This window comes from Platalea leucorodia, assembly GCF_965183815.1.
Source record: "Platalea leucorodia genome assembly, chromosome: 16".
NCBI lineage: Eukaryota > Metazoa > Chordata > Aves > Pelecaniformes > Threskiornithidae > Platalea > Platalea leucorodia.
In genome coordinates, this window is record NC_138838.1 from 12,032,261 (window position 1) to 12,104,201 (window position 71,941).

The 71,941-nt window shown below is 46.4% G+C and overlaps 1 protein-coding gene across 3 annotated transcripts; it reads left to right on the top strand.

Annotated features, from left to right (window-relative positions):
- The first annotated feature begins 23,458 nt into the window (after window positions 1-23,458).
- WSCD1 (WSC domain containing 1) lies at window positions 23,459-57,421 on the top strand. Of its 3 annotated transcripts, none has more exons than XM_082328349.1 (10): window positions 23,459-23,709; window positions 23,955-23,999; window positions 33,239-33,935; window positions 38,906-39,020; window positions 40,808-40,992; window positions 44,170-44,291; window positions 50,838-51,003; window positions 52,485-52,649; window positions 53,491-53,691; window positions 55,628-57,421. In XM_082328349.1, exons 3-10 carry the CDS (start codon window positions 33,509-33,511, stop codon window positions 55,978-55,980), a joined length of 1,734 nt encoding a protein of 577 aa, XP_082184475.1. In that variant the 5' UTR covers window positions 23,459-23,709; window positions 23,955-23,999; window positions 33,239-33,508; the 3' UTR covers window positions 55,981-57,421. The 3 variants fall into 3 exon arrangements, with proteins under 3 accessions (XP_082184475.1, XP_082184476.1, XP_082184474.1); XM_082328350.1 differs by lacking the exon at window positions 23,459-23,709 and having other exon boundaries at window positions 23,812-23,999; window positions 33,239-33,454; window positions 33,579-33,935; XM_082328348.1 differs by lacking the exon at window positions 23,459-23,709 and having other exon boundaries at window positions 23,812-23,999.
- Window positions 57,422-71,941: the final 14,520 nt, after the last annotated feature.

Below are 71,941 nucleotides of genomic sequence, written 5' to 3' on the forward strand. Positions count from 1 at the left end.
AGAGGGCAGCTGGAACCGAATCAGGACGAAGCGATGCTGTTCTCGAGTCAGGTTTCGAGATCACTAGGTTGGTTTTGACAAAGTTGAGTTGCAGGCTGAAAGAACTAGTTGACCAAAGACGACTGAATTATGTTTGGTTCAGTTTTCTGATTAGGTTAGAAAACAGAAGAAAAAGATTTTTTGCAGTTCATCCCAAATATTCTTATTCCAACTTTGATCTGCAACACACACTAATTCATATTTTTGCACCTGAATGAAAGCTCCGCTTTACATACAAGCCATTACCACTCCGGTTATGGATTGTTTGAGAATTTGGTCAGCTGTTTAAAACACATGGCCTCATGCAGGCAACCTTGTTGCATCGCCCTTATGTTTATTTTAAACATTAGGTCTGTTGCTCCAGCAGAAGCCGGCATTCCAGGGCATTCCCGGGTGCCGCACCAAGACCCAGGCATTAACCAAACCCAATTTGTTTGCATGAACTAGTTTATGCAGTAGCGTGAGCTTTCCATGCGGACAGCTGTAGTAACCCCCCCTTGCTGTTACAAGATCACTGCAGTTACGCCTTGCTGAAGCTAAAATTGCCCACAGAAGTGCTCAGATCAACGTCGGATGTAACAAGTGCGGGATAGCATTGGCCCCAGTCTCATTTATAACTGTATTCCTCTTCGGTGCCCAATTTCACCGCATTTGCAGCACCTGGCCTTAGGGTGGATCCACATTCTGCGCTCCGTGCTTTGCTCACGCAACAAACTGCACTTAAGAAGAAATTGTTACCAAAGAAGATTAAAATTTATCTAGATCAAAGTTCATGGGCATCGCATAAAGAGAGAAATCCCAGCAGAACCTAAGCTAATTGCTGTTAGAATGTAAAAACAATAGGAAAAGAAATGCTGCTGAATTATTTACTTTCCTGCTGTGGTCCGCATAGTTGCAAATCTATGCTCTGCTCAGCTGCTGCTGCATTCCAGCACTACTAACCTAAATCTAAGCTCATGAGTTCGAGGTATCAGTGGAAGTGAGTATCACCAAAATGTGTGATACTGTGATAATGGCATAATTCCATCAAAGGTGCTTAATCTACGCCACAACCCACCATCTGCCGATGACGTTTCTGTGTCAGTGCCATGGATGATGAATGAGTCTGCACAGCAATGCAGCAATGACTCAACTTGGGCTACAACAATCCATATCTATAGTGTAGCTCCTCATTAACAGTTAGAATATTATGAAAAAATCTATATTCCTATTTTTTATCTCTGTAAGATTTTGGGGTGGTTTTAATTTTACATGAGCCCAGTTCTGCACACTAGTTCTAGATCTTCCTCACATTTTTACTTCTGCAGCTGCATCCATTGAGCTGTAGAAATACTGTCCTCTTTACCCATGTCAGTGTTTGACAACAGGCACAGTACACGTGCCTCGTGTATGGCAGGAAAACACCCATGGCGAGATCAAATACCATGAGATATAACAGTCCCTATTGCACTGCTATGGGCTTCCCAGCCTTGCTGATGGAGGGGAAGTCAGCTCACGATTCTGTGTAGTCCACAGCGGGTGTTCATGTGGAAGGTGGCTCTGGTCACGGACACAGATACAGTCTTACTTTTCATATGCATGTATCATAGACTCACAGAAGGCTTTGGGATGGAAGGGACCTTTCAAGGCCACCCAGTCCATCCCCCTGCCATGGGCAGGGACATCTACAACCAGATCAGGTTGCTCACAGCCCTGTCCAGCCTGGCCTTGGATGTTTCCAAGGATGGGGCATCTCCCACCTCTCTGGGCAACCCCTGCCAGTGTTTCACTACCCTCATTGTAAAAAATTTCTTCCTTATATCCAGTCTGAATCTACCTCTTTTTGTTTAAAACCATTACTCCTTTTCTTATCACTACTGGCCCTGCTAAAAAGTCTGTCCCCATCTTTCTTATCAGCCCCCTTTAAGTACTGAAAGGCTGCAATAAGGTCTCAATACTTAAAGGGGGCTTATGTACATTGACACTTTCCTCTCTTGCACCGTTTGCAATGCTGGTGCAGTTACTGCAGGGTTATACTTTCAATGCAATTTCATTCCTGTTACGTGAGACAGAACTCGTGGCCTGCTGAACAGCGCGAAGGGGAGCTATCCTAGATCTACCAGGTAAATCTGCACCAGCCCTGCAACTCAGAATTAATTTAAAATGTAAAAAATATTTAGCAGAGGCACAGGGAAAATGGAATCCGTACTTTAAAGTCAACTGTGTGTCTAGATAGCACTGGTAACTGCCACACAGCGATGAGCAGGAAATCTCAAGTGACCTCAGCAGTCAAAAAAAAGGAGTAGTGACCAAATATTTGAGCTCAAGACTAAAATAGTCCAGTTTTTTTATATCAGTAATTTTTGGAAACCGCATTACTTTAGCTTCTACAAAGGCTGTTTCTTTGCTGGAGGCAGAGTGAGAGCATCCTACAGGAAAGCACCAGGCCACTGCAAGGACTGCACGATGGACAGGATACACGGCTAGCACGAACCAACAAAGATCCACCCCAGCCAGTCCATGGGGTGGTGCTTGTTGACATCGGGAAACGAACTGGCTCCACAACTGCAACCAAAACTGAACTTCACTTGGTTAATTTAAAATTATGCTGGGTTGTGTAATAGCTGTTGCTTTCTCTCCCCGACAACAGGGGTCAAAACTTGTGCTGCAGCTACATAAAGTAACGGAACCATAAGTCATGCAAATATCCTCAGCCCAGTCAGCAGCACAAGGATGTTCAGTGCATTTTTCATTTTAAGGACAAAGCAGGTTCCCAATTAGTGTTTAAAAGGAAGCTTGAGTCCTTGATTCATGAACTGAAACAAATTGCAGGACTTCTGAAGAAAAAAAAACCATCCTAGAATAACATAATACCCGGGGTTAAAAGTGAGAAGAGGGAAGAAAAGGATGAAGGAGAATAGGGTAGAATAATACAGCACAGCGCAATTATGGTCCCAGTGGAACTGCATCTGGTGATAAAGTTAAGAATATACATAAAGATGTTCAGGAGGGTAATGAAGACACAGGACAGACACATCCCAGGAGTCTAACACCCGTAAGGACAACAAGATTCATTTTGTAATAAGGGCTTCTTTTTATTTTGGATTAGGAAATGGTTCTGCATGTCATTTGTACTTTCACATCATATTAATTTTCAGGGGGAGACTTTTCAACTGCCTAATCGCCATCTTGCTGCTCTAAGATGATCCTGTTGTGTTTGCTGTCTTTTTCTGCATTTGAATTCTTTTTTTATTCCTTGTGCCCCTTAGACACAGGGAACAAATCCCCCTGAGTTTTAAAATCCCCTGAATTCTGAAATAATTTTGTCTTAAAGAAAAGTACAAGGATGCTTGCATGTTTGCTCCACCCAGCACTGTTCTATTTAGAGTTTTAGTTAACGCCTGCATTACTGTGCTCAGCACTTTCATCTCACAACCAGATGTAGCTCCAGAGAGACGCCCACCGGGACAGGCCCAGCCCCAGGGGTCACCACACGCGCTCATGCCTCGCCTCCGCAGAATCTTGGGTCAACCTCCTTTCCAAGTACCGACCGCCCTAAGAATTACTTGGCTCCCGAGGTGGCCAGAGCAGCGTGAATACATAGGCTCACCTTTTGTTTTGTTCTGTTTTGTTTTATTTTGGAACAACATGTTGCTCCCCTACATCAGGCGCTAATCTCAGCTCCAGAGACTCCACGCTGTCTGCAGGGAATGGGGTGGGACATGGGGTATCCCCGAGCTGCTCCTCAGGGGCTCTCCCCTGTGTTGGTACCAGCCCGCTGTCCCCGGGCCTCCAGGAGATGCCTGTGGTGACATCCTCTCCACGTCTCCGTGTCTCTTCTCCTGGGGCACATTATAGTTATAACTCATGGTCTTTTAACCTAATACCTGTTCAGTGCTTTGACTACACATACCCCCATGCCTGCCCTGCAAACCATGCTCTAGAAATGACGAACTGCAGACTTCTGCTACCACTCCAGGCGGCCCTGGTCAGGACCAGAGTCCCAGGGGAATAACCAGCAGGCAAACAAGAAGGCTTTGATGGAGCAGAGCAGACAGGTGAAGTGACCTGCCCCGCATCACACCGCAGGCAGAGAGGGGAGATGCTTTCCGTTGCAACGTTTCCACCTTTTGCACAGAACTGGTCCTACAGCCGCCGCACAAATTCTTCACCTTTCAAATGTGGAAACAAACCTCACCCAGAGCTGAAAACTGTGTTAAATTCTCATGACCTCTCTATTGTGATCCCTTCTTTTAATTAGTGGTCTGATGGCAATAAAAATGCAGAAATGTTTTTGTCTACAAAGGAATTTTTTGTGTGTTACCATAGCTACTCTCAGGGTTATCACTGTCCATTGCATCATTTAAAATGCTCAGGGTAGACCATAAATTTCTCGTCACAATGCCAATATGTGCTATTCTATCTCTAGATACATTCAAATGTGTTTTCGGTTTGTGTATTTATTTACAGCGTACACTTGAGGGTATCTTTCCAGGCAGAGTGTGGTCTAAAAATAAACATATTTCCCCTGGTCTCTTACAGTGTAGAAGAGCTTCTAAATTTTGGGCAGCACATAGGGGAGACATTTATCTCTTTGCAGAGAGCTAACAGAAAATCTCATCACCCCTTAAAATCCATGTCATCCCCAAACAGAGGGTTTCAGGTGTATACATGGCCTTAGGGAAATGTGCCGTATCCCCATGCCTTGGGGAAGTCTGCCTTGGAAAATCAAGCTTACAGGACTCCAAAAAATGTATTATTTTTTAGGCTTAGTCCTAAATTGCAGCCTTTTTCCTTTGTTAGGAGAGCTGTTTACAAGTGAAGGTAGCCACCCGCACATGGAGCAGTTCTTTCCAGCTCTTCTCTTGCAACGTGAGTTACTTATCATGAGTTCCTGTTAGCTGGTATGCCAGTACTATTTTACTCTGCCAAGGAAGAGCAAATAGCTCATTGGTTCTCACTGCCCTGCTAAATACTTCAAATGTGTCAAACCAAACTAAATTCAAGTCATCTCAACCTTGCAGGTAATCAACAGCTGAGAGCGAAGTCTCACAGCCGTACAGGGGTCCAGCCCAGAAGATTAGTTGTTTGAAAGTGTTTGCCAGATATAACTTGTGACTCAGGACTTTCACATTACACAGACCACGCTATTTTTTTGTATCATAGATTAGTCTAAATGTACACTGAAACCAAAGATTTGTTGATTTGTTGCGTGTTGATCTTTGTCTTAGAACTGAGTTTATTTCCCTCCATTCCTGGATGAAAATTACCTTTTTTTCTCACTCCTTTTGGACAAAGTTGTCTATTTACATCAAGCAGTGCTTCTTCCCAAATACCTGCTTATAGGAGCTTAGTCTGAGGAGGGCCTATGCCAAGGAGGACAGGCTGGATGCACATGGTCAGAGACTCCTACAGGATTCTGCAGAGCCCCGCTGGATGCATTGCATCGTGTGCTGGATCTGGGTTTTCCAGCATCACTTGGAAGTCAATGCAGCACAAAAAAAGGAGTCAAGTCCTCCTAAAGAAAGCAATAACTGAGCCAAATCAACCTCCAAGTAAGCTCCATCAGTGCTGTTGCCACCCCCTATTCATCAGGAACAATGAGTGCGGGCATTGAGATTCCACGCTGGTTTTATAAACAGAGCACTGCCTTTTTAGTATGTCACACTTAGGCAAGAGAACAGATTCTGGCTGTAAAAAAGTACCCTTGGAACCTGCTTTTATAGTTCTTACTTGAAATATTTCTAAACAATCCTCTCATCACATGCATTTAAACAACTCCAGCCTCAGGAGCATAATAACCTATAGCAAATATGCTGACTTTTCCAGAGCATAAATGCAAGTCTTGCATGCAGGTTACAATTTAATGAGTTCACAGGCACAAAGCCCCCACATGAAAGGGGAATCAATGCTAATTACGATGGGGAAACCCAGTGTCTCCAGTATATCCATAGTGACACTCACCTGCAACCACCAACTCTTCACATATTGATTTTAAGCACCTTGACGTGAAATCTGCCCTCAGATTTGCGCTGACAGGGATCAGACAGCCAATAATTGGTAGGGGGGAAACATCCCATACTCCCCATGCATAACTGGAACAAAAGAAAACCCAGATTCATGAATATTTAGCAAGTTCTCACACTCTTGTTCATGACAGATGTATTTTAGATTTAAAAGAATGTCAAAACCATTCACTACAATTCTCCTGTGCAATTAGAGCAGTCCCTTTTCTAGGAGCAGGCAGTTTTGTGGCTCCATCCCATACCCACTTCCTGAGGATTAGTTTGAGGTTGGTACTGTTCAGAGAGGAAAATGGCATTCACACAGATATGTTTTATTTGGAGTCCTTTCAATTACATTTATCTTTGGTCACTGAGGTTGTTTACGTCTGCTATATATCTGCCACGAGTTCAAGTGTTTCTTAAACACCGCTCCCATTATTTCCTTAAAAGAATTACCAAGATAAAGGAATCATACGCAACCAAAAATATCACCTAAGGAAGAGGAATATCAGTTTCTGTGACCAGAAGGTTACACCACAGGACAAGCCCTGCTGGCATCCGGACCAGGTTGGCTACGGAGAAGAAGCGTGCACAGAGCTAGGACAAAGCACGGCCCTGTGCCACAGCTGAAAGTACGATTCACAGACACCTAAGGTTGGGCGTGCCCAGCTGCTGAAACGGGGGTCGGGAGCCTCTCCCCCCCGATGTCCTGGAGCCTCTGCTCTGCCAAGGCATCACCCACTGGGCTGGAGCAAGCCACGGGCACCTCCCTACCTCCGGAGGGGCAAGGTGGAGCAGGAGGGCTCCCGGGCTCTGTCCTGAGCCCCAGCCGTCCCCTGGCCACCCAGGTTTCCCCAAGGGTGGAGGTACCCCCCCCGCCCCCTCCTCCCCTGCTGCAGGGAAAGGGGTCTCGGGGCTGCCTCCCCTCCGAAGCCGGGCGGCTGCACCAAAAACGCCTTTTCTGTGGGGACCCTGTCTTTACCCATCACTTGGGAATACACGGTTGGAGCTGCCAGAAAAGCCATACAAGGGACAGAAAGGTATATAAAATGCTCCGTTAGTGAATTTAATGCCTAGTGATAAAACGTTTTATCCATTCTGGAGGACAATATTTAAACAGATGCTATTAGTAGTTGTATTTCAAAAGTCAATGGGGCTAAATAAATCTAACATTTACTTCTACTAAAAATGTTATGAGGCCAAGCTCTTTTTTTTCTTTAGGTGTTCAATTAAGCAAAAATACATAGATCTCCCGCAAAATTTAAGACTGCCACGAACAGGAAAGCTTTTTGGTTAAGCTTTCATCTCTTCATGTAAAGAACTAAATGATGACTTTTAAATAATTTACATCCCAGAAGTAGTATTAAAAAAATGTCCCAAATGGAGCTAAAAGCATCGTAAATATAATTTCCTGTCAGATTATATGAAATACTCTGATGAATGAGTAGTTCCTAAAAGGACACTAAGTGTGGACTTGGAAGGTCTGACTCCAGTTTTCTGAAAATGCCAGCTTTGAGTAGTGTGCCATTTGACTTCATCTTTGCTTGCCTTGAGCAAGCCCTTTGAGATACGTTAGTACGAGTGCGCACTTTTTTTTCCCCCTTTCTCTGATTTATCACATCGATGCTTATGTTTTAGAGAGCCTTATCCATCTGAGAAGCAAAGGGACACTAGTAATGAACCCAGGTGCTGGGGAAGGGGAGGGAATCATGAGTGTTTAGGGGCTGGATAAAGATCCTTTTCAGTGCATCACCAGCTTGCCAATGAATGCAAATGTCTCTTATTTTTCTTTCAGTGTGAGTGTGTGTGGGAGCAGGAGGAGACAGAGGAGGGAGGCAGTGTTATCTCTGCTGTTATAATGCTGAATTAAGACAACCACCTGCCCATCATCTACTTCCAAATCCTTTTTGCTTTTCAAAGATGACTGACACTTCACAGCCTCCCGTTGCCCATCTTGCTAAACTATTAATGCATCCAAAGGTTCAGATGGCTGCAACCATCCAGAACAGAGAACCAGAAATTAAAAGCAAACAGGCAGAACAAAACCCGGTAACGAACACTTGGTTCTGAACTCGCTGTTAAAAGGGGAGGGGAGCATACATTCAGCTTGAGGTGTGAGTGATCCTTTTCCGTTATTAATGCAATATTTATTAGCGCTGACTCCTCTCCTTGTGAATTCCGCCAGCTCTGTTTTCACACCATGTTCATCCTCACAGCTTTTCAGTTCCCGTACCCAGCTATCGCAGTCCCCATATTTCGCCCAGCTTGTCCAGCTAGCTTTCTTCTGTGGCTCTTTCTGTGGCACATACTCTCATTGTGCAAACAGCCTGTTTCTCTGGATGTTTTTAATTGCTAGTCTAAAAATAAGATGGACAATTTTCTTGTCTCATTCTTCTTAAACATTCCAGGGACACTCTGAGTATTTGGTTGGCTTGACTGAGGGCATCAGCAATACATGAGTAATACAGACTAAGATTTTTTTCTTTCCATGCCCAACTGACCATGGTCAATTTTTACGTGAACAAAAGGTAGCCACGAAGTGTGGACTATGAGCAGATGCCCTGAATGCCTGCTCTGGGAGAGATGTTAATTGGTGTGGAAATAAGACTCAGTAATGGTGCCAAGGGTTCAGACATCTTCAATTCTTTTGTCCCGTCCTGTAATATAAAACCAAGTGAGGGTACCTAAGTGATGATAACGATTATTATCAAGAATAAGAGTCTCAGGTATGGGTGTGGTGCTGCTTGGGGCATAAGTAAAGACCACCTCTACCTGAAGAATCATACCCCAGCCAGGTCTGACGGAGAACCAGAGAGGGCCAGTGCAGAAGGGGCCTGGGGACTTCAACGGGAGCTGAAGGGGACACAAGAAAACAGACGTGGATGAAGAAAGATACATTTGGCGGGTGGGCTACAAGGTGTTAATCACAGTTCCTGGCACAGGTGAAGACCACGTCAGTCCTCCTTCCTCCAGCCCAATTCCCACCAAAGCATTACAGCACAAGATAGTATTTGCTGTAAGCTTTTTTTTTTTTTTTTTTTTTTACACACACAGCTCTGAAAACTAGGATAAATTCAGTCAAGAGATTGTGCTGGATGTCACTTTCCCTTGCCTCAGGAAATAATTCTGACAGATGTTTATAAATGTGTGAGTAGTGCTTACTTGTGTAATGCAGCGCTACCTTCCGAAAGAATATTGATGTTGCTTGAATTATACCTGTTTTTAATTGTTATGGAACAGCGTTCTTGTTTTATGTATTGACATTTTTTTGATGCATAAAGACTTTTTATAGATTTGTTGTTCATCACAGTGAAAGTTAAAAAAAAAAAAAAAGTTTATTCTCCTACAATTTATTCCAGAAAATCTCTTTTCCTTCATCCAACTTCACCTTCTTTGAGAGTTTCAGGCAAATTTCACGAGCAAACGCATTAGCAGAGTATCTCCTAAGAGAAGAACAGGGCAAAAGAAAGGCAATAAACAGAAAATAAACTCTGTTGCCCACTAAGGCTACAGAAACCTGATCCACCACCATTCAGTCAAATACCAGAGCATTGAGCCCAGCATTTCCGAAGGGAGGCCACCATCCTGCAGGACAGCTGGGGCATGATGTGCTCTCTCACATCTCATCCCTGAAATAGTCCCCAAAGAGCCCAGACAGCTCCAGGCACTCGAAACAGCTCACAGGTAGTCTTGAGCCATGATGGATATCCTTCAGGACCTGCCTTGGTGCTCAGATTCAGAAAGCACAGAGACATCTGAAGTCAGCCTTATCTCCGGTTCCAGAACTGGGCTGAACTCATGAAGGGAGGCATCCCTGGCTCCAGCACCAAATTGATCTTGGTGCCCGGCTTGTTGCATTTACTGTGATACTACAAATTTGGGACGTGGCTCAGAGATGTGTTCTCTGCACTGGTAGCCATTGCTTCTTTTGCAGCTGTGTGTGTTTCTCAGTGATGGGACAGCAGTGGTGAAATAAAAAGTGACAGTCCATGTCCAGTGTTGTTAAGACGCTGTCATTTCAATTTTTAAACAGATGGAGTTGGCACAAATTGAATGCAGCTCTTCAGATGCACTAAATGGCGTTAGCATGATTGGTGGAACTGACCTCTGAGCCCAAGACATAGTACTGTCATTAAAAACACCAGAGATGACCTAAGGTGTCATACCACTGCTGCTGCTGGTCAGTCAGCGATCTGGGTACTGCTGGAAAGGGGTTGTGCAGCTGCTCTCAGGAGCCCTCTCAGGTGCACAGTGCTGACCCTGGAACCGCTGCTACTTGTACTTCTTGGCACGGTGCATGGTCCTGTACACAAGGAATGACCTTAGGCTCTTCCACCAGCCTCCTCAGACCACCACTCACCCAGCATTGAATCTGCATGAAGAACCTGACCCATCCCTACGTGGGCTCACCCACTGGTGTTTGAGAGCCTGCAGCAACCGTATGACTGCATGGCTAACACCTTCATCACAGAGTACTGCGGCAAGTTGCAGGTCATCAGGATGCTTACAACCTGCTTTGTCTTTCTTTGAATTTGGCCAAGGCAATTAGAAGGTATTCTGCCAGCGGCATAGAAAGATACCTCGCTACTACTTTCTTTTGCTGGTAATGTGGCTGGCCTTCTCATCTGCTGCTCTGTGACATCCTGTTCTAAAGGCTGGACTGAAATTCAAAACAACAGCAACAGCCTTTGATGTTTTCAGAGGTAGGAAGAGTGCCATTTGGACAGCCGAAGAACATTACAGCTTGTGGAACTATCATTAAAACCTGAAAAACCTGCCTTGGCATCAAAATACCAAGGAGACCTTCTCACTGCTTGATGATAAAGGTTTATATTTCATTACACCACTGAACTCTGATTATTTTGCAGAGCCACTTCTCCATCCCCAGCAATTTAATGGGTGTGAGAATTTGTGCCCTTGTGTGTACAATTTGCAAAGTTTCTAATTTGCTAATCAAGGGATCAGGATAGAGTGATCATCTTCCTGGTATTTATTACCAGCATTGTAAAAGTAATGATGTGGAAGATGTCCCGATATTGATGCCATGCAAAAACTTCAGATTGGATAAAAACTAATTACTAACAACAGTTCTGTACAGCGTCTTTGGGAATAATTGCAATGTGAGTGACATACGATGGCTGTTCAGCTTCCCACTAGATCAAAGCCCTTGCATCATCCATGACCGAGGTGCTACATGGGCAGGAACGTGAAGATTAAAGCCAAGCCAACTGATCGTGCCTGTGGAGGTTTACGCGTAATTCTGCTGACCTCAGTCAATGATGCAGTGACTTACACAGACGCGTCCCGCAGGGCCGAGATGGCTCTCCGTTAGGCTAAAGAGGAACAGAAGGCTGCCATGAGGTGAACAGCAGCAGTTTAGTTTCAGGGCAGTTAAGCTTTTAGTTTGCCTGTGGTCTACAACTGATGCAACTCTTCCAGGTATAACCCCAGCGGGACCTGACAACCTCACCCCACGTTCACGATGGAAACGCCACGGCTGAGCTGCCCGGAGCTCGGCCGCCCGCAGAGCACAGGGCGCTGCGTGAGGATCGACGAGTCTGGTCTGCGGACGGTACAGTAAAGCGTGAAAGAGCAAGTGACTTGCCCAAGAGGGACATCCAGCAAACCACGATGAGAGCTGAGAACAGACATTGAACACTTCTGCGGCACCGGTCCTACCTACCACACCAACCCATCCTCCCTGGAGAGGGTGAAACGTATAACTCTTCGTGAAGAAAACTATGCTCAGCAAAGAGCAGAAGGAAGACAAATGCAGACGTTATGAGAAGCGCTCGCAGTTCCCTTCCGCTCAGACTGAAATTCAGAAATGATAACGGCTAAACCCTAAGGAGAGGAGGATGAAAGGGCTTCGCTCCCGGGCATGTGACACGACTCCCCTTTGTGGGACCAGATGCGAGGAAAGAGAGCAGAGAAGAAAAGCAAAGCTGGAGCTGAAAGGCTCTTTTTTTATTTTTTTTAAGAAAGAACAAAATGAAAATGATCCTGAAAGAACAACTGTTCCTTTCAAAGCCATTAGTTTGGGAGGCTGGCTGTAAAAGGGTACATTTTTGAAATGTGGCTGCGGTTACCAAGCAACAGCTGAGCCCCTGCTCCGCTGCCAGCAGCGCCTCCGAATTCGGGGAGGGAAGGGCGGGGGGCAAACCCCACAGCTGTACCCCCCGATGCTGGAAACGGCCCCAGGGGAGCTCGTGCAGCCGGGCCCTCCGGAGAGCAGGCACACGCTGCCCTGCGCGGGGCCGAGGATCCTCCGCAGGGAGCGGCCGCAGCCCAGCCCCTGCTCCAGAAACAAACCCAAGCTTTGAACCTAACGGGGATGGAAAACCGAGTGATGCATTTCACTTGACAGAGTCTGATGGAGGACCAGGGAAAAGAGGAAAACCTGAAATAAACCCAGTAACTGCAGCAGAAGAGCTCTAGTTCTATGTGGGTGTAGCTATGGGCATCATTTGAGGTATATTACTAAAACTAAGGGAAACAGCAAACAAAACTCTAATTTAGAGTTAAGAGTTCTCGCATGCATTGGACACACCGAAGCGTTTGGCAGGATTTTGTATGGCTCAGGGATCTAACAATGGAGAGAAGAAAAGATCCTCCTGGGACCCAGCGTCTCAAGGCTGGTTCTGTGAGCAGCTGAAAACCCACAACTCCGGCTGGGTCTGGAGCTCACGGTGTTTCATGCCAGTAACCCCAGACAAGGATATCATTACACTTATCTAATCCACGAGCTGTTTTGTTACCTCCATTACTGTTCTAAATGAGAATTAGACACAACATGTTCTTAATTTAGGCTATGAGTTGAGCTGGCAAAAATCGAAGCTTATATCCAAGCCATACAAAGAGCTGAGGGGTTTTATTTCCATCCATTTGGTGAAGAGAACTGGCCCCGAAACTTCACAGCCTCACGCTGCCCCAAACATCTCCCTGGCAGCATGTGTCCCCAAACCCCCCGAGCCGTCTGGAGCTGAGGTCTGGGTTCAAACGTCTCAGCTTGAAACATTAGCAGAAAGACAGTGATTAAATGTCATACGAGACCGCTGAGGACGCCAATACCAAAAATGCCCGACTACATCTGCTCTGTTCATCACGTAAAACATTAGGACTGCGGACATAAACCAGTTGTCCACGCAATTTGGCATCCTGTCACTGATGCCAACTACTCGCACGGACTTTCTGAGTGCACAAGAAAATTGTGTTGTGGATAACCGAGAAAAGAAAGGTTTTGCTGTACTCCTCTATTCCATTCAGTTAACTATCACTAATGGGACTGTTATTATTTTCTTACGTAGACATATTTCACACTTTTTGTGTGCCATCAGGCAAATGTGCAAACAGGTTTTCTAAGTCTTGAAACTCACTTGGAGCATTGCTGAACACCTGCTTGTTCCGATGTTACAAGAGAAATGAACTTAGCACCTCCAGTTCACTGTTTCTCTATCATTTGTCTTCCTACATTTCTCTGCGATGTTGCCCTTGTCCTTCCTTCATGATCCCTGACTTAAAACTGGAGGGAGGGGGCAGCTTTTGCCATAGAAAACCTAATTGGCCAACTCGGTAGTGCTGCCAGACAATAACCTAATTCATGGGCACCGAAGACAGCAGACTAATTGCCATGACTCAACTATTTCTCCTTTCAAAGCTGGGAAAAGGTGGTGAGTGTTAACTGTAAGGCCAGCTTGCAAAGAGCACTGTACGGTGTACTGACTCATTTAAACTCTGAATCAGTGTGATCTTCGTTGTGCTGGGTGTTCAGGGCTCACTAATTGTTGCTGTCAGTTCCTGATAATGAATGATTGAGCCAGCATGGGACGAACCCCCTGATCTAATGCTCTAACAACATCACTTTTCTCTATAGAATCTGAAAGGGAGGCTATGAAGGTTTCTGAGAGGCACTGGTGTTGCTATTTTATTAAATGGTCAGACATTGGAGACATTAAAACGTTTATGGCTCAGGTAACTTTCTATCTACTCAGGTTTATTATGGTCCACTAAAAATAAAGAACAAGACATTATTTACACTTGTCAAAAGACCAAGCCTTCAAGCAGAAAACAAAAGCAGACTTATTTGATTGAAGACTTTAGCTGGTGTTGCTTTGTGATTACTGCAATGCAAGGTCTTATCAGCCACATTATTCCTTCACGGGGCCTGGCTGAACAGCTCCAATAAAGCACACCTTGAAATCCAGCTGTGGGTCTGAATAGGAGCAGGGGAGGCAACATCTCAAGAGCTTGGTGTGGTGCAGGACCCACTGCGTACCTAAGACTGCAGTGATGCAAGGTGCTGGTGAAACTGCAGGTACTTTGGCCTTTCTTCTGTTCAACAAACAGCTGCATTTAAAAGATAATACCAGTCAAGAACATCAAAAGGCACCACTCAGAAAAACATCAGTACTTTAAGATAAATGTGTTTTCTGTGGCTGAAAAACACTCAAATAGGAAGGACAAAGATAGGAAGCTGATTTGGCCAAGGACTGTCCATCTCCCTTGAGCTCAGCACAAAGGGATCCCACAGTTAGACACACAATACCAGGAAGGAATACACATTCGAGTTACATTTCAAGGCACTTGAATAGCAGGAAGCACTATGCTTCATGTGGCATGATTACAAATACGCTCTTTTCTTCTAGTCTGTGTACCTTCACAAACCTTTGTGTTTACGCACTCAAGACCAGGACGCCCGATGAGCCAAGCTCCACATTTTGCCATTGCTCCCTGCTCCGTTCCCCAGGCCATGGCGGGACCAGCGGGCCAAGCACAGAGATGCAGCATGGCCGGGGCCCGGACACGCGCCGCAGAGCAGTGGTGGGTCCTGCCGGGCTCGAGCAGGCTGGCACTGCTGGCCCTGGTGGAGAGACACCACAGAACAAATGGGGCAGGGGTTGCAGCTTGTTTGCACCCCTAGGTCCCCCGACACGTGACCACCCCAGCAGGTTAAAGTACTTCTACTGAGGCAAGGGAAGGTGGACATCACGAACCAACAGAAGCACGTGGGCAGAACAGAGAGGACTACAGGAGATGTGACCAGAAGTGTTGCACAGATTTTGCGGCTAAAAAGAACGAAGACCATTTAGCCCAGCTTCCTACAGAATACAGACCATTAAATGCCCAGTAACTTGCATCATTGCTGTGTCCTGTGGTCGTGCTAGACCAGAGACCATCTCTTATGACTAAGGTTGTTATTCCTCAAATCATAACCAAATCACCTCAAAGATTACGGGTATATAAAACTGTTTCTACACACATATTGCAATATGCTCAATACATTACCAACCAGAAGTGCTACTATGTTCTTTGGGTCTGAATCTTTGAGTGGTGCTTTTAGTAAATTTACCTTTAATAGCCACTTAGAAACAATTCCTTTGCATCACCGTCATCTCTTAACAGTCAGGTCAAATGATACCCTCAACTTAGTTGTTTTTGCATGAAGCTGCAAGCAGAGAGACCAGCAGAGATCAGCAAAATGTTGATTTTTACTGCAAAACTAACAATAAATTCCATCCCAGAACTCATGTTCACATGCCTGTCTACTCTGCTCAGTGCCTGCAGCTGATTCCCTTGAATCCTCTCCTGTCCACTGCCAACACCTAGCTGTCTTGTTCTTCATCACCAGTACAGAAAAGCCATGTCATCATCTAATTTTTGTTCCACCAGTTGCATTTCTTTTCCCATGGGAATGGGATGCGAACCACACCACCAATACTTTCTTGTGCAGGAGTATGTGTAATTGCCATCTGTGTAGCTGGCACTTCTTCAAAAAATATTTAAATATCTGTGGAACTTATAAGAGTGTAAATGAAACATGACAAAAACCGTAACACAACATAATGTACGCCTGGAGTAAGGGAACATCAACAAGTTCGCAATGTTTGAAATGGGGAAAAAAAAAAACCTGCACAAGTGCTACACAATCCCCCCCCCTCCCACCAGTTTGCTAGAACTCCCTCCACACCCACTCGCTTCAAAGCAAGCCGGTTCCCAAAATGTGCACAGGGTGGCTCCTTTCCACAAACCTTTTCCATCTTCAGTTGAATCAAACCAGTCCCACATCTCTGTGCTAGTGCTAGGTGATCGTTACTGAAGCAGTAAGGAGCTGCACAGCTTAATTACACAGAGTGCAAAGAACCACCACCACTTTTTGTTATTTTGAAGCTTCCTCTCACCATTTTATGTGATGCTATGTTAAAGATGAGAAAGAAAATCTTAATGACCTTTAGGCCAGCAATGTCCTGACCAAAACGCATCAAATTTACCTGTTCCTTTTTCACAGCATACTTTTGTCTTTAACAAACTGGAGCTTGAGCGACAGGAACAGCTACAGTTACAGCAATCCTTATTTATGCTGAAAGTCTACCTTCGCCTTTCAAATCCCTCCTGAATTTGGAAATTAACTTGGCTTTCCTTTATTACATCTCTTATATTTTCAAATGTTATTTCACCTCCACCTAGGCACTAGGAACGTGTTTGAGACCCTCATCTATGTTATCCTTTTTGTTTTGTTCATTTATCTTTTAAGGGGTTGTTTCTTCAAGCACTCGTTATTGGAACAGCATCTGTCCTTTCAGACCCCCAAAAGTGCAAAGCAGTATCAGCTGCTTCCAAAACGACAACCCACCTTAGCAGCAACGCCAGTGGGAAAGAAGAAACTATCTTCCTGCCATTTTGATCCACGCTCCATCGTTATCCGAATCAGATGCAACGGCGTAACACCCTATGCTACAGCGGCATTTGTTATAAAACACACAGTGTTGTTATACAGATTAGCTCCATTTTAGCATCTGCATTTCTTTTCACGGCTGAAGTAAATTCTGAGAGATGTCTGAGGAACATAAGATTCTTCACTGATCTGCACAATCTTCAACAATGCTCTGTGCATGGCATTTGACATATTGGGTGCTCTGAAATCATTGGGAGCTTTGCCAATAATTGTATTAGACCTGATAGTTTTCCCTACGTTAGACATAATATAGCATTTATGTTATGAAACCAGTCGTTCTGGAAAAAGAATGACAATGTCAACCACTGCACTAAACAGATGTTTTGCTCAGTCGTTTCATGAAATAACTGAAAATTGTAGGTAGGCATTACATGCAATGCCTAATCCCTGAGTTTTTAGGATTATTAAATAAAAAGAATCGGAAAACTATTTGCTACATTACATTCATTTATGAAGCCACACAGTCTTTTGGATGTTTCTTCTTGAAACCACACTAGCAAAACCTGTCACTTTCCTCAACCGATCTTTACTTTTACAATTGAGCCTATTTTCTGAAGTGACTGAAAGTTTGAGTCATTTAGCACAAGAACTGCTCCCACAACAGGATTCTAAAAGTAATGCCACTCATTTTGTAATTTCTGCGCTGTATTTTGTGCAACAACCAAGCAGAACCATCAAGCAGAGAAAGAAAGTGCTTAGGATTTTACTCCAATACAGAGTGCCTCCAGATGCCACTCATTTCATCAAATGACTGATTTTACAACATGACCATAATGCATAGATGCTTTATTTTCCTAGTTTTGCCCCTTTTCTCTTAGTGTCATTAGATATCATTTTTCCACATCTGCATCCTGCTCAGCTTTTTACCTGGTTTTCCTTTTCTTTGCTCATTCTTACACTACTTTTGCCACGGAAAACATCAGATTGTCCTTTGAATTTACAAACTGATCCGTTTCCCTCTTAATTTAATGGGAACCGCAACAGGTACTTACATGGGTCTTGTCAAGGTACGACTTCTCTGTAGACAATGGGATGACACAGATGAGAAAATAGCGCCAGTAAAACAAGAATAATGTCCTGTAGGTCTGAGTCTGAAAACATGTGAAACAATCTCACACATCGTTCTTCGTAATAAACACCTGTCATGCCTCTTCCCATACAGCACATCATATTTTTAACCCCTCCTTCCAAACAGTAGGCATCCTCAGCCGCCCCATTTGAGGGAGAGGAAGGTGGTGGCACAAGATGGGTGCTGAGGGCCCATTATTCACAATCACCTTAAAGCTTTTCAGGTGGCCTTTTCAGTGCTCACCCTTTGGGGTGATGGCTTTGCTTTGCCATACTCAGGACTGTGTTAGCGCTTCAAACACAGAGCAGGTGTTTCTCTTTAAGGCATTTGAACCGCAGCTGTGCACAAAATATTAAAACAAGCACCCCCTCCAGTCAGGCTGGATTAAACAGAGGTGATCATCTTGCAGCTTTGAGGCAGAGCGTGCACTGCAAGATCAACCTCTGCTCCTTGTGAGGGATGGAAAAATTCCCCAGGGAATGGGAGAAAAGTAGTATTATTAACCAGATGGGAAATGGGGGAGTGGAGAGATTATGGCCAGGACCGTGAAGGGCATTTAGGCTTCCATCTCTCTTTGGAACCTGTAAAAGGCAGCAGAAGTCTCCCTGTCAAGGCTTTTAGACCCCATATCTTAAGACCACATGATGAGTGCGTGGCAAACGTAGGAACTGAGCCCAGGTCCCTCAAGTTAATGGCCACCGTCTTAGACAAAATGCCGCGCTTCTCTTTTTCATCCATGTTTGAGAGTAGAATTTGGCACAGCCCACAGCAGAAACGGGCCCCCCTCAGTCAGCTGCCTCGTCAAAATTCAAATGCTTTTCCTGGTACAGAGGGTTTCTACAGTTCTTTTTCTCTGGTCAGAGCTCTAGTCCCAGTCCTAGAAAGTCCTCTCTTACCTTTTATTGAAGCCGTGTGAAATGAAGTATTCAGCTAGATGCGCAGGCAGGATAAGATGCTAAAAACAGTACTGCCTCCCAGGATTTAATTGAAATCCAGATGTTGGTGAATTGGTATCCTGCATATTCTTGGATTAGAAAAACCAAAGTGCTGCTGATGAGCACTTGCAAAACACCTTCAGATTCCTACGACCACCTCTAGTTTTCACATCACAGTTTCCATATAGAGGTCGATTATCTCAGCTGCCTTTCCATTTACCAAAAAAATGTGGCATTTTCACAGAAGCTTTCATTACATTTAACCTTCTGATTATTTTTTTTTTAACAGCGTCATGTTTTTTGCCATCTACCTCCATGTTCCCAGGTTCACCAGGCAGGGTCCTGCTCTCATTTACAGAGGGGCAGATCTGGAGTGGTTCCCACTACCTTCATGGGAATCACTTCAGATTTACATCAGGACACAGAAAAAGCAGAATTTGGCCTCCTATTTTCTCAACGGGGACACTCTATTGATTATTATTTTTTCCATGTAATAGCATATTAGTAACAAACCAGAGATGACATGAGCACTGTGGAATGAAAGATAATTGCAACGTACAGAAAAAATGGAGTAGCAGCACACCAAAAGGTAGAGGAGACCTCGCAGATTCGATATATAGGTATTTTGTACAAGATGCAAAGCATACTTGCTAAAATGGCCTCCCCAAAGCTACCATGGATTTAATCCCTATTTGTTACCCTTGGGTGAGAAGAGAGCAAAATTAATGTCAGTTGCCAGATGGTACTACTAGAGGTTTGTTAATTATCTAATCACAGACTAGTAACTCCTCTTTTTTTAAAAAAAGAAACTGTTCAGTGTGATGCAGGTTTTACCAGTGCTGAGGAAAAGGAAAGCACCATACTATGGCATCTAATCTGGTGGCCTTGTAAAAGTATACATCCATTTAATTCAGCTGGCTTAATTAAGCCTTTGCAAACCTTATGTGGACAACCTTACTTCAATTTATGAATGCTTTTTGTTTACTGCAACTACATTATAATTCCCCTCTTCACAGAGCTGAGATTTCATAGCTCCCTGTGATTATTAACATCACCCTGTCCAAACGGTTTACTGACTTCTTATCTAGTCTCACTAGACAAACTAAACTGAAATAATAATAAAGCAAGCTTTAAAACTGTCTTTTGCATGCTTTAACTAAGTTAAATTAAATCAATGAAACTTTGTGTACAGAAAAACTAGATGCCTAGCCATGCAGGGCGCTCTGCCCGAGCGGAGCAGAGCACCATGCACACTGGTGCTGCCGCTGCCCGTGCCCGCTCCGAGGGGCCGGGGCCGCCGTGCCCCCCGATGCCACCTCCCACGGTTGCCACGTACAGTGTGACGCAGCATCAGCAGGGGACACAGAGCACCTCCTGCCCCCACCCCAACATACTCCACTGCAATGATTTCAGGAGAGAGGAGTGTTGACATCTCCCCTGGGATATGACCCTACTCTTCCTTTATTTTCCTTGCTGATGCCCCAAAAATGGTGCTGGTTTGAGCCCTGAACACAGTGACACGATGCTGCTGCTGGCAGCCCGTAACCCCCTCGGTCGGGTCACCTTGTGGCAGCAGGGGTCTTGCCCACGGCTGCACCAAATCCCGTCCCCACGTGGTATTTTGTACACAAAATCCTGGAAACAGCTGGGCTCAGTGCAGCGGGGCTGATGTTTTATAAAACCTGGCAGTTTGTCTGGGCTTTGCCTGAATTCAGAAATCAAGGCAGAGCAGCTGCAAGACCCCCAAACGATAGTGGTTGTTTTCATGTCAAATCTGTGAAAACAGATCGTACGTCAAAGTGATAGCACGTCCCTGGGATACACTTGTAATGCCAAGCAGGTCTTGCCAACGCCTTCAGAAGCGTGCCAGAGGTCTGCAGACCCGAGCTGGCGCTCACTCTTGCAGCCAAGGTCCCGAGTGGCCATTCCCGCCCGCCCGCGCCTTCAGAGGCCCGCGCCGCCCGCGCCGCCGGCGTGCCTGCTCGGGGAAGCGCTCCGGCGCAGCCGCGGCTCCCGCCGGCACCAGGTCGCTCCCGGCCGAGTTCAGCCACCCCCTCGGCTCGCACTGGTACATCAGGGAGAGGGCTCCTTCGCTGGTGCAGGTGTTGGGGACGGGAGGTTCGCTTTCGTGGCTACAGCGCCGCACAATGCCACGCCACGGGTGCACGTGGCCTGCTGCTGATACGCTGTAGTGCAAATCGGGAGTTTGGTACATTTTCAACATCGTTTTTCTCGCTGATAATGCTGAACTTTATTTCCTGCCACTGCTTCACCTGGGCAGATTCCTGTAATTCTATTGATTTAGGCCCCAACCCAGCATAACATTTAAAAATGTCATTATATTAAGCAGTAGATTAATTTAATTTCAGTAAAATTAAATTAATTTCAGACTTCTGCAGCCTTAAAGCTGTACACACACATAAAAGTTGGATGGGTTGCAATCTCACAGACGCACAACTTCTCGGGGTGAGAATACATCTCCAGCCATCAGTATTTTAAAATTTGAACGTTACATTGCTAAGTCTCAGGGTTCTCCGTTAATCAAAATTCACAAAATCATTGTACAATTGCAGCCCTATCCATACATTAGGTCCCAGAAAACATTTGTTAAGAGCAAAAGCATTTTAGCTGTTCATTTTTGCATCTTGCCGGGTCTGAAGGATCGTCAGATTTATGTGAATGCCGTAACAGCTTGAAATCCTTCCTGGATTTCTGTATCTGAAAACTATTTGCAACTATTGTAAATTTGTTCATAGCAGGATCTTCTGCCAGCAACTGCAATTTTTTTCTCATAGGCAAAGATAGGCATATCTTGTGGCTAAATGGATTTGCAATTATCCTTATGATTTTATATTTTAAAATTCTATCACGAAACCCGGAGTACACGCTCACAGCACTGCAGTGCATAGCCGGACGCGGCGAGGGACGCAAAGAGCAGGACGAGGCGCGCGGAGTTGGGAGGCGCGCAGCTCGCCCGTGGTCGCTGGGACCTCAGGGGCAGAGCTGGAGGGAGACCCCCATGTCCCAGCCGTCCGCCCCGGCGCCTGCCTCGCCCGCTCCCCTCGCCCCTTGGAAACGTGCAGAGGACTGGAAATGCCGGACGTGAAGGGGCCGGGCACAAAGTGCCAGGTGCTGGGTGCCGGTGGAAGCAGCCTGGGCTCTGCTCCTGCTGCACAGTGCCCGCACGGGCTCGCTGCCGAGGCGAGGGGGCTCTGCCGCCCGCCCAGCCGAGGCTTCCCGACCGCCGCCCGGCCAAAGCTGCTTGCAAAGGGGGTTTTGGGGGAGTCAAGGATCCGGCCCTTTAAAGGCAATGAGCAGAACTGCAAAGTCCTTTTTGGTCTGCCATGACTGCAAATTATTTCCCATGTTCTGTAGCCAGAAACAGAAGTTCCTGCATTTCTTTGCTTTTAAGGCAAAACAACCTTCAAAAAAGGAAAGAAAAAGTAAACCGACAAACTCCAGCAGCCAGGCGCAGCATGGTTTGCTTACACAGGTCTAAGACAAGAAACACACATGTAACTAAGGCAATGCAAACACAAAGGTGGCAAAATTCATCCCTTGATGCTGGCACCAACTAAAGATTGAACCTTTCCAGCATCACTGCACTATTTTTTGCAAGGTGGTGGACAACTGAGATTAGTCTATGGCTCCCGTCTTTGTAGTCTACAGCTCCCGTCTTTGTGTGCGTTTCTAATCCAGGTCTGCTTCCCAACTAGAGTAGTTTGAAATTAGCTAGCATGCGTGCAGAGATCTGAAACGAACAGCCAGGTCCTTCTTCTCCTAAACTGTGTGGAGATGGGAAAGCCAAGTGTAATTTAAGTAGCGTTAGCATCGCGTTGGCAGTTCAGATCCCACTCACGGGGTGTGCTGTATGGAGAGAGATCCACGCAGGCAGCATCACTGAAACCTGTGGCGCTAAGTACTGTGCAGCATACAGAAGTGACACAGGATCAGTCCCCACGTGGCATCCGAATTCCCTCTTTCCTCTCAGATCCAAGAAAACCCCTGAGTGCTGCTTTCTCCCAGCCAGGCAGGTGCCCGGTCTGACGTGACCGACCCGCGCTCCTCAGCGCGGGAAGTAAATGAGAGTCCCCACAACCACATCCGATTTTGGCTCCAAGAGACAAATCTCCACAGGCTTGATTTAAATATGCAAAGACTATGGGGTGCTCCAAAACCACACGCGGTTACAAGTGTGCAGCCTACTCCCATTTAAATGCTGATGCTTTAAGAATAATTATAAACTGATCAATCTCCATGTGAACCAGTAGCAGAAAGGACTCCGTACGTGCAGTGAAGACAGCAGAGCAGGGCAGGCAGTCCTAAGGACACCGAGCAAACTGCCTTTCAGCTCTCACATTTATAAATAATTTACTTCTATCCACCTGTGCCCAGAATAATAATTTGCTGCCTGAAATTTTCGAGCCGGTGCTGGGAGGCTGCCAGGGACTCGCTTTCCCGGGACCCTCTGGACCTGTTGGGAAGGGGTCTGGGTCTCCAGAGGGATCTGCCCCTAGTGGGAAGAGGCACCGAGAAACAAACACAGGAGCATCCGTTCAGCTGATCGCATTAGGTCTTCACGCTGCTGCTGCTGCCACTTAGATATCTGCCTATGCAGCCATCTGTGCATTTAGACAAATATATAGGCAGATAGAGTGTATGGGTAGGTCTGGAAACGTCTGTAGCTGCGGAAGGCTGCAGAGCTCTTCCGTGAAGCAGACGTAAAGGAGAGGCTCTGTTTCCCCAAACAGGGGGAGCGTTATGAAACACGAGTGTACCGACTGTGGCTGAGGATTTTGGCAGCGCAGCGTTGAGGCTGCTTCGATCCTGCCTGTTGGCGCAGGAGGCCATGGAGCGTTTCTCTCCCGCCGGCCCCTGCACGGCGCAGGACCCCAGCGCCCCGGCCCGCTGAGCCGCAGGGACCCCGGCGAGGGACCGCGACGGGCAGCGGTGAGCAGGGAGCATGTGCGGGGCTGCGTGGCGGCTGGGTTAGTTACTGCTATAAACAGCTGGAGCAACCGGAGCACCGCGCAGACACAGGCAGGGCGCGGAGGGGTGCTCGGGAGGATTACGGCTCTGTGCGCTGGAAGCAGGAGGCAGGAGAAGGATTAGCGGGGAAGGGCAGAGGGAGCAGGATTTATCAGCTTTTCAGATATGCATTACAGCTTTTTATAATATTTCACTGGATTGTCTAGGACTTTGCCTGGCTACAACAGGAGTTCCTCGACCATAAAAGAAAGGTGAGTTTTTCCCTCTTTTTCTTATACAGTTGCATTATCTGCTCCTGCAAGCTGTTTGTCAGCTGGCCTTGAGACAAGTAATAACCAGACAACTTTTTGCAGAGGCTGAGGTATTAACATTCATTGCAGTCTGAATGGCTGTTTGATTTATTAAATTTATCCATGGCATCTAAGTACACGAGGCTTAGCTGCATTATTTATAAAGATTGCAGCTTGCTCTCGAGATGCCCTTCTCTGAGCATCCACGAAACATTCTACTTGAAAAGTAGGCATAGATAATGCGCGTGTGTGTTTGTGTCACATAGCCTGGCGAGGCAGGCTCGAATGCTCAGCGTCTCTAAACACTTTCTGAAGCATCATTGTGCTAAATAAATAGACCAACAATTTTTAGTAGGTGGATGTTGCAGGAATTCGGATGTTGAGGGGTTTATGAAAGACACTTTTTAAATACCTATGATTTAGTTACAGATCTGCATCTTATTTTAATTCCAGTACATTTCCTTGCACACAGGAAAAGATCTCATCTCTAGCTACTGTGGGCTGAGGCAAAAATCAATACATGGTACATTTTTTACAACAATCTCTTGCAAAACTTCAGCCTGTAGCCACAGAACCATACTGGGGTTTTGGAAATTGCAGATAAAGCATCATTTGCTGGGTGCTTGAGTTCTTAATATCAAAGGGATGTACATTATGCATGAATGGTTTATTATTGATCAAAATACTTTCTAGGTTCAAGAATACTGTTTGCTGATAGGTCTCAGTGTATCGGTGAATGGTGACAGCAGATTGTGTGTTATCTTTTCAGTACACATCCCTCTGTGTACAGAATGCATACACACATGCAGATGTATGTGTGTGTATGTATACATATGAAATGTAGGTATATATATGTCTGCATCTTTTCCATACCGGCACCGAATCAGTCCTCCTGATTATTACTTCATCACTGAGCGAGGTAAAAAGTATTGGATTAATGGAAAAAAATGCCATATCGCCATGGTGTGCTTTCTGTTACAAGCTGTCACTGGAACACTTTCCAAGTCAGCACTCTGTCTCACAACAAGCCTTCCTGGACCAGCTGCCTCCTGCAGGCTCTCCAGTGTCCCTCACCATAGGCTGTTGCATTCACCAACAAAATTATTGCCTAGATTTACACCCACCTATGCTAGAAAATCGGTCTCAAAAAAGTGGAATATCTAGTGAAAGAGCTGCTGTGACCAAATTTGCACAAGTTAGCGCTGGCTCTCCAGCCTTAGGCTGCAGCTCTGTTCTGTGACATCGCCTTTCGCTTCCAAAGCTGAATTATCTGTCAACTGTGAAACACCTCCTGTATTGTATGCAGTGGATGTCATATGTATTTTAACTTGTGTATTTTCAACTTGATTTAACTAGTTTATGGACTATGTAGTTTTCCTCCATCTTCCTGCTATCTCTGCATAAAGATTTTTTTCTGCTTTATTTATCACAGCTCATCATTATTTAACAGTTTTAACATGATACCAGCATCAAAGATAACTTTGCAATCTGATTACCTCTTGTAGCAAGCGCACCTAACACAGCGTGGGAAGGGAGGACGGGGAAGGGAGGGAATGGTAAACTTGCTAGAAAGCCCTCTCGAGCTGCAGCGTTTGCCACTCCAGCGTGTGGGAAATTGTGCTGCCCCTGCCTCATTTCTGGTTTGTTGACAGACCTTCTGTTGTGCTTGAAGTAACACCCAAAGCAGCATCGTGTCAGGAGAGAGTTGCACACAAGCGGGGCACGTGCGTAGAGTCAGCACAGATCCATCCTCTAGCAAGTAGAACTTTGTGAGTTGAAGAAGTGCTTATTGCTTCTGAGAGCCCAGATAGTAAGGCCAGATCTTTTGGTAGGGAAGCTGGCATGACACATGGGAGCTTCAATGTTTGAACAGGCTGAAGGTCCCTTCACTTATGTCTCATTGGGCACCTCATTACTGAAAATCCCTAGATGACGAGCTTCACTTTGGTGGGAAGGGGGTGGAAGAGTTAGTTTCTAGAAATATTTACAAGCCAAATTATTCTCTAAATCAAACAATTGGAGGTGACTTGGGAAGAGATGGGGAAGAAACCCTTTTATTATATTTAAATACAAACCCTCAGCAAGTTCTGCAGCAGCAGAACTTGAATGATGTAGTGTGTTTCACACGGAGGGCGATGCAGGATGGGCACGAGCAAAGCACGGGCACTAACTCATCCTCAGCCTTGCGTGCCTGAGCTAGACACCCTGCCTTGGAAGAAAGAAGAAAAGGAACTTGAGTTTTCCACTTGCCTTGCAGGAAGGGCAGGGATGAGAAAACTGGAGAGCAACAGAACCGGTGCGAGCTGCAGCGGCTGCTAGAGCCGCGTGGCACGGCGCAGCGCGAGCTGCGCCGGGGCTGTCTCCTGGGCCTGCCCATGCAGGACAGCTCGTGCTGCTGGGACGGTGGCTGCGGTTGCTCCAGGGGCTGTGATAAAAGCCTCATCTGCAGGGTTATCGGAAGAGCGCGGGGGGAATGCCTGCCCAGGGCCAGAGTTGGAGGGTGTTTCTGCCTCCCCGTCTGAAGCCACGTGCTCCGGGAAGGCCAGGTTGTTGGATTCCAGATGGGTCTTGTTTGAGCATTGCATTGTAACTTCCAGAAAGGTCAACGATCAGGTTATATCCCATAGACCTTATCTCACAGAAAAGTACATGTTTAAGTTGGTGAAGGAAATGAATATTACCGTAACTCTTCATTGAAAATTTCCTTACTTTTTGGTGAAAGAATATCCTAGGAAATGTGATGGAATTATGAAATTGCCTCTTTTTCTTTCCTTTGCATAAATTCCTAAATTACATTGTTAAGTTAGTGAGACGATTCCACATGACACTTTCTTAAGGAGCTAGAAAAAGTAACAATGGACCTGAGCCACAATCCATCAGCATCAACCTAGATCTTGATCTGAGTGGGTTTCGGCTTAAGAGAGTAGAGTACCAGGATGTTTCTTCTAAGCTTTACTTTTAGCATGTGCTGCTTTCCACACAAATGTGATCCACGGTTTCATTCTTCTCTCTTATCCCATGATTTGGAAACGGGGATCATGTGGAATTTCTCTGTCGATTCCACTCAAGGCATGAGGGGAGAGCTCGGACAGCTCACCTTTGTCATCTTTTTAACCCCTTTCTCAAAACCCAAAAGAGACGGCTCTGGCCATGTATGAAAGTACAGCTGCAAGAAGCACTTGCTGTTGGTCACCTCAGGACCGACACTGGGAGATCTCAGGGTGCTTTTAGCTGTCAGAATAAAGGGAACTGCAAATATTTGACAGGATCCCAACATTAAATTTGTGGCTTCTCGAGAGTTTTTCTTCCTATGTGCATTCACGCAGTACGATGTTGGCCTTGACCTTCCAAAGAGCCTCAAAAAAATGGCAATGTGTATCTAAAAGAAAGGCTGTGAGCCAGAATCCTTCAGCTAGGTCCTAACTGACTACATTTGTCCTCCAAGAAAGCTGACAAAAGAGAGGAGAAACGTGGAAGAGGGATGGATTTTTCTAAAAATAGCATTCATGAGTCCAATCCCCTTCAGTTTACAATAGAAAACATAGTCTTGCTTCCTTGCCAAGAACTCTGAATTTGCAAAATCCTGCTGGTCTTTAGACAAGATCAACTATTGATGAGCTGCAGCCGTCAATGCAGAACCGACCTAAGTTTCTGCATTGAGCAACCTATTAAGGGACAGCCCTGAACTGAGCAACTCTTCACCTCCAAGCCTGGGGCTGGTCTTTAGCATCTTCAGCCTTTACCAGCTTTCACATCATCACTAAAAGTATTCAGTCTTCCCTTAAAAATTCTGTAACTACTCCTTTAGCTAGGAGAGTAGAATTGCCAAGAACTTCACAATTTTTCTTCTGTTTCTCTTTACAAATATATTAAAGCAGCTGCCTAGTGTGACATCTTTTGTCATGCTTTGCGAGGTCATTGTGGAAGCAAGGTACTGTCCTGCTTTTCCTTATAGCAACTTTTTAATGGCAGTTATAAATCTGGTGTTATATGTCTAATGAAAGAAAAATAAGGATTAAAAGAAAACCAGCGCTTTAAATCGGAAACGCCTCGGGTCCCGTGCTTAGTCCCGTCGCAACATGCTGAGTTCACAATCTGTGCTCTGGCATTTCTCAACACGGTGCATAACCTCGCAGCGTTGCAAAGACACCGAGGGAGGGGTACGTTTCCAGACTGGTGTGAAATGAGTAGCACGCGCGGACAACTCCCTTCCCTGCCTCCTTCCAAAAAGAGCTCTCTACAGTCATGTCAGTGGTGCAGGTGTTCCCCTACCTGTTAACCACATTATTTTTATGAAATATTGATAGAGCTCTAGAGAGATACAATATCCTTGACCAGACACAGTGGCTGTTGCTAGCGTCTGCAGTGAGTTCAACCAGGGGGCTCGCATCCCCGCAAAACGGCCAGCTGCCTGCTGACGGACACATTCAGAGGAGCCGGGCGCTATGTGGCTGCCAGAGCTCATTTTGGAGGATGCCACTAAAGTCCCCTCGAGGACTGCCACCTCTGCCACCCCGCTCTTCTGGGCAATGGCAAGACCCCACAGGAGCAGGCTCTGAGCAATGTGACTTGCAGGAAAGTTGCAGAAAAGCAAAGCAGCTTTTCTGTGGGTGCTGGTAGGACCATGCCTTGTCCGAGCACTGCAGATTCGTGCAAAACCTTTGGGAGAGCATCTCCTACAGCTGGCACCCAGCACCACGCACTCTGAAGCTGGATGGCACCTGAATAAACAAGTAACCCACCTGCAGGAGTGCTCGGGAGGATTGTCCAGCACTGAGACAGGGGTCCGAAAACTTGGCTACCAGACAGCAAATCTACCGGTGATCAAGTCATGCCAGATTTAGAGGAATCTTTCTTTTAAGATGTTGGCTTTCCCAGAGAGAGTAAGAAGAATTGCAGCATTGCCCATTTTGGGAAACAGATCGGAACAGATTCATGTTTTGAGATTCTGGGATTTCAGGGAAGATGCATTTTTCAGCTCTGCATTCAGTCCTCTGGTATATATAGAGGTCTTACAGAAAAAAAACCACTCGAACTGTTTTTTCTAATGACATTTCCAGACAAAAAAATCTCAGGCACAAACAGCTAAAAATGCTGTTCAAACAAGCAAATGGTTATCTGACTTCTGAACAGTTAAAAATTCACCTGTCACTAATAAAGAGAATAAATTAATGTTTTATAAAATAAGATCACTCAATGCTCTTCTGAACCCCATCAAATTCTTGCCCTCAATCACCAGGTAATTATCCATTTTATAAAACCACAGCCACCAGACGCACCACCTTCTTGGTGGTGCAAGGGACCCTTTCCTTGCTGGAGGCACAGCACCCAGCGGATCTTCTGTGCTACCCCTCACCATCTCCAAAGCTGATCCTTGCCAGTGCCAGTTCTTTCCCTTTTTCTTGTTGCAGCATTAACCCTTTCATTGTTCTCTTCACCTGGAGGGCTTCTCTGCTGTTTAACAGTTCTCATTGCCCATCTCAAAGTCCTTTCAATTATCATTTTATGATTTTACTGACTAACTCAACTCTCAATTAATATGGTCCTAAAACCCCTTTGGCTGTGAGAACCGATAAATAGGAACAAAAGACTACTTTTCTTCCATTTCACTTTGTTCATTTTAAGTGAAACATGTATGAAAAAGACAAATGATACATTTTCTGTTACCAGATACCAGTTCATATCCTCCTTACTCTTTCCTTTTTAATATCATCATCAAAAGTGATGCACTTCAATTCTTTCAGGCATACTTTGATGATATTGCATTATGCAGTTTATGGAAAAATCAAATGACTTTTTTTTTATGTCAGCAGCACTCTCTGCTACTTCCCCACTAAAAAGCAACATTTAATTTTTGAGTTGCACATTTGCAGCAGTTGCTGTGGGCGGAGAGTCTGCTTATTTATTTGGTTGGTTTTTACTACAATGTACTGTCATGGCAACTGTACTGAGGGCGAATGCATCTGGAGGTAATTTATATATGTCATATTGACTGCAGTAAAATTGGCTTGTACAATTTAAACTTTTTCAACCACTGGGCAAAGGCAAAGTTAGCCTTTTGAAACCCAGAAGCAGCTTCTCCTTAGTAAATAAATAAATAAATAAACAAACTAGGCAGAGCAACAGGAGCAATGCCAAACGTTTCTTGGTGTTTGAATGCAGAGCTTGCTGCATACTTAAATTAGGTCCAATATCTTGGGCAGTTACCCTAGTTCTGCTGATGCAAAGTAGGCTTTTCACCCTGCTAACGTGGGAGGCAGCGATCGCACCCCGCACAGGCGTTGTCTGGGCAAGCGGTGGCCGGACCCGTCTCCCCTGGCACAAGGAGGCATCGCTGCCTGCTGCCCAGACGAGCGGCAGATCTTCTCGTCATGGGGATGGTGCAGCTTCCAGCTGCCCCACTCTACATCACTGCAAACATGGAGAAACTCAACTGAAATCCACTGAAAGACTCAAGCACAGTGGCATTAAAAAGGACTAACTTGGGCCACTGATGCAGTTTCAAGCATAACACACCCGACCTCAGCTACCCGGCTTCCATGGTCCTTCTCCGGCCGAGGTGCCGCTTTCGGCATCGCTCATTAGCAACGCCTAGAGGCTCCCGGCTGCGAGCACTGCCTTTCCAATGCAAATGACTTGGACACACTTGAGAACTTTGGCTCAAAGCATTTCTTGATATTGTAACTTGATCACTTTGTGAGTAAACCAAAAGAGCTATGCAACCCTGAATTACAGTTGGGCAAGAACGATTGCAAGTCTGACAAATTTATCTAGCCTCATCTTGCTGCTAGGGGGAAAAAAAATCTTAAACCTTTTGAATACATATGTGATTGCAGCCATTACCATCTCACCGATGAGGCTTTGCAGCAGCATTTTATTAAGAAGGGCCATCCCTTTGCATTAGAGATGGCAACTCGAACCGTGTGCTGCCTGCTCAGCCACCAGCCACCACAGCATGCGGCTGCCTCCTCCGCTGGCCAAGCCTTACCTCAAAATCCTCTGTGCCGTAAGGAGCATGGTAATTTCCCGGTCAGAATCTCGCATGGCTAATACATGCACGCATCTTTCGTTTAGATTAGACAGCCTCTTTTGGGAATAGCTCAAGCTTCCAGTAGCCCCATGTTAGGAACAACTAGTGAATCAAATCATACCTATGCTGATGGAGAGTATTTCTTCAGATAAATTAGCGCAGTAACAATCTGCAGTATCTAATTATGGCTAATTTCCTGTTCATCTCTCTGGGTCCTTCTGACCCTTTTACTGTAATTCTTGAGCACTCACAACGTTGATCAGAGATTTTCAATAATTTAACTTTAAGGGTCAGCTCTTCAGCTGGTGTAAATCAATGCATTTCCTTTGGCTTTGGAGCTGATCAGAAGGGAGTTGTGGTAACTTTTACAGTGGAGAAAGTGTTCTTAATTTACTACAGCACGTTACAGCCTCATAGCCCTTTGCACCTGCTCGCTCTCTCGAGTTCACTGGCTGCTAACAGATCCACAGGTACTGATGGAAAGGGAGTAGTAAGTCCTTGCCAGACTGAGCTCCTGGAGAAAGTGTAGAGGTAAACACAGAATATTTTTTTATATTATTCAGCCTTATACAATTGAGACGAGAATACATTAACTTTAACAAAAGAGTTTTAAAACCCCATCTAAATCAGGTCCTCAAGACCACCCGACTTGTAAGATTAGAAGACAGGGACTCCTGCCTTGTGCCAACCCCGTTTAGCAGTTGAGGCTGAAAGGTCACACAAAAGGAATTCAGTCTCATTTGACGAAAGGCATTGTTCAGGCCCTGGCCCAGGCTGCCCAGGGCAGGGGTTGAGTCCCCATCCCTGGGGGGATTTAAAAGCCGGGTGGATGTGGTGCTGAGGGACATGGTTTAGTGGTGGGCTTGGCAGTGCTGGGTTAACGGTTGGACTCGGTGATCTTAAGGGTCTTTTCCAACCTTAACGATTCTATGATTCTAAAGATTCCTCTGAGCTTTAATATATTTTTGGCCTAGAAGTTTTTGGGGTTTGTTTTTGATTGCTGCTTAAGGTAGAAAGAAGTTGCAGAACTAAATGAAAAAGGGAGTGGGTGGAGACTTGATTGGTAGCATCTATTTAAGAAAGAGGCATTAGTGAATATTCACAAAACTATAAATCAAATACAAAAACAAGAAATACAGTGAACTGATGTTTCTTTGCCACGACTGTGGATTTCAAGAGTGTGCCCCAAATGCAAGTTAAGCAAAAGCCATAATATTTTCTTTTCTACAAAACACTGCATCTTTTCTCAACACTCGCCTGGCTCCACAGAGAAGTGATTGACTGGGAAAACAGGAACTTATGGGGAGATGCCAGCTTTTATTTGCTACGGGAGGTTAAAGGTTCCCTAGAGCACAAAGGAGCTTTTCTTGCCCAGACAATCCCATCATGCTGTACATCAGCACAACTAAAGCCTGCAAAGCTCAGAAGCAGTCAAGAGATATCTGGTGAAACTTGAAATTAGTTTTTTTCAAACGTTCACTAGTTTTTGTCCATGCATCCACACGTCAATATTTGGCACTAGGAATCTACTAAAAAAATAGCAGGATCTCTGTTTTTTTTTAGAGAGACATGCACAGCAACTCAGGCAGCTCGGCATGTACAGAACCCCCAGAGATCCTTCCAGCATAAAGCCTGACTTTATTGTGCTGCAAAGAGATTAATAATTATTATCTTATCTATTGTGAGCTGATGCAACTTCTTTTTTTCCCCACACACCCACACTGCTGTTTCCTTCTGATCTGCACTTGTAGCTTAGCTACTGTTTCGCTGAAAGGAAGGAATTTGATAATACCTTCCTAAAAAGATGCCTATACTGTGGCTGCCTGTTCCAGCCAGTGACAAAGAATGGAGATGTTAGCTATTGACAAAAGAAAATAAAGAACTTTTTTTCCAAAGATCCCAAGAGAAATAACCTCATCATAAAGGTATTTCTTGTGCATTCCAAGTTAAAAGAAAAAAGAAAAAAAAGATGTAAGGCTGAAGATCTGAAACTAGCTTCTGCTTAATCAATCATTCTCTTTGGGTTATAGTTTTTAAAGTGCATAATTATAAACAACAGATGGAGAAATGCTTGGCTGAAAAAAAAAAAGGGGTGGGTGGGGGAAAGTCACCCTGATGACGGGTGTTTTCTCTTTGGACGTGGACCAACCTTCCCCCCTTGGTATTTCAGGTTTCAGCATCGGCCGTTAGGCAGCTCGGCAGAGCACGACGATGGCGTCACCCCAGGTATGCGCGGAGCCCCTCGGCCAGCCGGACGCCTGAGGCCGGCGGCTGTGCCGCGCCAGGCTGCTGTCTCCACCACGGCCGACCGAGGAGAAGGCTTTTCGTCAGGAGAAGGCACCGAAGTGATGGGCTGAACTTATGGGAGGAACCAGCGCCCGGCCAGGTGGAGATTCAGGGGCCCGTCGGGAGGTGTGAAGGGCCCTGTTCCAGTAAGGGCATGGCCAAAGCTTTCTTCAGGCTACAGAAGTTTCTCCGTCGGACCCAGTTTCTGCTCTTCTTCCTCACAGCAGCTTACCTGATGGCTGGCAGCCTCCTGCTGCTGCAGCGGACCCGCTTGGTTATCCAGCAAGGTTCACGTGGGACCTCCACTAATCAGGCCCTGCCGGTGCCAGACGGGATGGCTGGGGTTGGGATCGTAGACCCAAGGATGCTGCAAAACCCCCGCCCCGGTCCCAGGCTGCTGGTGGGCATGGACGCGCTGCAGGAGCCGGCCCTGGACCAGCGGCACAGCCCGCGGTGGCTTGTGTCCCGCAACTCGGAGCTCAGGCAGTTGAGAAGAAGGTGGTTTCACAGGTTCATCAGCGACCAGGAGCCCATGCAAACAGCAGGACTTAAAGCAATGAAGCACGCTGCTGAACACAAAGGTAAGGGATGTACCCCTGCCCCATTTTCTGTCACGCACATAAACTGCACCTCCTCCTAGGACCATCCCGGGCAGAGACTGGTGAGCATCACAAAGTCTGCCTGCAGAAACGCCTTCCTCCTGGCTCGTCACCACTTTCAAGCCAGTTCTTAAGCGTATGCACAGGCCAAAGTATGATCCTGACGTCCCTGGTCATGAGCTGTAACTTCCTCCAAAAATGTATTTTTATTGATTGAATGGAAGCCCAGACAGTGAAATATGCTTCCCTAATTTAAATTATTTTCTCTTCCAGCAGGTAGAGATGAACACTGTTTAATTGATTTTCTTTCTCAGAACAGGGAACACTTTAAAAGCAGGTTTTATTAAATTAACTATCCAAAACCACACAATACTTTAAGTCTAGAAGTGCCTCCTTGCTGTCACAGCTTTCTAGCATATACTAAATTCTGCTGTTGCAAACATGTGCTGCTCCTGACCTGCGCTCTGTGACCACCTCTGCAAACACACTGTCCTTAAGGGGACCAGACGTGGGCTGTACAACCCTTCTTCCCTTACTGAGTGCCAAACCACCACCACAATGAAACGAGAACTCCTGGATTGGAGACAAACTCCTGGTGTTTGGCAAGTTTGCTGGAAATTTGCCACAGGCCAAGGGGAATGCAAGGGGAATTCACATCGCTGCACGGGTGCAGTCCATCAGCGGCCAGAGCACAGCATACAAAACTGTACGTTTTCCAATCCAAATGGAAAGCCATTAATTCAGGTTTGACAGAAATCTGAGGTCATTTCAGTGTGAGCCTGATTCTGCTGCCCTAACTGCTGCTGATAAATACACGCATGGACTGCTTTCGTTTGTTCAGTAGGAAAGCTTTTAAGAAACAATTATCCAGACCACGTAACGAAGCAAAACAGGAATCTGTAGATGTTCACATTTCCTGCATGGCTTTATAGCCTTATGACCCACCACAGAGAGCTGCATCGTCCCAGGCGAGTTTGGGACGGCAGCCCCTCGCCGGGCCCGCGACGCGCTCCAGGGAGGTGCGCGAAGCTGGGTGCTCAGCCAGAGCTGGAGCCCCAGCTCTGCAGTCACCTCCGAAGGCTGAGTGGCCCCTTGAGGAGCCCAACACAGAAAGCATCAGGATTCGAGCTAGGTGACCGACCATGCTCTCAAAGCTACAGCATCAAATTATCATTTGCAATCTTTGATCCATTGCTTTTTAGAACTAGTTGTTCTTGAAGATGTTTCACCGATAATAAAAAAAGGAACGGGATCTGGATGACTAGACACCACATTACTAAACTGCTCTTTAGTTTGCTGAATAAATTTACCCAAACAAAGGGGTACCTTCTGCAAAAATCCCACAAAATGGGTGCCACCTCTTGACTCCTACTGAGTGAATTGTTAGAAATGGGAACAAGAAGGTGACAGTAATGGTGTATGGGAGATGAGTCACACAGCGCCAGTCAGGCAAACTGTAACCGCCGGAGCTACCTGAAGCACCACGCTGGAGCTTCCAAGAGTGCTCCACAGGCGCTCCATAACACCCGTTGCTAGCAGGTTTTGGTAGCAGAGAAGAGAGGCCGCAAAGCGCAGATGTCTCCCACAGAACCCCACTGCCTTTCATGACTTGCCCCGAGCACGTAGCCTGGGTGCTCAGAGCCTAACGACAGCCCCTGGACTAGCACGAAACACGAGGCTGCAGCTACTCCATCCTGCGCAGCAGTGACCAAGCCTGGCGCAGGGGAGGGGAAAGCTTTGAGGAGGGGCCCTGTCCCCAAGGGCTGGACGCAGACACCGCTGGCTCTCTGCGGGGGGAAGACGCACCTTCACCCTCAGCAAACACGTCTTTCGCTGACACTGGTTGCTGCCTACTTTAATATGCTCTTCATAGGCAGTTGTAGAAAAGAAACACATGAACGCTCCAAGCTACCGCTTTTCTACCTGTACCTCATAAAACCAATATTTAACATTCACAAAGTATTACCTTTTCACTCTTCTGCAAGCAGCAGACACCCTGGTCTCAGCTGCTCAGCAGAAGCTGACGACGTACCCAGGAGGGGCGCAGGCAGGGTGCTGCCTGGGCAGGCTTGCTGTTCCGTGCCGGGAGATCTGAGGGGGCCAGGGAGGAGAAAAAGCAATACAATAAAATAGAGCACGTTACGCTCACTTGCTCGGGATGCCCTGTGATTTGTGCTTCCACGCTGCACGTGCTCTGGCAGCACAGGTGGTTTCGGTGGGTTCCGTGAAGTAAACCTGGCTCGCTGAACGCGTCGAGTGCCCACGAGCCCTTTGGCTTTGCCTCTTCCCCATCCCTGCCGGTGTGAAGGCAGCACGCCTGGTTCTCCCTTCACAGACTGCAGCTGCCTGGGCTGCTCCACTTCCCCCTGTGTTTGGTGGTTTCCCCCCCGCCTCGATGAGTGAAAGAATAGATAAAAAGTAGAGAAATGTGGTGAGTCTTTATGAGCTACTCTAATACCAGGTAGAGTATGAACCTGCCCTTTAAAAACTTCAATTAAAACCAAAAAGGTTAATTTTGAAAATCATCCATAAAGTTAGTTAAGGCTACTGCCCCTATCAGCCGTTAAGCTAGTGCCTTGCTCAAGTTCTAACTGCTGACCCAGAGGAGCCAGAAGGACTATTTATTGCTACATCCCACTGAATTATGTTGATTCAAATAGGCATCATTTGAATATCTGACTGAACATGAAGTGACATTATTAATAACAGCATTGTTAACAAGCGTTGGAATGCCTTTGGAAATTATTATCAATTAAAAATTTAACTACCTATGTAGGGCATTTTATCTTCCCCCCCCCACCACCCCTTCTCCTAGTAAACTTGCTGGCTCGTTATTTCATTATGGATCCCTTCCAAGATATAATGAACTCCTCCGTGGTTGTAATGCTTGTTAAAGTTTCAGCATTGCCCTGTGGTTCCCGCTCAGTAAAGCGGCACCTTGCCTTGCTGCGGAGGCTGTGTTTGCGCATTCCTCATCGGTGCCATCCTAACAACGCCTGTGCTTCCCAACGCGGCACGGCCGCTCTGCCCCCGCTCACACAGGGGCATTGCAAGCCAGCCCTCAGCGGGCTTCGCCAGGGCAGACCCTTAACCTGAGACAAAAATGATGGCAATCTGCTCCTGTGAACACCTCCCAGCTCGCTTTGCCTTGCTCTGTGTCCACCCAGGATCGTGTGGCCTTGGGTGAGAAAATTCAAGTCCTTTTTTTTTCGTCTCCACATCAAGCTATCTTGCCTGCTCACATTGCAAGTGGCTCAGGGCAGGGACCACATCTTATCCTGCCAGGGAGACTGGCAAATACTATTAGTGCAACAAATGAAAACAGGAATTTGCTAGCTAAAAAATGAAAGTTTTCTGTTATAACACTTCCAGTGGATGGGGTGTTTCACTGTTTCCCCTCGGGTGTGTGTACTGTTGGGTGTTGTGTGTGTACTGTTGGGTGTTGTGTGTGTACTGTTGGGTGTACTGATGGGGTGTGCACTGTTTCCCCGGCCCGGTTACGCCATTGCACGGGATGCAGAGGTGACAGGGATTGGATCGCTGACGTGCCGTTCGGCTCTAAGACCGCGGAGTCTCTCCGTGACTCATTCATAGGAGGACGTGAATGAGATCTCGCTGCCGGGCTGGCGGCAGCGTGGGAGGGAGGCAGGGAGGAGGGCAGACGCTGCCTGTGTCGCCTGGCCTGCCCGTGCCTCCCGACTCGGGCTCTTTGGCCCCACACACTGAGTTTTCTGCTGCTGCTGGTTTGAAGCAAAGTACCCAAGTCAAAAGTCTCCAGTAAAATGTAGAACGTCCTCATTGCAGGTGTGTGACGCCCATCTCGTTAACAGCTTGTGAATTTTCTAATTGCATGTTTGCAAATTACCAATGTGCAGGTCTTGGAATCTGCTGTTGTGTTTGCAATATTCAAATGTTTGATTTATTATTCCTAGCCCCAAAATCTCTGTTAGAGTGGCCTGAACTTTCTTTTTCTTGTGGACTATTTTATTGTTAATATAATGCTTTTTAGTTTCATTTTTCATCGTATATTCTCTTCCTATCAACAGCTCATGTTATTTAATTTCCCTGTGTTATCATGTCAATACTGCTCCTTCTAAAATCAAATTTCCTTTCTTCCTTCATATTTTAATGATAAAATGTACTTATATAGACAAAATCATTGTATAATAGAGGGACTCTACATCATCCTTCCAATCATATATTAAAACATGGACTGGATTTTTATAGTATTTTGTTTCTGACAACAACAAAGAGGCTTAACATAGGATGCAGTCTAAGAGAAATATTTATCTTTCATATGCTAAGTAAAGCAAGACGTATTTTAAAAGATTCATTCGTGCCAGAGAAAAAGAGATAGTTCAATGCGATAGCTAGACAGTGCCGCCTAGTTAAGACTGAAGTTATCTTTCCATTATAGCTTTAATATACTCCATGTACCCAAAGAAAATTGATTTTCTTAATATTTCTCTTGCACCATCTTATTCTCAACTAGAGATTTTCAAGAAAACTTGGGAGAAATCCAACAAGATTTCTCAAAGCTTTTATCATTTTGAAGCCCACCTTCTCCTTTACTTTAGAAATTCGCCATGTTTTCTCGCCGAAGGGAGTTGAGCAGCCAGCAGCTGCCCATGGGAACCACGGCACCAGGGCGGTTGCAGACACCGGGTCTGCAAAGGCAGGCCTGCTTAAAGTAACCTGGGTAAGGCAAGAGTCTAATTTCCCTTCTGTTCTTTTCCACTGGCCATCTGAGCTTACCCCTTCAGTAGTACCCCCAAAGGTTCGGTACCAGCAGAGAGGTCCGCAGAGCAGGCAGGACCCCAGACAGGTTGTGACTTGATCGAATACAGCCCTGCTTGCAACTTAGGGCACTGAATCGCCGCTGGATGGGTTTTTCCCTCTCCCCCGTCTCCATCCCGTGTGCGCTGCCTAACTCTGGTCTTGCATGCACACAGGCACCTACATGGGATGCTTCAGCGATGACTCGAGGGAGAGGACACTGAAGGGAGCTGTGTTCTATGACTTAAGAAAAATGACAGTATCTCACTGCCAGGAAGCTTGTGCTGAGAGGTGAGTGGTATTTTTTCACTGCAAGTTTTCTCTTTTCTGACAGTAAGTGGAACTGAATTTGAAATGGGAAAAGCATGCATATGTTAAACATATAGCATCTCTGAAAACTGTGATTATCTCATACCTTCAGGCATGGTGTAGCTCTGCTATCTTGCTTAAAGCGGACTATTTCACTGCTGCCTATCCTCTTTATTATAGCATGGCTACTTACAATATATTTTCTGTTGTCCTGGTCAAAAATTACTGTTTTGTTAGATAACCTTTGTTAGATATTTCTAGATATTGCCCTCTAGCCCAAATCTTTGATCTAAAATATTAAAAAAACTATGAACAAACCAGCACTCCCAGAACCAGGAGAGAGCAAGATGACCGGGTGCGCGGTAGGGAGCGGGGCTGTTCCCACTGCAGCCTGGGAGCTGCCGGTCGTGGGGGAACAGGCAGGCGCAGCTCCTGCCGCCGCGCTGCCTGCCCTGGTCAGCCACGGCAGGGCAAGGGCCAGGGACTATCATGAGTACCTGGGGCAGGGCTATATGAAAATATTTATGAAAAAGACTTTGTGTTGCTCCCAAGCACAAGAGAAAGCAGAAGAAACAATGCAATTTAGAGCTATTCCTGTGACATTTTCTTCCTTTGGTCCGTAGAGCAATGCAGTACACGTGGAGCCCTTTGCTTTAGGGGTGCCCGACTGCAGCTTAACCTCATGTCGCTGGCTTTCAGACCCTCCCATTCCAACCCAGACCCCTGCAGCCACACAAAGATGCTCGAGGCGGAGCTGTCCCTTTGGTGGAGGAAATTATACCCTCTTCCCAGATGGACAGACCGTCAGGCCTCGTCAGACACTTTTTGGAGGACACAGAGCCAGGCCCTGGCTTGGTGCAGCCAGCAGAGGGGTCAGCTGTGGGGTCTGGCCAGGGGGACCCTCACGCACCCTGTGTGGGCACGATGCACGCTTGCCTTTGGTGTGAGAGGCCCAAGGGAGCGCTTCGCCCTGCAAAGGGGACCCAAGGGTCCACACACCGTGACCGCAGGCTGCTGCCTCCATGCAAGCGCCGGCTCCCGCGCCGTGAGCCCACCCGGACAAGACCGTGGTTTCACATGGCGTGGGAGGCGTTGGCAGCCTGCAGCGACCGTTCCCGGAGCCAGCGCAGTGGCGGGAAGCAGGCCATGGCTTGGGCGCCTCGGGAGAGGCAGCGAGCCCTGGGCCTGCTGTTCGAGCAATGGCCTCACCTTGGTTTGAGTGTTTGAAAATTGCCTGACTGGATCCAAAATGCCCAATTCTAAATGCCAGTTAACAGAACCCCTGAAAGGGGCTTTTCTTCTCTATTACTCTAAACCATCCTAAATATTTCTGATCAAAACCTGAAGCGGTAGCTCTGGGTGGGGGCGGCATCACCCCCAGCGGCAAGGCCATCACGTCCGCAGCACCGGGCAGGTGAAGGCGAGCTGTGCTCCCGCGGGAACAGCACGAGCACGTCTGCACAGCTGGCAACGGGGCTGTCGCTCAGACACCCACATCAGGAGGCAAAGCCCACCTCGCCCTCCCGAGGACTGCCCCGGGCCCGGGCAGGCTGTGCCGGGCTGACTCTGACCACCACTGCCGTCGCCTGCAGTGTGAGGTGGCTGCCCCCCTCAAAGAGGCCATGCTGGTCCCCGGGGCCGGCTGCCTCCCTGGAGCAGGGCAGCAGAAGCGTACGCTGTGCGGGGGACAGGCTCCTGCCTTCGTTAGGTATAAACTCGGGAATAGATGGGGTGCCGGTACCAACAGTGCCTGCTTTTGTTCCCCGCAGGGCTTACACCTACGCAGGCCTGGCGTACGGAGCAGAGTGCTACTGCGGGAACAAGCTCCCAGCGACCGCCTCGAAGCCTGAGGAGTGCAACAGCGAGTGCAAGGGGGAAAAGGGCTCTGTCTGCGGAGGGGTGAACCGGCTCTCTGTCTACAGGGTGGAGGAGCTGCGGGCAGGAGCGAGACGACGTAAGTGGCTGTGTGACGGGAGAGAGGAGGCCGCTCTCCCCAGGAGGGATGCTCGCCCCACGGGGGAGAGATGCCATGGCCGGGCTGAGCGCGTGGGCTGTCCCTGCTGCTCTCTCGCTCCGTTTGTCACCAGAGTTTGAAACGGCAAAGGACAAAGGTGCCCATGGGGCACAATGTCCATTTGCTGCTGGTCCTGTCCCCGGCTCCCTCCCTGAAACAGCAGCTCCGCTCACTGCCTCGGAGCGGTGAGATGTGCCTGGCGCGGCTGCCTCAGGGCTGCCACATAGAAAGTTAGTGTCACCGGGGAAGAAACAAAACACAGTGCAGAGCGATTGCAACAGCAGCAGAACTTCAGCTGAAAAGCTACTCCCTTTCGCAACCATTGCAGAGGGAGAAACCCACACGTGTTTAAGAAACAATCCTGGAAGCGGGTGCCTTACAAGGGAAGGGCAGAAAAGCACTCGTATCGATGCCACCCTAAGCTCAGAAATGATCCTAAGCAAAATAATTGCTATGTGACTGCAGCAGGAGAATAAGTAGAGGCCAGAGAGAGACGCACACCGATCTCTCTCCTAAGTGAGAGAAATGAGACCACGTTGTTTTGTTCTTCCAAGGACTTCTGTTCTAGTGGCGGCTGGGATTTTTGTTTCATCTTTAGATGACAACACTTACTCTACTTGTCATTCAATTAGCTACCACAGGAGATACAATAGATAAACCTTTGGGGCAACACAAAGCACATATAATATCTAAACAGCTGAGCAGTCTTTACTTTTGGCAAGCTCACAAGACCTTAACGGATGTTATTTGCTGAGAAGAAGCACCAAGACCTTAGGTTGTGCCAGTATTGATGGTACTTCATTTCTTCTTAAAGACAAGTCAAGGTTTGTACAATAATCCACCCAGCTACATATAAATTATATATCAAAGGTACACAGACCTAAATTGCTAGTGTCAGGCTGACAGGCACATTGGCAGGTTTCCCGGGACATGCATCACTGTTTAAATCTTCAGCATAAAATATATATACATATTTCACAGGAAAAGGCGGCATTTATTTTTTTCTTAAGTATTAATGAATTAGTCATCAAACTAGTCTAGCCTGGAGCTAGATTTGTATTTTGTTTGCCCTTAGTAATACCTGATACTTGACTGTTTGAAGAATCCCACTGACACAAGCTAGCTGAGAGGCCAACAGAAGTATTAATCACGATGAACAAGTATATTGGAAAGTAACTCTGAAATTGTAACAGCGTCCGTGATTTACACTATGCAATACAGCAAACAGACTTCGCATAAGGCTTCTCCTTATGCAGAGCAGATCCAGCGGCATCTCCATTTAAACCTTCCTAGACAGGGGGTTTGCTGGCTGCCGGCTCCTCTCTCTGTTCCTCCCCCTTCCCACCCTGGCTCCCCGGGCACCGTGAGCTGCGCAGCTCCTGCGCCGCAGGACTCGTGCCCCCATGTCGCATTAAATGCAACGAAGCTCAAAGTCTGCAGCTATTGCAGCCCGGGGATCACTGGGGCACAGAGCGCCGTTTTCCTCGGGGCAGGATTCAGCCATTCTTCCCCAGAAAGCGGGCAGACGACGTAAATACAGCACATTTCCAGTGTGACCCGGGGTTCCTCTGCAAACCCTGCTCCCTCCCCAGAGCCGGCGTGGGCAGTTCAAGCTTTCTTCCTGACCTGCTGAGACAACTCTAAACGTGTTCATAAACATTTTGTTTCAGGGATTAAATATTAGTGTGAGATTTAGTAGGAAGTCTTTCATGAGCATTCTGAGAAGCCAAAAAGCTTCTGCTCCTTTATTCTTTGGTGCTGTGCTTGCAGTGATCTGGTCTCAGGGAGACTCCCGTTTCCCCAAACTTGCATAGAGTCATTATATTTTCATATCTCCTGAGTGATCCGAAAGATATAGCATTGCTTCTAGTAACTGGTTTGAACAGTTATTAGAACAATATTTAAGCAGCCGCTCCTTAGATTGCTCTTGGCTCATGCTGGAGAAGCTGGGCCCTTCTGCCAGAAAATCCATGCAGAACCAAATATTTCCTTCAAAACTGCACTGCATCTCTCCTGTCATCCCATACATTCCCCACATCGGTTCTGCTGAGTATTGTTTAAGGTAGCCAGTGGGTGCGGACCAGGACTCAGACGACCCAAATTCGTTCCCAAATCCACCTTTCTCCTTACTGAGTCATGCTAGGCAAATTCTGTCAATAGAGAGTACGCAGCAATGAAGTAAACGCATTTTCCACCTTTGTAAAGCCCACAAAATCCTAAGAATTACAGAAGTGCCGTACAACATGCAGCCTTTTTTCTTTTTCTAACCAGCCACACAATGTTATTTTCTTCATTACCATTAGTTCATCTGTGCAAATGCATGGCCTCACCTGGGGCAGTGAGTTTCCATGAGAGCTTTGGGTTTTTGTTTGGGTCTGACAGGGGACATTTCTCTCTTAAGCAGGAGGGAAAAATGTATTGCTGCTTGTAACAAGTATTTGGGCCAAATCCTGACTTCAGTCACAGTGATGCAAAAAATGGAGCAATCCTGCCAAACTCTGTGGCATTTATACAGGAGCAGGTGAGATCAGAGGCTGATGCTCAAGGCTTGAAGAAAGCTGTTCTCCCTGAACAGCCTACAAAAGCCTAGTTTAGATGGCGAAGGCTGCAGCAAACTCCCTTGCCCTGAAAAGAAAAGAGTGGGAAGAGGAGAGGGATAGCTCAGCAGCTGAGCAGATGTGCAGGAAGGTGGGTCCCTGTGGGGGCTTTCAGGATTCATTGAAATTCCTTTCCTTTTCTGGTGCAGATCACGGGAAGCTTTGTAGATCTTTATCGGGGCTTTTAAGTCTTTCAGGGGAAAGCATGCCTTCAAAAGAAAACTGGGACTTGCAAACAATAGCAATGCCCTCCACTGGTGGAATTTAATTTAAACTCTTTGCTGCAGGCCTACTTTCAGTGGTTAGTACAAAGCTAAAGGCATGTGCTCCTTTCAATACCACAGAATTTGCAACACATTTTTTCTAGCGTATATCATGGTTTCTCTTATTTCTACAGCATTTGGAATATAAGATCTATTTTATTATTTTTAGCTTCTGAACCTAATATTGTTCTTTGTGAAAGAGGCAGGATACTACGGACATTGTTTTCTCAAGAGAAACCTATTTCATATCCCTGCAGGGAGGAATGTTATCTATCGAGGATGTTTTAGAGCTCCAGAAAATTTAACAGACACCTTTCCAGCCTCTTTGATACAGCCCAATTTGACGGTGGAGATGTGCTCTGAATTTTGCTCCAAGAAAGTAAGAACAGTTCTCATTTCACATCCTTTCTTCTTTTTTGTTATTTTAAATTTTAATCTACTAAGGAAATAGCAGAGATTAGTGCCTTAGAGCTTTGAATTTGTAAATGAGTTTCTAAAGGGCAAAACTCATCAGAGTAAATACCCAGTGATGCATCTGGTCCATCCGCTCTCTCGAGTGGGGAAGGCGGGAGGGAAAGCCGTCAGAGTGATGCCACTAAATGTGATGCACAGAAAAGCCGTTCTAAGTGACAAATATCGACCGTGAGGAAATCGATACCATTTCTGTGTCACATTCAAACCAAGCCCAGAGCCAGATCTGACCCGGGGGAGGTCTCGGTGGACGCAGCCCATGGGGAGACACGCTGCCAGAGGGTGGATGTGGGCTGGCAGCACCTGAAATGTGGCTCCAGTGCCCTCCGGGGAGCTGGTCCCCACTCAGATCTCGGGGAGCCACGCGTGTGCAGGGCAGGGAGAAGCGAGCCCCAGCGCCCTCCACTTTGCACAGCCCTGGGTGCTCCCCTCCAAAGCAATCCCTTTGGTCTTGGGCTCCTTGATGGTGCAGCAGCAGGCATTGCCATAGCGAACAAGAGGATGTAATGCTGAGGTAGCTACACACAATTTTTACACCAGTGTGTAACCGTGTTGGCTAGGAATGGGATACAATCTTAAATATAAAAAAAAAAAAGCTGCCAAAGAAAAATTTTAGCAGATAAGCACACTGAACGCAGGTGGACTTTCCTGGTATTTTTATACAAATGTGTCTTTTTCCACACCAGAAGAATTTATACCACTTTCATTATAACCTATGTTATTTAAATCTAGTTTATTTTAATTTAAAATGGAATCATTGCACTATTTCATACCGATATATCAAGACTACAAGAAAGCAACAAACAAAGTCAGTTGTGTGCTTATTGGCTTTTGGAGAGAAGGGCATGCTAACATCTGCTCTCCTGGTGCACGCTCTTGGCCTGAAGCATCACCTTCGCTCATCCTCCACACTTGTCACAGAGTAAGACCATGGATTTAAGAACTGAAGGAGTTTGACTTTGATGGACTCGGGTGTCTTCACAGGAGGGAACATTTGGCCAGGGCAACCCTTGCTTTAGTGGCTGTTGCTGTGATTTGTTCCCTCCCTTCCTCCCCACTCCGATGGGGCTTATGTTTTTGGACAGAGGAGGGTTCACTGTGTGGTCAGATTTAGCCTGCAGCCACATTCAGCCTCATGCACTAAACTGAACATTCAATTACTTTGTTTTCTAGCATCACAAAATTGATTAAAACTATTAAGGCATGAACAACAAATCTTCTTAATTACTAGGCAGAGTGGGAAAGCTTTTCCCAGTCAACATATCCTCTATACCAGCTCATCAGTGTTTTAAGAATGCATCATGGAATTAACTTCGTGCAGCGAATTGCAGTGAATCACCCACATACCCTGTGTATAGCACCTTACAAACATGCATACAAACACGCTCTCACATCTTCTATGCATATAAATGTTCAGTAAAGCAGGACTTCGTGAGCAATTCTTTCCAAGCTCTGCCATTAATCTATTGTTTAATGGTGGAAAGAAAAATCTTGATCTTTCTGTGTCAGTTTACCCACATGTAGCATCATTGTATTAATATTTACTGATGAAGTGCAATTAATTATTGCTTCTCTATCTGGGAGAACGATATGAAGTATCTATCTGGAGAAGTTGTTTTCAGATGTGCTCAAACATGAGGTCAATGTTTTTAAGCACAGTCATGCCATTCTGGTTTTGGGAGATGACTTTTCTAAATAAGTGCACTTTCAGGAGTGTAGTTCCTTCAAGGTTTTCTGGCCATGCAGCCAAAAAGTGGAAGCATCTGAAATTACCGGTGACCGAGAAGGATAGGAAAACAAAAAACAACCAAAAACGTACCACGTTAGTGTGACATTCGAACGGGACTAGGACAGAGGAGAGCAGCGGGACGGAGGAAACTGTCCATCTCTGCAGAACAGCCGGTGCCTCTCCAGAGTTAGAGTCAATGCATATTTCCTTGATGAAGCTTGTGTGAGAAAGCCATCAGCAAACCAGATATTGTGAAGGATTATCTAAACAGATGCTTTCTGCACAGGGGGCATGGAGAGGACTGCAGAAAGGGTAACATTAAGAGGAAAAGGTACTGAAGGAAGGCAAAGAAAAGGTTTGGTACCTCTCCCATTTATTCCTTCCCTAAAACGGTGCAGGTAACAACTTGCTTATCCTTCCCCCGCTGCTGTAGCCCTGCTAGGCACCATGCTACCCTTTGGAAAGCGACTACTAGAGAACATTTGCCAACACAAAGACTGGCAAGGTCTCCCTCCACTGAAGCAGCAGCAATTGCATATCCACAAGTCCAGTTGTTACACACCGATTTGCGCTTTAACTCTAGATACCAAACCAAGTCCTATTCCGACACTGCAAACATTTGTCCCAACTTGGGTTCCTTTCCTTTCAAAATAGGATAGGCAACTTCCTAGCCGATAGCAACAACTTTGCCCTCCTGAAATCAGGAAGGCACTGGCATTTTAGTCCAGCCTGTTACGCTGAAAAGAATTATCCCACCAATTTCTATGTATCCTGAAAAAAACTTTTAAAAGGAACCAGTGGGATGCTTGAAGTTAAACACATGAATAAGTCTTTTGCTCTTTGGGACTTAGAAGAAAAGCAAATTGAGGCATACCATATTTATTTGTTAGCCTTGCAAATTGCTTTGTGCAACTGAAATGGTAGCTCCAGCCCTTGGAAGCATTTGAGATATGAATTTGAGGTAACAACTCCAGATGAAACCTGCTAAGTACCCTTAATTATCAGTTTCTTTCTTAATTAACAGAGTGATGACATGGCTTAATAGCAACCCATTATCACCCCACAACACAGATCCATGAATATGTTTCTGTGCTAGGTCCCTTGGCTAGAAGCCATAATTTTCATATCTGCTCTTGTATAAGCCAAGCTGCATACTAAATGAGCCGTCTCCATTTGAATTTATATTTTTAAATAAACAGTCCTTTCACCACTCAGCTGCTGTATGCAGTTATATATGATAACACGAATAAAATCTGGAAGAACACGAAGTATTGAGGAGAGAACCCCAGCATCTCAATGCATCCAAAAGCCATGCCAGCAAGCTTGCACACTTGAACACTACTAGCTCTAAGATGCTTTTTCTTTTCTTTATACAACAATATACAGAATACAGCAATCTTCTAATTTCAAAAAGAGGCCTGCTAGTTTGGATTCCAGATGTAGCTACATGCCATTATTTACCCATAAACAAAAGACTCCTGGGATTTTGATCCAAAACCCATTGTAGAATTCATACAGAGTGTTTTCATACCTTCATTTAGATTTTATTTAAACACATTAAAACAAATATAAGTAGGCCAGAACCTCAGCTGGCACAGATAACCACAGCCTCGCTGACTTTATTGCAGCTGCGAGAGAGAAATATTTCAAATCAGGGTCACGCTGGGTATAACAGCGCACTGAGGAATTGTCCCCTGGCCTCAAGAGATCACAGTGTAAAACAAGGGTGTGATTGGCTTTATGGTATTTATTCTTTGCTCTTAGAATATCCAGTTCAATGAAAACTTGAAGAATGACTTCTAGGTTTGTTGCAAAATGAACATGCCCATTTTTAAATAAACCAAACCCATCATTTTTACTTGGGAGACAAATTTCTTTCCATGATTAGCCCCCCATCTCTTATTCTTTTTGGTAGATTGAGAGAAAAAATTTAACTGCATCAGGTAGGATAGTTAGTATAGGAAGTTGGAAAAGAAATGAATTTAGCAAAGTAATCAGAGTAGAACCAGATAAGTGTATTTTTAATCTATTCATAATTCTTAATTTGGATACAATCTAATAAAAAACAGTCAGTGATTGAATCATCACATCATCTGCATTGCTATTGGAGAATGATTGCTTTCCTTACAGCACTTAAACTACCTGTTGAGGGTTCATCTAACAAATTCTTATGTAAATATTCCATTGACATCAGCTCTCACTGAATTACAGCTCACAGGATGGACACCTGAGCCTGGCAATGCATGCTCTAAAGCTCAATGCAGAAAAATGCTTATTCATAGACCTGCAGGTTTTGCATTTAACCAAAGCGAAGCATCACAGATTTGTGTGTGCTGAGCTTGAGGACTAGTCCTGCACTTAAAAGTTACATGGTTGCTTAAAGCCGTAACCACAGCTTGGGGCTTACATTAAATACACAGGTGAGCAAAGCGGATGGCTTGTAGTTTTGATTAAATGCTGATGGAAAGTGAAGACTGAATACGTTACTTTGCAATCACTTCATGCACTGCATCAGGTAGATGCACGGTCCGAATAATCAGCCGGCTGATTACAGCGCTTTGCACCGACGCTGTGGATCCTGGTGCGATTCCCAGCACTACTGTCGTGCTTCTTTCAGCGCATGCGCTGCCATCACTGAAACTTTGAAACTCTCACTTGTGAAGCCCGCTCCCCGTTTCTCCCCTTCCTCCAACCACTTGCTGCCGGAGCAGCAGGAGGGCTGCCCGGGCGCGGGGCAGCCCGACAGCCGGGGAAGGGCCCGGGCACCCCGCACCCCCGGTACCCTGCACCGCATGCGGAGCGGCTGCAGGGCGGCACCGTACTGACCAGTGCCTCTGTGGACGCAGAAGTACGGAGAAGCGTTTGCTTAGGTCTCTTCACAAAACCTCCAGCCTTCCAGAAAAGTCAATCACTTGTGGGTACCGCTTGGCACGAGGTACAAGGTACATTTTTATTCCAGGCTGTGTTTGACAGCCAGGGCACTTACTAATTTCTCAAACTGAGAAACACTGCCTCATTGTAAAGGAAAAATTTCTGTTTGCAGGCAGAAACAGAACTATTTTGCCCTTGGATCAAATCTGTAAATAGTTTTTGACAATGTCGTATCTCATTCGCTAAGCAAATGTTGGCTGTTTGGGCACAGATGGCACATGTGTTGTATTTGACTCCTTATCAGAGGATGAACACGTGGGGAAAAGCGAGAGATAAGCTGCTCAGCAGTCCTGTCAGGCACTCCCAGACTCCAAAAGACTTTTAAAAGGCAAAAAGTATCGATATGAAATAGGTGGAACTGAATGCTCTGCACTCGAATAACCCCTGAGCTTCCTTCAGCCATTCTGTGGCGGCGCCGAGCCCATCCCTGCACGCCAATGCACCCCCGCGCCGCTGAGCGAGCCATCGGGGGACTTCGGAAACCCAAGGAAAAGCAACCCCAGTCCTCCTGGTAAAGAGGAGAAAGACTGAATTTTAGGGCCAGTTTCAGCAAAGTAGTAAGTGTGCCTTTCCTGTTGAGCACATAAGCAACTGCTAATTTCTTCAGCAAATAATTAGCACGTTTCCCTCAAACTTCGCTTAATTCTCATCCATATCAGCCCAGCCTCACTGCTCTGCCACCACACAGCAACGCTGCTTTGCAGCCTGTTTTGGGTAAGACAGGTACACCAAAACCTGAATTACTTTTCATCGAATCCATTGAAAAGAAACCTCTTACAGCCAGAAATTTTCCTTGAGAATTGTTTCCTTGCAACGAACACTCCCTATAATTTTCTTGTATTTGCACATTTTACACTCTGCTGAGATACCTGTCATTTGCAGCGGTCACTCTGGATTCCACATGAGGTTTCCCTATCTAGAAGCAAGGTAGCATAAACCAAGAAGTGTCCGTGGCTGAAGACAGCCCAGGCGCAGCGGCGCTAACCCTGCGTGCTCAGCCTGAGCTCGCTCCCAGCCCCAGGCACGGCTACGGCTGCACTCGGGCGCTGCAGGTCCCCCTCTGCCCTTTCTGGTGCAGTCCCTCTGAACAGATGTACCAAAAATTACTTGGTATCGTATTTCTAAAGAGTTTTTCCAAAAATATACACAGTAGCTCTCAAATTCTGTATCAGCCCCTCTGTGCCCCGTAATTTTTTGCAAACTGTGAAGAAGTCAGACTAAGACGCATACTTCTATGGCTTGACTTTTTTCTTTCTATTTTTAAACATGATTGCAGCAGTTAGTGGGTCTAAATTTCCTTCTCCACTTAAATTCTTTAAGTTTAAGGGCAAGTTGCCTCCACACAAGCTCTGGTAAAAAGGCAAACCTTTTAACAGCTGACTCCTCAGTTTGGGGGAATATAAATGGAAGTTCAAAAGATGATCCAATTCAAAATGCTCGTTTTGGGGGTAAATAAGAACAACTTTTCCCACACTGATGTTTTGCAGGTGGAATTTCATAGTAGGTGCTGCAGGAATATTATAAAATAATTTTTATGAATAATGAAAAAAACCAGAATGTTGTGAATTTTCAAGCTTTACATGGCTGGTGTCTGAAAAACAATTTTTAAGAAATTGCCATATGAAAGACAGTAGTAGTATAAGAAGCACGAGCTCTACAATGATATATCAAACACTGCTTTGATCTTCACAGTGGCCTTGTGAAGATTTATATTTCTTTGTATAGCAGCAGCATTCCCTGCGGGCTGTTGATGCCGCGGCATTTACGCACTGATCTATTTTCTCTCTTCCGTAGGAGTTTCCCTTGGCAGTCATCCGAGGGCAGGAGTGCTACTGCGGCTACCCCACCGGGCGCTTCTCGCTGCACGACGGCGCAGACGGGCTGCTCTGCAGCGGGATGCACAACGCCAGCAGCGCCGCCGAGGGAAAATACTGCCTGGTTTATCAGACACCTGTGCAAGGTATGACCTCCAGCCTTGTTGTGCCAGGGCCAGACCCACCACTGCTGGAAATAGCCCCTGCGCCCCTTCTGCAGTGGGTAAGAGTGATGGAGTTCACAGCAGGCTTAGCCACAATGGTTGGTATCACAACACAGGAATTTAGGAAACGGTCCTTATCTAAATCCCCCCCTTGCAATTGCACTGGTAAATATGCATCTTTCCATTCTTTCATTAAGCAGCACAGCCTCTCCTTGCCATGGAAAAATATAATTATTTTGCAGGTGGAGAGAACAAGGCAGAGCCTGGGGAAGGCAGACCCCGAGCCATGCAGCACCCTGAGCAGCTGGGGACTCTGCTTCCAGTCCTGCTCATTAAACGCACACCCAGCCCCCAGGTTACGCAGCCACCGAGGCAGCTCTGCAGATTTTAATTTTGCTCTCCCCATCTTCCTCTAAAATATTCATTTGCATACATGTTTCAAAGCCAGAAAATAAAGCAGAGAATAAGGCTCCAATCCAGCAAACCATTTAGGTGGCACCAGCAACTTTATCCATGCAATGACTTGCACTGAGTTCAGTGAAACTTCTCACAAACTTAAAATTAAGCAAATTAAGTACTTTTCTGGATTGGTGCTGGGCTTTTTTTTAACCCAACACCCTTTTTTCTCCTCCATCTCCCAGTTCAGAGGTAGACTGCAGACACCAGCACATGAAAAGATCATGCAAGAAGAACACTTGCTTTCATGAAATTGCTACTACTTCCCACATCTGTGTAGATCAGTAGTAGCAGCCTCCTCTGGACTGCACTGGCATTTCTAGCCATGCCTTCATCTAGAGGCTGCTTTGAAGAATGGAGAGAGTAATTTCTAATTTATTTCCTGGCTTCTTGTTGAATCATCACAGAGGGTCAAGATTGGTTCTCATCCTATCCTTGCTTTTATTGGCACACTAAGAATAAGGTTAGGATTTACGAAAGCATGTATAGAAACAAGGTGCCTAGCCCCAATGGGAGATTAACGCAACGTGGGCTCGTGGCTGCCTTGGGCCCTTTGGAGAGGAATGACGGCCTGGGGGTTTAATTGAACGCCAGCTCCTTTCAGTAGGGGGGCGGTTCTCCTGCATTATAAAACTCACAATTTCCAGGTATAATGGCACATTTCGGGTTTCATTGAAGAGCCAACCTGCCAGGCAAATAGCCGTTAGCAAACAGGCATCAAGGGGCTTTTATCACAACTTGCTGGCAAGTACAATGGTTTGCCACAGCTCTATCAAAAAAGCGTTGTCTAACACAAAACCAGCAAAAACCTCTTCTGAGGATAATCTCTTTGGCCTCTTATGGCTGAATTAATTTTGGGAAGTAGCCGACTCACAACTGGACTCAAATTGATATCCTATATTCGTAAGAGAGAGAAGAAAGAAGCAATAAACCCTGTAATCAAGAGCTGTCAGTGGAATTATTAAAAAGCCACAATGCTAACAATGAAATATCTTCTGTACTCACAGACACCCGCTGCACAGACAGGAAATTCTTAACCACCAAATCCAAAGTGTTCGTTGCTCTGTCAAGCTTTCCTGGGGCTGGGAATACGTGGGCTCGCCATTTGATAGAGCACGCCACGGGATACTACACGGGAAGCTATTACTTCGATGGAGCTCTCTACAACAAAGGTACCGTATCTGGAGGGATGGGACACATAAAGCCTTTCCGAGGCACAAAGCTTTACTTACTCGCTCTGGCAACCTTCTGCATTGAGCCAGCAAAGGCTGGCGCTGTCAGCACGTTTGGTAAAATTTAAACACATGCCTGGAACGAGCGGTCTCACGTGGTGCAGACAGCAGCAGGGACTGCTCCAGCAGCGCTGAGCCTGACAGGCGGCTGCTTTCACAGACAACAGCCAGGCTCTCGATTTGCAAAATTTGCATGTCGCCTGCATTGGTGCTGCCATGCACATGCACGTGTGCAGCTCCCATCTAATAGACTGGTCCAAAAGACTAGTTGACTGAAAAAAATTGACTAAACCCTGAGGGTAAGACCCTTCAGTAGGGTCACATGAAACACAAGGGGTGAATTTTTAAATATTACTAATTATTCTTGGAGGACAGTGTCCTGAGGGGGCACCATATTCGCAAGCGCCAAGCACCGGCCCTGAGAAAAACAGCCCTTTTGCAGCGAGGTGCCGATGAGGTCCTCCCCAGCAGAGCAAAGCCTGGCTCCCAGCGCACGCCCCGCTCAGCAGCTGGGGCTCCAGCCAGGGACCGGGTCCTCCGTACAGCAGGCATGGAGAAGCACACAAGAAGATAGTTCCCAACCAAATAAAGCCAATAAGCCTTGCAGGCCAGTGGCAGGCCAGGAATAAAATTTAGCCCTGGTCCCAGGTCCTGGGTGATGGGTTTAACTGACTGGTACTTTCACAACAGTTTTGCACCACTGTAGGAAATGATTTAGAGCATGAAAAGGCACAGACATATAACCGAGCGAAAAAGCCAACAATCCTGTCTTGTAAAACAGGTTTTAAAGGAGAAAAAGACCACTGGAGAAGTCGAAGGACCATCTGTGTGAAAACACATGAAAGCGGCAAGACAGAGATCGAAATGTTCGACTCGGCGATCCTGTTGATAAGGAACCCGTACAAGTCGCTGATGGCGGAGTTCAACAGGAAATACGCCGGGCACCTGGGGTACGCCACCGACCGCAACTGGAAGAGCAAAGGTAACGCAACGCCCCGGCGCGGGCAGGGAGCCTGCTGCCGCTTCGGACACAGTTTGAAACTTCTCTTCTTGGCATGCTGGGGCGGGGGTAATGCACCGGGACCTGAGTCAGCACTGCAAACAAATTCAGTGGGACCCGAGTCCCACCGCAGCCAAGATCAGTCCCAAAAGCACTCAGACCTGCACTTTGGGAGTAGTTGTGGTCTTGCGGTACATCCACCGCCATGGAGAGGCGGGTAGGGCAGCACCAGTGCTGCGGCCACAGGCATGCAGCAACGCTGCTGCCATCACGCTGTTTGGCAGAGAAAACATGTCTGGGTACAACACCCCTGCGTACAGCCCATTTGCGAAGCTATGCGAGGTGAAGAAAATTTGCCCCTGCAGCATGTAATAACCGTGAGAAATCTAATTTAAGATTTGGAGGATTCAATGGAGCATGACATTTCCTGAAGGAAATTTTACAGCACTGCACAGGTGCTACTGCACTGCAGATAAATAAGGATAATAGCAATAAGGGGACTTGAGATGCAGTGTTCCTTGAACACATGAAAAGACTTCAGAATATGCCTGCCATGCTTCATGCATTTGACTGGCAAGCTGGGTGGTATGACTACATTTTCCCCACTGAAGACACTGCTGCATTCAGGCTCTGCAGCAGAGAAGAGATTCGGCTTGCATTTCTCCTCGTGCGCGTTTTAGGCACTGCAGCTGCGGCTTGGCAAACCACGCAGCACAGGGCTGGGGGAAGCGTCCTCTGTCACAGCGTATTTCTTTCCCAAGTTCACGTATCAGCTTTCATCAGTCACAACTCAAGACCTAGTCATCAAAAACCAGACAAAATAGCCCTTAGAAAAGAGAAAAAGTCTGGAAGGAATGGCTTTCCTGTACTGCAAACTACAAATTGTTACACTTCAGCAACAAACGCTCTTTACCCAGCCCAAAAGCTTTAGCTAGGACTATCTTGACCCTTTGAAAATTAAGTTATCACAGACAGCAAATAGAGATTGAGATGCCATTAACGGCCAAGGCAAAGGTGGGAAAATAATTCAGTAAATTTTGTCCCAGTGATCCTGGCAGGTGACCCGAAATCCCTCCCCCGTGCCAGAACAGAAGAATCTTCCCTATTAATCCTATTTCCTTATCCAGACTCCCCAGAAGCAGGCGGGAAAGCACGCAGACAGATACGTTATTTGACAGATTTAGAAGTCAGGAACATCTTGGGCCCCAGCCAAAATCAGTGTCTTGATGCTGCATTTACATAATAAAAACTTTACTATATTATTATTTGTTTATATATATATATATAAAATAAACCTGTCTCTTTCTCAGTCTACATTTGAAATGGAGGTAAAAGGGTAGGAAAACCACAGAAGTAAAAGAATCTGCTTGAAGTTACAGGGCAAAGCCTTGCTTAAGCCACCATCCGAGTGGGACCTGCTGCCTTCCCTGCTCGTACCCCTTCACCAGCGTTCAGTCGAACTCTTCCCCGGGACGCCCCGTCCTCCCCCAGCCCCTGCGCGGAGCCGCCTGCCCGGCACGCACACCGCTGGCGTGCGGAGAGCTCAGCTCCTGCAGATAAGGCAGAGTAAAGATGCAAAGTTGCAGCTCTGCCCACCCGGCCGCTGCCGTGCCCTGTCCCCCGCCCTCCTAGGCAGCTCGGTGACGCTCCCAGCCCTGTTAGGGGCCATGAAGCCTGCGCAGTCCTGCTGACGGGGTGGCAGCGGGGTTCAGCATCATCTGTCTCCGTGGCAGAAGCTGCAAAGCCGAGCTGCCGTACCCCAGCAGCCAGCTGTGCTGGCTTCTCCAGCGTGCGCCCATCCAGCAACGCCAGACCATGCCCAGCAACTCCACCCTTGTTGCACAAGATAGCATTTGGAAAACTGTTGAACACAGAATAGCTAACATTGTCTCATTTTCCTGGTTTTCCGGTCCTCTAGAGTGGCCTGACTTCGTGAACAGCTATGCGTCCTGGTGGGCCTCCCACGTCCTGGACTGGCTCAAGTACGGGAAGCGCCTGCTCGTCGTCCACTACGAGGACCTGAAGCAGAGCCTCATCCCCAAGCTGAGGGAAATGGTGGAGTTTCTGAATGTGACAGTGACAGAGGACCGACTGCTCTGCGTCGAGAACAACAGGGATGGGAATTTCAAGCGGTCTGGTGCTAAGCAAAAGGATTTTGAGCCGTTCACCCAGGAAATGAAAGATCTTATCAACAGATACATCCTGACAGTGGATGAAGCCCTGAGGGGAAGAAACTTCACAGGGCTGCCCAGAGAGTACGTGCCAAGATGATAGCCTGGTAGCACTCTGCTGTGTTTAAAAATAAAATAATTTTTTCTAAAAAAAAAAGAAAAAAAGAACAAGAAAAAAAAAAGAAAAAAACCCCAGAGCTTTATAGCAGTTAAAGCAAAGATACTTGTGGAGTCTGCTGAGCAGTGCAAATTCTCTCCACTCTTGGGTGTTCTTCAGGGCACTAAGTGCTCCAGAAGGCAAGCAATGAAGGATGGAAATTGGGTTATAAACCAAGGCAAAAGCTCTTAGTGTCTACCTGCGTGTGCCCCTCCCTGCACAAGCGGCTCAGAACTTCACAGCAGAGCACCCCTGCTTCTGCGGCGGGCACCCTGCCTTCTCGCCCCCGCTGCCATCGCAGACCTGCCGGGGCCGCTCGGGGTTTCACAGCGACTGCGTTGGAAACGGACATACGTAAAGGGGCAGGGGGAAAAGGGAAAAAAAAAAAAAAAGTCTTAACACTGATCAACAATTTTCATCTGAGCACTTAAGAAAAATCAGTTGCTTTCTTCTTTGTAGAGCGCACTAGCTTCCTTCTCCCAGGTTTGCTGGTCAGGTCGCCTGCCACAGCGGTGTCAGAGGTACAGGGGGAGAAAAGCACCACCAGGTGAAGGTGACCCGCATGCTGGGCCGAGATGTGCTTCAGGACCAACCCCAGGCTTCCCTGCAGGAACGGCACGGCCCGGGGCCACGTGAGCCCTGCAGGGAGGCGGGCAGCCGCAGCATCCCCCCACAGTGAGGTGCATGGCTGGGGACCCGTAGGAGAAAGGTGGAAATCCCTGGGCATCACCAGTTCCAACCAGACCCAAGACCTGGCCCCAGGGCCATGGAGGAGGCCCCAGAGGGGTGGGAGAGGAGGGGCTGCTGCCCATGCCAGGGGCTCGGCCCAGGGTTCTGCGCCTCCATCCCTGTGCCCGGAGGTCACGGTGGGTCCGGAGAAACGTTGGGACCAAATGTCACCGCACTCAGTGCACTTGGTGCTAGAAGTGGCCGCAGCCGGGCAGCACTGATGTAAGCCCGGACCACCCGGGGGAGCAGGGGCAAAGGGGATGAGCCCCAGCCCTGCTTGCCCCAGCATGGGCAGGATCCCACCTCCCCTCTCATCCCTGGAGGAAGACCAAGGCAGTCCAACCTGAAAAACATTAAACTACTTACTGCTGCTCTCTGGAGCCACCCCCAGCAGAGATGCGTGGTTTATTTCTAACTCACTGCAGTTCCCTGGGGTTTGTTTCATCCCGCGCTGGGCCGCGCGTGCTGTGCGGAGGGAGCCCGGTGCGGCGCGGGGGCGGCCGGCCTCGTGGTCCTGCCTGCGGGCAGGAGCCGCCGGAGCAGCTCGGAGATGGTTAAACCGCACAGCCCAAGGGGCTGCCCTGCTGCGAGAGGCTTTTGTTCACGTGAAATAAAGGACTCCTTAAAAACTTGACTGAAAATACTAATTTTAATAAAACAAGAAGTTTATATAAAGGGAGCTGGACTTCCTCTGTGTGTGTATCATTGGTGCTTTAAAAAAAATACAGGACAGGGAGCACGCTTTGGCCTGAGTCTCTCGCTGTTTGCGCCCTGCGCACGGCTCATCTTTGCGCTCCCGACCACCCGGCTGGCGCAGGCCTCGCCGCGGGGCTCTCCTGCCCCCATCTCCAATCCCCGGTTCCTCCCCTGGCAGCAAAGGCCCAAGGGGCCGCAGGGAAGCGGTGCGGGATTGAGGTTGACTGAGCTGGTTCACAAGGAAAGCTGAAATCCCCTTTTGTTTATGCAAGTGGCGCAGCTTGAAGAAAAGCATAGAATCATAGAATCCCAGGTTGGAAGGGACCTCAAGGATCATCTGGTCCAACCTTTCTAGGCAAGAAAAGCAACTAAGATAGGATGCTGCAATTCCACGTAAAGGCAAGTAGGAAGAAATTTAAAAAAGTACTTGCTTTAAATAGCAAAAATGGTCATATTTCTAAAACAATACACACACTGCACTGTACGTTGCCTTCAAATCAACAAATCCCAATTTCAGTGAGCTGGAGCCTTCTCTGCCCTTGCACTTGGCCGCTGTTTGCATGCGCTTGCCAGGGGGCACGGGTGGGCGTCGGGGTGCGGCGTGCACGAGGCCGCGTGCCAGAGACCCTGCGGTGCCGGCACGGGGCGCAGCCCTCCCCAGGACGCCGCACGGCCCCCATGCAGGAGCACGGCTCACACGGACACACGGACACATCCCACAGGAGCACGGCTTCCCAGCAGCCTGGGCTGGGGATCAGGGAGTCAGGGGTGCAAATACGGCCATTAGAGCACCTGCTGGGGGGGAGATGCCAAACAGCCAGGCTTGTTCGGCCTGGGACTGCTACCCTGCTGTGCGCATTAGTCTGTTTTTAATATTGTCCCCACAGGTCCCCTGCCAGCCTCAAAACCAAATAATATTGTGCTAGACAGGTGTAGCAAACACCACAGGTAGTACACAAACACACAGGTACAGAAACATATGCATGAAGTGGGTAAATTAGGATGCTACAAAACAGGACTATCATCATCTTTACTGTGACTTAGTAAAGAGCAGATTCTTTTTGAAAGTAGGCATTAAAACACTTCGAAGGTCCATTTGGGCAGCGGTTGCTGTTGATGGATGTGGGTCACATCCCCTGGAATTTGAGCCCAGCCTATGCAAGGTGCACAAATACTTCACAGAAAGAAGTTGCTCGTGGCCTCGCTGAATCGCATGCATGAGACCACAGGCCAGAATTTGGGCCCACCACAAAACGTTAAGATTATGAGAATGACATTTTATTATAGTGCCTTTCTAGCCTGGTACAGCTTCATAGGACCATTTAAAAAATATTTTGATCATTTCAAGCCTTTAAATGGTGAGAGTAAGGACAGTTTGTGAACTCTCAAGAAGGGTACTTAATTATGTGCATGTCCTGTAATGAAGACTCTAGGAGGCTAAAATTAGAACGGGCAAAAATTATGAATATTCATTAGCTCTGTGCATGCCAAAAATCAGCTCATTTAAAAAAAGAAATTGTAGCTAACCAGTTTTTAATAGATGAGGTACAGGGACTGCCTCTTTATTTTTATATATATAGAATATAAATATATATACACAGGCTATATACATTATACAGATACACGTATACGCACACACGTGCGTATCAGCTTGCTATATGTTCTGCAAGGGTTCAGTTAAGACCGTGGGAATAGACAAGGACTTCTTGGGCCATCGCACACAATCCCTGCTGCTGCCTGCATCCCCACATGCCAGTTCTTCACACAAAGATCAATATCTTTGCGGGACTTCTATCTTAAAAACAACTGCAGTATTTTTACCCCTTACTCTCCTAGGAAGAAGGTTGCAGAATCTTTTTCCTCTAATGGTTAGGAACCATCTCCAAACCGACAGCCTGAACACAGAGCTCACGCTGCCCTCCCCCCCCTTTTTTTTTTTCCCCCAGCATTGTCTTTTAGCTGAAGTAGCTGGTTTTATTGGCCTCCAGATGTGCTCACAGACATTGATCATGTCCTCTCTCAAGCTCCATCTTGCAAGGGCAAATAATCTGTGTTGCTTTAGCCTTGCATGCGAAGTCAGCAATGCAGTGGCAATGGAAAGGCAAGGCTCTCTGCCACAGCTGCCCGGAGCAGCGCAGCAGGCTGGCGCAGCAGGCACTGACGTTGGCGTGCTGCACTGCACCGTACGAATTTTGCACAGACATTGTACCCATTCGTGGCACGTGGAAATATGCGTTTCTTACAACAGCAGCGCGCGAGTTTCACTTCCGTCGCCGCTGGGAGCACGCACTCTGGTCGGACGCGCAAAAGAAGGAAGAGTGAACCGCCACGTGTGACAGGGCTGTCCAGGTCAGAGAGGAAAGCTTTCGTCTGCTTTCCTCTCCTGGAAGGCCACCTCCCTCTGACCATGGAGGACTTCTGGCAGATTAAGACCCACAGAACTCGACTCAAGTAGCTATATTTGTCCCATTTTCCCCAGAACTTGGTTTAGAGATTGCTCATCCCTCCCACTCTCCATCAGGTTATCACTAAACAGAGACTATCCCAAAGCAACATAACATTTTAGAGCCTCATACATTGCAACCTGCCCAGGTAAACCTCTCCATGTATCTGGGCAGGTGAAGCAATGGTCAGAGTCCAAAACCTGCCACCAGGATCAAGAGGACAGAAGGCTCTGAAGCAGCAGATTGTTGTATCCAGTACAGATTTTGGACCAAATTTTACTGGGACTCCTCTGCTTCATGCCAGGTCAGGGAGTGACACTAGCAATAAACCTACTAAAATCAGCCAAATTAAGTTGCATTTGGGACTGGCAAGCAATAGAAGCCTATTGGTGAATGTTAGGTTTTATTGAATTATTTCTCCCCCTGCATCCGTTTTAATGAAACATAGGGGCAGATGAAGAAAACTACTAAAAAAAAACCCCAAGCAATTTCCCTGCAAGGCAGGTTTTCCTACACTCAACAAGCTCTATGTTTATCACATTGAGCTTTAATTAAATGGATGATTTAGTCAAAAAAAAAAAAGCTATCATGCCATTAAAAGCCATGTTGATGTTCCCTCCATGTACATTTTCCTTCTTATTTTGTATTCAGTAGTAGCATATTAGAAATAGCAACATGCATGCAATTCCCTCAAGCTTTCAGTTTTCTTCAGGAAGTTAAGGCTATGATGAGTCATAAGCAGGCAGCTAGAACAAAACAGAGATGCTGCACTTGAAAAAGGAGAAGAGTTTAACACTTGAATTTTTCAAAGCGAACAACTGTCACAATAAACAAGTTGGAATCAAGATTCTCCATTAAATTGCAGCTACATCTTGTCCTGCTGCACATCTGGATGCAGGTTACCCTGCCCGCTCTTCTGTTGACTCAAGAGCTCAAAGCCAACCTCCAGCCACACCAGCAAGCTCGACCAGCTTTTCTCTTAAAGAAAGAAGTTGCTCACGCTTTGCATTTCTCCTCTCTTTCCAGAGTAGCCACTGCCGGGACCTACAGGATAAAACATTTGCAGACACCTTCCCCACCACTCTGCAACCTGCGCAAGGTCCATCGCGTCAACGAGCAATGTTCCCCGGGTGCTCCAACACCGAAAAGCCCGGTCGCTCAATGCTAACATGCCCAAAGACAACAAGCAGTAATGACACAGGTGGACACCTTCCCTACAAACCAGGCCAGGTATGAAACCACCGTATGCACGTAAGCTTACTACAGACACGTGCTGTAACGGCACAGAATGAAAACCAAGTTTTGCCAGACTTGGCCTGAAGACAGGAACAGTGAGCCCCTCTCCCCCTGTCAAAGCTGAGGTCCTGGAAAACTTCTCCATGTAGGTGGGAGACAACCTCTCTAGAGAGAGAGACTGGGTTGGTATCTCAATTAGAGATCTACTTATTCCTCAAGCGCACTTGCACTCTTCTATAGAGGGGGACAGACAGGGCGGGGGGGAAGGGGGGTGGGGAGGTAAACCTTACTAGGGACAGAGGACATAATAGGAGAGAAAAAAGGTTTTGCTGCCTGGAAGCCAACTGCAAAATAAAGCCTTTAAAGCAATATGATAAAAGCATGAACGTCATCACCAGCCTTCATATGCAGTTCAGCCATTCTGCACTGCTTTATTAATTTTCCATTAAATTCATTTCTACTAAAACCTATTATTCACTGCTAAGACCAAGCTACTACTCTACTACAGCAACATTAACCTCCATAAAATAATTAAAGGATGGATTATCAGCATGAGACCTTACGTGTCACCTCTCTGGAACCTAATGTGTCTTTCAATGGCCTAGAATATAATGAAATGTTCAAATATAGAAAGTTGAGTTACCGCTTTTCTCAGTTGTGACATTTATTCAGCCAGAAAGACCCAACTTCTCAACTGCATTACTTATAATTTACTTCTGACCCTGGGTAGTTGAGAGTAATCTTTAAGGAAGCTATCCTTTTGAATCTCCTTTTTATATTAGCATTTAATTACTCTAACAAATTTCCAGATGTACAAATTATAATGGACTGTAAATCAGCTCTTGCCCTTTGAACCACAATGTCTCATAGGAAGGCATTTTTTAGCCTTCTTCATACTCAGCCCAGCAAACATATCTATCTCTCGGCATTTGTTCTTGTTCCTTACAGCATCTATTTATCTTCAATTAGCGGTCCTCAGGTCAGAAGTTTTTCCTGTTGCAGTACTCAGCCTACCACCCAAACACTGTGGTCCAGTTTCAATCTGCAGGCACCGTAATGCTGTTTTTCTTACAAATACAGCAACTCACATGCGTGTCCAAGAAAATGCAAGAAACGTGTCAGAAGGTATGTCATTTCTACACACAGGGCATGGTCATCATTAACAGATGCATACTTTTGACCAAGCTATCTTTAAGAGCAAAGAGAAGAATGGCTGCTCTTAGTCACATGAAATGGTGTCAAGCACTCCCATAAATGAAATGAAATACAATTAAAGTGCATTATTAAAATGAAATGTTTTATGCAATAGTTAAGATGGTGTGATAGGCCCAAAGACTTTAAAATGAAATCAGTACTAATTAATGCAATCTCATTTCATCAAGCCGGTCTCTCCCCCCTGCCCTTTCCCACAGCGCTGTCTCTCTCCCCTATTTTTGGAGCCTGCTCGTCCCCTTCCTTCCCAGGGCAGGGTGGTCCGCAGCCACCAGTTTGGCTCCTGCCCACCCTGGGGACACCAGGCAGGATTCTTCTGAGGTTCGAGGCTCACCAAAGCCTTGGCTAGAGCTCCTTCGGTCCTGCCCAGTGCGATGAATAACACCTGGCTGCCCACCTGGTTACTGCTGCTGCCTTTCAGCGGTGCCAAACGTAGAGCACCGAGGTTTGCAGACTGGAGATGCTATGTAATTGCAAGCTCTTACAATTATTGAAAAGGAGGCTAATTTTCTCGTGTGGACCATAGTGGAGAGATCTTTCAAGGTCAGTTCTGCATCAGCGGGGTGGGTCAGAAGAAATACTGTGTAGCTGGAGCAGTTCCTGCAGATACGCATTGACTGGATTACAAGCAATTATCATAAAACCACTGCAGAGGCAGAACAAACGATCATAGCCTTTGGTTTTTTAAGATGTGTCGAAAGTCTGCATTAACCTATAATGCTTCTAAAATAAAGCACTTACCACTGCCTTAGCAAAATTATACAGCTCATTTCGTAGAAGAAAATTCATGTCACAATGGATAAAAAATACAGATAGGAAAATGATTTAAGGGAAACACCTTGCTAATGACAAGAACATTTCTTTGACGAGTAGGGTTATAAAGGAGCGGTCTGAAGTAAAACTGCATCCTTCATGAAGCATCAAATACGCTGGAAAATAAACCAAATCTTCCGTGCTGACTTACCCTACTAAAATGATGTTCTGGAAAATTGTCAAATGCATGCAAGTACGTGCACGTGTGACTGCACGGGCAGCCGGTCCCGCGTCCTTTGTGAAGGGGCCAGGAGGTTTGTCCCTGCCTCGAGTCCCCCGGAGCCACCCCGGGACCCCCACCCCGCGCCCCCAGCCAGGCTCCGCCGCCCCGCGCCGGGGAGGGCACGGCTCGGGCAGCGCCGTGCGGAGCACCCACCGCCGCGGAGGACGGGGCGACGGCTGCATTTTAGCCACCGCGCTCCAATGGAGTATTTTTCGTTAAAAGACTGTGCAGAACATTTGTTTTCTTAGAAACTGTATTTCTTTTGCAGTCACTCATTTAAATGGATTCCACTGTGCCTGTCTTATGCCTCTCCTCATTCCAGCAGAGACTAAATTAAGCTTTGAAGTTTAGCGAGAAATCCCAGTGGCATAAGACTTCAATGCTATTTCCTGAATCCTGGGAAATTAAAGAAAGGGGGAGAGCAAGAGAAAAGAAACCACTCTTCTCTTTTATTGTTTTCTACAGCTTGATCCTGAAATGACTGACTTTGAAAACAACCTTAGCGCCTAACTTTATGTATTATTCATATATACTAAAACATGTAAATATAGTTTTCAAAGGTAAAATAAAAGTCCTTTCCTATACAGGTTACAATTATTTAATATTTTGACACAGCAACTTACATTGTTAATATTAAACAGCAGATAGGGGAAAAGAGTGACCTAAAAGGAGCATGTACTTTTCTCCTCAGTATGGAACACCTACACATTGCTCAGAAAACTGGCAGACTACAAGTGTTCATAAGGGTTTCCAAAAAGGAGGGAAGAACTAAGCATTTTAATTTTGCATAAAACTGTGTAGCTGCCAGTTTGCCATTGACTAAGTATGTAGTCTGTCAAAGTGTCTATTTGCAAGGATTTTCCTGGCATAGTAATAGTCTTAGGGGATCGAGAAGCCGTATTATTTCCGTTTTCAGGAATAATAATGACAATTTAGCCCCAATTAGAAGATAAATTAAGGGTCTGTACTTGATTACTATGACAATAAATAAGATGCACCTGGAGTGTACCTAGTATACACGAGTCTGGAATAATTTAAGCCTGTGTCCTTCTGTACTGCAGAACTTGCATACAATTATGTAGCACAGGAAAATCTGGAGACATTGTGAAGTTTAGACAAAACACTTGTCTCAAGGAGCAGTTCAGCTCATGGAGTAATCTTTTTTTAACAATCATTGGGTCTTCTTATAAAAGACCCACACATTTTGCGTCTTTTTTTTCCTTCCCCTCCTAGAACACTCTTCTGGTGTCAGTGATCCCCGTCCAGCTCGCCCCATGGCCCCAGCACAGTGCAAGGAGGGGCAGGAGGACCAGGGGGATGCTCCCTGGCCCATGCACCCGCTGGTGCCAGGCTGGAGGGAGGGAGCAGCGGGGACGGGCAGGGCTGGTGGGACACCAGCCTGTCCCCACACCCCCAGGGGACTCACGGCTCCGCAGACCACCGGCACGGCAGCCCACAGCCACGACCCGCTGCCCCCGCGCACTGATCCAGGGCCGTTGTGAGCAGCCACGCAGAGCGCAGCGATGCTGCGCGACGGCTGTAAGTCATGCCGCAAGCGCGTATCCTGATGCTGTGCTGAGGGACAGCTTCTGCACGGCAAGCAACACAGCCGAGGGCACAGTCCTTATTACTCAAAATGCTACATCTTGCTGGATATAGTGTTGGAAATTGTGCTCCAGCAGCGGTGGCTGGAGGCAGAGGGTTCAGGTTAGCATCCCCACTCTTTGCAGCAAGCATAGTAACTGATAGAGCAGCAACGTACATTATTTATTTGAAACAGATTATGCTACAGGCAGAGAGAGATGTGGCAAGCACAAACATTTCCTGCATATAAAGGACCTTCTCCAAAAAAGGGACAGTCTTAATTATTCACTTACTTCAATGCCTGTTGGATCACACTGACTCCTCTGGGTTTTGAGAAGTCTTGAAAGCTAGGTCCTGATTCTCTGTCTGCTCATGCTCGCATAAACCAGAATAACTGCAGAAGTCAGCTGGGTAACCCGAATAAAGAGAGTGAGAAGAGGTCGCACCTTTTGACAGGCCCTCGCAAACGAGCATGTCATTTAATCACCCTTTCGAGTTCATTGTGCTCCTCTAAGTCCAGAGCGGAGCGAGCGAGCACTCTCTGCAAAACACCACCGAGCTCAGCCAAACCACGGGAGACCCACTCCCCTTTCTGGAGACTGTACCAAGTTTAACGAGTTTTACATCAGGGAACAGTAACTGCTATAGTGATACTCACATCGTATTTTCAATCCACCCAGGGCATTATGTATATTATTCCTGAAAAAAATATGGATTGTAGACAGACCATTATGTTACTTGTTTTTTAGTGCGTTTGTTATTGAGAAGGTCAACCTGGTATAAATTAGAAAAAATTGTGTCTTTCCTATTCAAGGTACTGGGAAAGTTAACTTTAAAGGACGAAATTCACTTTCAAACCAAATGGCAGCACCAGCCTGTTCATTTTCCAGTCCACTAAGGTCAATTTTGAATGTTTACATTGAGCCGTATTAGTTCAGAAGGCCAGTAAAGATCCATTTGCAAGACTGAGTTTCTCCCATAACGTCAGGATCCTCAGCACAAGAGAACCTCTCCCACAGCACCTCACCTGCAAAAGATATTTCAACAACAGCTCAAGTTATCTGCGTCTACTGCATTAGGGAAGAGAAGGAGAAACACCGTCGCAAGTGGAGTTTAGTCTGCACAACACTTCAAATTTGCAAGTAAAACATCTCCTGAAAGGAAGGGGCAGGAGATGCACGAGGTAATAGCGCATCCACTTTCCTTTCCCAGCTTTGATACTTAAGGGAGGGAGATGTACGGGACATGCCTTGCTGCCTTACCTTCTCAGAGTAGCCTCTGTCTAATGCTTTGACCTTGAGGCTGCAAGAGCAAGTTTCTCCTGCGCTGCAGGATTGGAGCTGCACAGCACCGCTCACAGCACCCTCCAGTACCACCGAGCCCATCACGGCAGATCAGCGCTAACGGGTGCGGGATCGGGCAGGTTTGCTGCACGCACTCGTACGGCGGTCAGGACAGCCCACCTTAGCCTACGTGGATTTCCTTAACCCGGCGTCCGCTCCTCTCCGTTCAGCCGCCCGCGGTTAAGCCTGAGGCCCCTGTAGTAACTCACGCAGCAGAAAACGCCTCGGAGCATTAGCAGTGTGACACGCACAGGGGGAAGAGGAGGTTTCTGTGAAGGTACTCGCTTGTAATCGCATCAGCTAGAAGAGCTTACTGTGAGATTACATTAAAATTAAGCACAACTAATTTTCAAGTTCCAGTATGAAATTTAATGGGCATTTTCTAACCCATTTTGTCTATAGCAGCTTGGTTCTCACCTGGCTGTCTCCAACACGCGCACAAGAAAATCATGCGAAGCACGCAAAAGAGACAGCAGCAGCTTGCTATTAAAACCTTCACGGTCTGCAAGGGACAATACACATGAAAGTGCTGAATGTGAGAGTCCGTGTTTTCTGCTATACACAAGCAAACCGGGAGACAGAGAGAAGAACAAAGTAACGATGACAGGCTGCACAACTCGCTGAGTCCCTGAAGACCCTGGCATGGATGCGGATGGAGCAATTCCCAATGCTAAATAGCTATGCAGTGGGGAAAGAGCCATCAAAAGTTCATGGAAACTAAAATAAATTGCATTCTCAAATGTGATTGTAGCAAACAAACCAAAAAAAGATAAACTCATCAGGGTAAGTCAGTCCTCTTCATACCTTCAGATACCAACTAAAAACTACTCTAAACCCAAAATACCTCTGCAAATTCTGTGCTCTTTGGGCAATGTCAAAGATATCATTTCACCCACCACGCTCATGATTAGATTTCCTTATTGAAGGATGAAACAAGCCTGAGCTTTAAGCATGCATTAATTTCTTCTAATGTTGATTCAGAAAGGAGAGAGACAAGAACTTCTGCCTTTGATGACTCTTTACCAGCTGTGAACAGGATTAATCCTAATTGCCAGGGACAGAGATCCTGTTAGGCCATCCAGCCCAGCAATTTGATAGCTCAGGATATCCCCCTGGGCTTCTAGGTTATTATCTAGTGCTTTGTTTAGTCTGTCTTTGAGTTTTGTGTTGATGCCCATAACTAGTACACAAGTTAATTACATTGCTAAGAAAGATTAATGAATTTCATGGACTTTTCAGGTCTCCAATTCAGGTCACTTTGGCGCACGAGGGGTGGGGTAGGGTACCAAATCTTCGATGCTGACGAGAACGTCCTGCATCCTCTTCCTGCTCTCTCAGAAACTGCTTACGGAAAAAGGCCACGTTCAAAGCATCCCAAATTAAGAAAACAGACTTGGAAAAAAAAAAATTACAACTGCCAAAGCAGTATTCATTGAAAAAGATTTGTTTTAGTTCAAAGTACATTAGCTTTACAATTTCGGTTTATGGTTGGTTGTTTTTTAAGCAATTGAAGGTGAAGCAACATCCTTTCTGGGCCTGTTTTCTTCCTCAGACTAATGACATTCATGCACACACAAATTGTCCTTCCGTCTCTCATTTAAAGTGGTAGCAGTACGAGAGAGTAAAGAGGGCAAATAAATTGAAATCTTAAATTTCTTCTGGGACAAGAAACAAAATCTTCTGCTCATACCTACAGCAGCATTAAAATTAAGTTCTGAGCTTTTTTAAACAGAGGTTTATTACAAACGCTTATACAGCCTCTATCTGCTCTCCAGGTACAGTAGGCACGACAAAATTATTTCCAATGTACTTTCTGCATTATTTGACTGAGGACTGTTAATGATGTTTTATTTGCTATGGCTGTAAATACATGGCCAGGCATAATTAGAACAGAAGATGCGAACCACGTGCTGATGTTCTCGGGAGTTGTGTGCGGAAGAGTCTAGGTCTATAGGATAACCACAACCCGCTATCAGCACACTTCTTTAAAGTTAGAAAAGCTAAAATTCTTCATTTTATCACACCCTGCAAGATATATGCTAAGTGTAAATATAGCCAAGTTGGAAATTGCTAAAGCATTAGCATATATGCAAAATACCTTTAATCAGAACCCTGCAGAGTGGAAGTTCCAAAACAACTTGTTTCCACACCATTTTATGAAAACTGATATTGCTCTTTGTACTCAACTAATTTCCAAAAATAAAAATAGGCCTGCATCAACAGTGTCGAGAAATAAAATTTACGTAGTATCAGAACATAAAATTCTGGTCAATCCTGCCAATTTTATCTGTACAAGGAGCACAATAAAACTTAAAAAAAGCAGAATGAAAAATGAGAATGGCTTTTATTTAACTAATCTAAGAATTAATTAAAATAAAGATTTGCTGTCAGTTGCAAGCATCAACAAAGGAACACATTATTCTAATAATGGCTTATTACATTATTTTTCTGCTAGAATGCAATATTGATTGGAAATCCTTGGGATGGAACAAATTGAATATTTGAGCAAATTTAACAACTGTTTACTTACAAATGCAGACGTTTATTGTTTAATTTGAAATGAGTCTACAGGCAAGTTCTAGATACTGGCAAAGAGGGCCCAGTGCAACCACAGGTTTAAGCGGTTAGACCTGTGATTAGTTAATCCTGGGCAGTTTTTCACTGTGCAAACACATGACTTGGCCCAACCTTTCCTAAAACGCATCATCTGAACCCTTGTCCTACCAGGTGGTGTTTTAGTTGATTATTCAGCCCCACAGAGGCAAGTGTGCTGAGAAGCAGGGCTGGCATCCAGGGCACGGCATCGCCTCCCAGGGTACCCGGCCCCCGCCGCGCTCCTTGCCCGCATCCCCCTCGGGGTCCTGCCCCGCGGCTCCTTCCCCTCCGCAGCGCCCAGGCGGCCGAGCACAGAGACCGGAGCGGACCCAGACCTTGTGTTTGCTTTGCCACGGGTTTAATGAGAGATTCACAAACAGCTCGCTACGCACGGATGCTGATCCACCGAGAACTGCGATGATGCCAAGCTGATATCAAAGAAACATACAGAAATAGTGACAATATCCAGAGATTCGTTACCCTCCATTTGTGGCTGTTGAATCCACTGCACTTTGGACTTCAATTTCTGGATTCCACAGCTACAACTTAATCGGTGCCAAAGTCTCAGGGCTGTAAGATTTTGATTATCCTAATTCGATAAAACACTTTACAACCAGCTTGCTGGAAAAAAAAAAAATATATCACACACAACAAGAGAAAAAATTCCACTTGCTTCTCAGTGTGCGACATGAAACGCTTCAGTCCTGACCCTGGAGAGCTGTCCTTTGCCACAACAGCACGATTTGGTCTACGTGTCCGCTTTGATCAGTATTACCAAGAGCACAGAGCAGCCTTCCTGCTTCAGGCGGGGCTGCCTCCAGGCCTTAAAACAGTCACTGCGCATATTGAAATTAGAAACAATAGCACACACACGCTCTATAAATAATTTCCAATGTGTCAGCAACATGCAGAAAGCTCGGGAGGCAGCTAAAGCCTCTGGTAGCACCCATGTTCAAATCAGTCCTGCTTTCATAGGTTTTAATTTCTGTATTATTTATGATGTTTTAAAATTTACTAATATTACCAAGCCTGATTGCAGACTTTTAAATTAAACAAGTACTTGCAAGGTAGAAGAGGCTGGAAATTAATAGAACAATACCACAAAATACCAAATTGGCTTATTCTACATGAGCTACGCATAAAACACACATTTTGTTTCAAACACACCACAAAGACCGTAAGACTGGCTTTTTTATGACCCAAAGAGGACAAAAAACTTTCTCCCAATTTCAACCTAGCTGCTAAACCTGGACACCACAGCAGCACCGGAGCCACACTGCGAGTCACGGCCCCATTGCGCTGCACGGGCAATGAGAGGACGGTGGCTGCGCCGGCAGCGGCCACCCAGGCTGGAAGGGCTGGCCGGGACAGGCAGGGGCAGCCCGGGACAGGCAGGGGCAGCCCGGGACAGGCAGGGGCAGCCGCCTCTGCCTGCTGGCTCCCTCCACACCATCAGGTCTCGGTTTGTAGAAGATAACGTGGCAAAGAGGAAATTTGAGGGCAGCCGTTGAGAAGCGACAGTGGAAGGGTGCCACAGCATCTGCTTTCAAGTCGTGGAAGAAAACTTTAACGCGATCACATCCACAAAGCTTAAATTCCCCTTTGTACCTGCCATAGCCAGATTTACAAACAGCAGGCCTGTTGTATTACTAAGTATTTGGTCTTAATAAGAAGTCCAGAAAAAAGAGCAAGCAGGTTTTTAGTAGTAATTTGTCTCAACGCAGGCTTTAAACCCTCAATTTATCTCTGTCGTTGCCAACATTTAGCTTAATCTGTTGCTCTGTCTCTTTCTCATTGCTAAGAATCCCAGAAGGATAAGGAACTGATATACATAAAGAACTGAATTTCAATTAATGCAGGCTCCTGCTAATTTTTCCAACACATAGCTAAAACATTTTAACTCGCTATTTTCTCATTGCTGAACCTCTAGAGAAAATGCTTCTACATATTTATTTTTTCTGCAAGTTGGTATTTATCACCCACTATGGCTGTGTCAACGCCATGAAGGTTTGCAAGCAACACCTCTATCTTCCACCTTCCCAGAAGTAAATATTTCAATTAACATGAGAAGCAATTTAAACATTAGCATGCCCCAGCTGCACAGTGCCTTGCTCATGTTTGGTTCATCGTTTTAAAGGAGAACGTGCAATATTAACCAAACAAATACATTTCATGTTCTTCCAACACAACACCATTAACAGGACTAACACCAACACACACGTGAAAAGCAGAGGTTTTTCTCTGGAAGTGCCATTTGTAGCATGTTTAAGCAGAGCCTTTGCGTGCGTTCTTACGTAAAGCCAGGACAAGGCGGTAAGGCCAGAGCAGCTCCTGGGGAGGGGCGTGCAGGAGGGGCCACCCGGACCCAGCCCCGAGGGACCCCTCTGCTTCCCCAAAGCCAGCAACACCGAGCTCGTCAACACCGTTAGCAAGGACCGGTGTCCCTCCAACCCAGCAGCTACAGTCAACAGCCAAGAAATTGTCCGACACGGCACGTGCAGTAACAGCGTTCCCCCAGACAGCTGAATTTCTAAGCACTAATTATTTTTTAACAAAGTCATTGAAAGGTTTGTTACACTGCCCTAGTGAATCTGAGCCTTTGCTCTGGCTGAAAGCTTTCCCGGAGCTGAGCACCAAAGAAACGAGAACATTTTACTTACGGAGCCAAGCAGAGACCCAACAAACCCACGACAGCCGGCAGTCCTGTGGTTCTTCAGCATTTCCCACTTCATCAGGAGGTTTCTTCATCAAAGTGCCCACTCTCTGTCTCAGTCCAGGCAAGAAGAGCCTCAGGGCACAGCAAAAACACCAGTAGGAGCCCCTGCCCAGAGAGGGGCAGAAACCGGCAGCTGCCACGGCAGCATTCCCACACCACGGCAGCATTCCCACACCACGGCAGCATTCCCACACCACGGCAGCATTCCCACACCACGGCAGCATTCCCACACCAGCAGTGAAATGACCCACTCAGCCACGAGTGAGCCACACCTGGCCCCCACATCATCTCCTTCCACCCCATCAGCACCCCC

Excerpts from the sequence above, each read along its gene's own strand:
- WSCD1 (XM_082328349.1), top strand. The coding sequence starts at position 33,509 with ATGGCCAAAGCTTTCTTCAGGCTACAGAAGTTTCTCCGTCGGACCCAG. Across the intron at positions 40,993-44,169 it reads GCGGGCAGGAGCGAGACGAC|GGAGGAATGTTATCTATCGA; the intron begins GTAAGTGGCTGT and ends ATATCCCTGCAG. Across the intron at positions 51,004-52,484 it reads TTATCAGACACCTGTGCAAG|ACACCCGCTGCACAGACAGG; the intron begins GTATGACCTCCA and ends CTGTACTCACAG.